This window comes from Capricornis sumatraensis, chromosome X, assembly GCF_032405125.1.
Source record: "Capricornis sumatraensis isolate serow.1 chromosome X, serow.2, whole genome shotgun sequence".
Classification (NCBI taxonomy): Eukaryota; Metazoa; Chordata; class Mammalia; order Artiodactyla; family Bovidae; genus Capricornis; species Capricornis sumatraensis.
In genome coordinates, this window is record NC_091092.1 from 56,386,898 (window position 1) to 56,447,845 (window position 60,948).

The window sequence follows — 60,948 nt, forward strand, 5'->3', positions numbered from 1 at the left end:
TCAAATTCTCTCATTCAGTTTTAGTTTATTACCTGAAATACTTTCATATGTAGAAACTTTTCCTTGACCACCATTTGCTTCTGTTGAGGAAATCATATATCATATTTGCTGTGATTTTTCATGATTTAAATATCTTTTGCTTTTATAGATTATACAGTTTTAACTTATATTGCTTATGTGTTATTTTTTTCTTTAGTACCTGGTCATATTTTCAAAAAAATATGTTTCATAAATATTTTCAAGTAACTGACATTTGCTTTTTGGCCTTACTGCTTTCCAATTCATTATTTCTACACTTACCTTCATTCTTTCCTGCCTTCTATTACTTAAGGTTTCATATGATGCTCATTACCTAGCTTCTTGAAATTCTTGGGTGATTTAAATAGCTCTTGTTTTCTAATACATATATTTCCCCTTTGAGTACCATTTTGGCTCTGTTGCACAAGCCGTGCTATTTAACGTCATATATATTGCTTGAATCTTTCTTTACAAGTTGACTAAATCACTCTATTACTTATGTTATTAGAATTTTTCAGTATGTGCCCCCAACTAGCTAGTGTAAAAATTATTTTTGAGAAGGCTGTGAAGATGATGATGAAAGATACTTTATTTTGGGAAAGTTTCAGAGCCCAGGGTATTTTGTTTTATAAATTATTTTTATTAATTACAGAAGAGACAAGCATATTTACCTGCTGGTGACAGAGCTGGGTTTATGCCAGGAATGCAAAGGAGTTTCACACTAGAAGATCAGTCATTACAATTGGCGGCATGTAACAGTGAAGGATTGTCCAGGAAAATAGAAACCACTGTAAATTTTTACCATGAGGGAACTTAATGCATGGAGTTGGTTACAAACATGGTAGGAAGCCAAGCAGGAGAGAAGTGGGAAACCCAATTATTAACAACACGAGTAAATCACTCACCCCTAGGATGGAAGGACAAAGAAAGGAGACAGTGTTACTGGAACCTGGGTGTTGGATTCAACAGGATCCAGAGCCATGATGGGTCTCCCTCACAGTTGAGTGGCTGGAGCCATGGAGAATAGGGAACCACTGAAGGACAAGCCATCTGATGCAGAGGAAGGAGAAAAATCTTTGACTGCTCTGTCTTCCAGGATTCTAATCTCTTGCTGGTGTTTCCGATTAGCTGAACCAAAATGGCAGCCAGCTGCTGGCTAGTTTGATTGCAGCCTGCTGGAGTCGGCCCCTGTATAATCTAGAACAGAGCAAGCAGGAATGAGGGATGGATCTGGGAATGCATAAGCCCAGGATTGCCTCATTACAATAACAGATTGAGTGAGAAAAATCAGAGCTACATCAATACAGAAAAGTATCTAATAAAAATCAACATCCAGTCATCATAAAAAGAAGGGTTAGTCCAAAGTATTAAACTGGGTAATGAGTTTTGGGGAGGAAGACCAGAAAGACAAAGTGCCATTCTTATCACATCATATCAAGGGCACATTCTATCAACATGATTTATCACCATTGATATTGACCTTGATCACCTAGCTGAAGTAGTGTTTGTCAGGTTTTCTTCTCTCTTGAGCCCAGATGCAGAAATAAGGAAGAGAGGAAGCTAGCGCTTGACAAATTTCCTAAATAACCAGCCAGAAATCACTGCTAACTGTGGCTAACTTGTCACACAGATTACAACCAAAAATATATATATATATATATATTCAGCCCTATTTCCTGCAGTGAAACAGAAGTCTTCCAGCATGGGAAACAATAAATGGGATCATGGTGTAAATAGAGAATATATGAGGGTTTGTGTCCAACTTAGAGGGACCCTGAATATCAGAAGAAGGGGTGTGGAGCTTATTTTACAGGCTAGGTCACTTCAGTCCTGTGTGGGTTCTCCCCTACGTTCCCTAGGGCGTCCCTAAAAAATGACCCCACTCATCTCTGTGGCACTTCGGGAAAGGACACATTGGGGAGGTCATACGCTGGCCCCACCCCATCCCATCCCCTGCCCAAGATTACACACTGACATTTTCCTGCACACAATGACCGGTTCCAGGGCTGTCACCATCCTCTGGTGGATGTTTAATGAAAAGTGAAAGTCATTCAGTTGTGTCCAGTTCTCTGCAAGTCTCCTCCATCCATGGAAATCTTGAGGCAAGAACACTGGAATGGGTTGCCATATCCTTCTTCAGGGGATTTTCCTGACCCCGGAATCGAACCCTGGTCTCCTGCAGTGTAGGCAGGTGCCTTGCCACGATCCTGAGACACCAGGGAATCTCTGATCTCTAAGAAAGGAGGAGCCAAAAGTAGCTGTGACAGGCCAGGGCTGCTTGAACAAATACCGAGCCTTCTCAAGGACCACCAGGGTGCACCCACCTGTGCCTGGGGTGAGCCAAGGCCCACTCTGGCTGCTTTGTCTCCATTGCAACCCACCCTCCCCCTCACCCCAACTCCTGCCCTCCTCTGCAGCCCACCAGTGGTTCTGGACCAGCAGCACCCTGTCACCTGGGTGCAGAGAAGAGACCCAAGATCACAGGCTCCACCCAGCTACACAGCGAGGATCTGCATATTAACGAGATCCCCAGAAGGGGGAGGGGCGTCCCTGGCTGCTAAGATGGTAGAGAATCTGCCTGCAATGTGAGAGACCCAGGTTCGATCGCTGGGTCTGGAAGATTCCCTGGAGAAGGGAATGGCAACCCCAGAATTTCATGGACAGAGGAGACTGTGGCTTCCTTGGGTTCGCAGAGTCTGACACGACTGAGAGACTCACACGTTCACTTTCAGGACGGGGAGGGGGCAAGTCACCACGTGTTCACTGCGCCTTGTGCTGTGGTGTCTGCCTTGGAGAGTCTGAATGCGGGGTCATTGTGTCTTCCATAGTCAGGAGTGGCTTTCCCAGTGGCTCCTGCGTGCCTGCCAAGTCGCTTCAGTTCTGTCCTGCATCGGCAAGCGGTTCTTTAAACCCTACCGCCACCTAGTGGTGAGTAATTCGCCTACAACGCAGGAGCTTCAGGAGACGCGGGTTTGATCCCTGGGTCGGGAAAATTCCTTGGGGAGGAAATGGCAACCCGCTTCAAAGTTCCTGCCTGGGAAATTCCATGGACAGAGGAGCCTGTTGGGCTACAGTCCGTGAACAACTTAGCACGTATGCATAGTCAGAAGAAATCGTGCCTGATTTCTTCAGTGGAGACTTTCTAGATGCTCCAGTTAGTTACTCACCTAGCGAGAGTTGTTCTTAGTTCTGTAGGAGCATGATTTCATTCACTGTGGAGAAGAAATTTTTCATGACTGAAGAGCAGGGACCATGGAGAAAAAATTGATCTTAATGGTTTCAAGAAAAACAGAAGTTAGGACTTCTCAGCCTCTCTCCTACTCTCCAGGTGGTTTCTCAGATGGAGACAGGCAATCAATAATGATTTCTGTGCTCTGCACGTCAACCCTGCTGTCTAGCCTGTTCTAGTGGGAGGGGGAAGTAGCGCTTTGCCCATGGGGTTGTCAGAAAACGCGATTGTCAGATTTGCAAGCACTGGCTGCACAGGCCAGATCACCTTTCACTCCCCCAGCTGCCCACATGCCATTTACGAGCCACCGTCAGGAGAGCATTGCTGTTGGAAGGAATGAGGCCACTTGCAGTTTGAGTGAGATCCTGCGTGCTCAGTCGCTCAGCTGTGTCCAACTCTTTGCAACCCATGGACCGCAGCCCGCCAGGCTCTTCTGTCCATGGGATTTCCCAGGCAAGAATACTAGAGTGGGTTGTCATTTCCTCCTCCAGGGGCTCTTCCCGACCCAGGGAACCTCATCTCCTGCATTGCAGGCAGATTCTTTACCGCTGAGCCACACTGAGAAATATCTCTGAATGGGAATATCTCTCAACAGGCTTAGCTCAGTTCAAGCAAGGAGTGTTTTCCCGTGGTCTTTGCTGCTGAGTTCCTTCACTTGTCACTGCTCCTCAGAGTTAGTGTACCATGATTTTCTGTGCTGAATCTTTTCCTATGGTGATAGCAACTTTCCTTCCTCAGCATCAGGCCAGGCCAGCGAGACCATCCAGTCTGTAAAATATTAGGCACCCACTGATGAGATGGTTAGATGACATCACCAACTCAATGGACATGAGTTTGAGTTAACTCCAGGAGTTGGTGATGAACAAGGAGGCCTGGTGTGCTACAGTCCATGAGGTCACAAAGAGTTGGTCACAACCGAGGAACAGAACTGAACTGACTGTGTACAGGCTATCTAGGGGGTACAGCAGTCAAGGCAGCAATCAGTAAGACAGAAACCAGCATAAGAGTCTAGTCAAGGCCATAGAACAGCATTCAGATACCTAGGGCTGAGGCAGGTGTGGGATTTGCCTACTCAGATCTGAGCAAGTTTCAGAGGAGAGACTTAAGAGTGAGGTCAGATATAAATGGCGGAATGGGAAGAGGTTTCATGGAAGAGCTAACAGTAGGAGAGAGAGGGGAAGGTCACTGCCTGCACCACTAACCCAGAAGTGTGAAGTGCAGTCCTATGTGAGAAGTCCCACTAGGGTCATTCTGTGGCCAGAACAGAAGGTGGTGGTGCAGGGAAAGACAAAAGGAACACACAAATGCAGATGCTGGTGGAGCTCGGTGGCTGATAAAAATGAACAAAGCCGCCCGGCTGCAGGAGAAACACCGGCCCGGCACAGGGGCCAAGTACTGTCAGTGCTCCCCCTGAGCCTTGTTTTAAATTGAGCTGTAAATCCAGAGTTTGATGTTGCCTCTCCCAGTTTTAAATGGCTGGCAACCATTGCGGAAATTCTAAAAGCATCCTTTCTCTCATCCTGACATGTCTCCCAGCCCCGTTCCCCCACATATGACTCCCTCTGCTTTTCTCTGCTCCCCTTTCCCAGGGTCACACAGCGCCCAGCCAAGATGGTACCTGTGGGTAACAGGCAGTGGGTGGGAAAGGGTGAAGGGAGGAGAAAGGGCCATGGTGATGGAAGCTACCCAGTTCAGTTACTGTCCAGAGAGGCACGCCGTAAGTTCCTGGTAGGTGCTCTTTCTCTCTACCAATCGGAAATAGCACCCAGGAGACCAACATGAACAACTGATTTACCAATTGTATTGACATATATTTTAGATACCAGAGAATTTACTCTTCACTCATTTTCAGTGTATCATTGAATGCATCTTAGTATTGAGCATGATGTTTACTGTAAACTTTTATTTATGGATACCCTTATTAAGTTGAGGAATTACTCTTCTATTCTTAACTCATTAAATAGTTTTTTATTATAAAAGAGTGTTGCATTTTGCCAAATGCTTTTCCTGTATATATTGAGGCAATCCTGTGGTTTTTGTTCTTTCTTCTATTAATGTAATACATGACATTAATTGACTTTCACATGTTAAAATAGGTGCATATCTGGGATAAACCCAACTTGGCTGTGGTGTATCGTCCCTCTTATGTGGTGCTGGATCCAGTTGATCAGCATATAGTCGAGCGTTTTGTACCTTTGTCATGGTCTATCATTGTCTTTCCCTGTGCTGACTTTATTCAGCTTGGTGGCTGCGTAGAATAAGTTGGGAAGTGTTTCCCCTCTCTTTAACATTTGGTAGAGTGTGTGAGGATTGGTTCCTTCTTTTAATATTTGGTAGAATTCACCAGTAAAGCCATCTGAACATGGGCTTTTCTTTGTGGAAAGAATTTTTATAAACTAATTCAAAATTCTTACTTTTTAAAGAACTTCATTTCTTTTATTTGTTGCTGCCCACAGGCTTTCTGTAGTAGCAGCTAGTGGAGACCACTCTCTTGTTGTGGAGCACAGGCTCTAGGGTGCACGGGCTTCAGCACTCGTGGCACACGGGCCCAGTTGCTCCATGGCACACAGAATCTGCCCAGACCAGACATTAAACCCTCAATCCGCGCTGTGGTAGGCAGATTCCTAAATGCTGGACCACCAGGGAAGTCCCCAAAATCCTAACTTTCAATAGTTTTATTTAGATATTCCATTTCTTCTTTTTAAATATTGTTTGAAATATGTCTATTGACACAAATTCATATAGCTCACAATTCACCCATTTAAAGTACAAAATGCAATCATTGTTACTGTATTTGGAGAGTCACATGAGCATAACCACAATCAATTTTAGAAAATTTCTAGCACACCAGTAAGAACCCAAGTGGATGAATAGTCACAGACACTGTATCCACCATGATGTCCCCTCAGCACCCCTCAGCCTTGTATGTGTGTGTGATCAGTCACTCAGTTATGTCTGATTCTTTGCAATCCCATGGGTTGCAGCCTGCGAGGCCCTTCTGTCCATAGAGTTTCCCAGGCAAGACTACTGGAGTGGATAGCCATTTCCTTCTCCAGGGGATCTTCCCAAGCCAGGGATTCAACCTGCGTCTCCTGCATTGGCAGGCAGATTCTATACCACGGTGCCACCTGGGAAGTCCCCAGCCTTCAGTTCAGTTCAGTTCAGTCATTCAGTCGTGTCCGACTCTTTGCGACCCCATGAACTGCAGCACGCCAGGCCTCCCTGTCCATCACCACCACCCGGAGTTCACTCAGACTCACTTCCATTGAGTCAGTGATGCCATCCAGCCATCTCATCCTCTGTCGTCCCCTTCTCCTCCTGCCCTCAATCCCTCCCAGCATCAGAGTCTTTTCCAATGAGTCAACTCTTCACATGAGGTGGCCAAAGTACTGGAGTTTCAGCTTCAGCATCATTCCTTCCAAAGAAATCCCAGGGCTGATCTCCTTCAGAATGGACTGGTTGGATCTCCTTGCAGTCCAAGGGACTCTCAAGAGTCTTCTCCAACACCACAGTTCAAAAGCATCAATTCTTTGGTGCTCAGCTTTCTTCACAGTCCAACTCTCACATCCATATATGACTACCGGAAAAACCATAGCTTTGACTAGATGGACCTTTTTTGGCAAAGTAATGTCTCTGCTTTTCAGTATGCTATCTAGGTTGGTCATAACTTTTCTTCCAAGGAGTAAGCATCTTTCAATTTCATGCCTGCAGTCACCATCTGCAGTGATTTTGGAGCCCAGAAAAAATAAAGTCTGACACTGTTTCTCTATTTCCCCCAGCCTTAGGTAACTATTAATCTTCTTTCCTTACCTCTAGATTTCCCTCTGTGGACATTTCATATAAATGGAATCATAATATGTGGTCTTTGGTGGCTGGCTTCCTTCACCTAGCATGATGTTTTCGAGGTTCACCCACATTGTCTTTTTTCATTTTGCTCCTCATGCATTTGGTGTCACATCTAAGAATCCATTTCTGAAATCCAATGTCATAAAACTGTACCTCTGCATTTTCTTCTGAGAGTTTTAATGGCTCAAGTCTGGGAATTGATCAAAGGGCTGCAACTCTCTGTTTTTGTGACTCAGAATAGACTTTTGATCATTTGACTGGTGACATCTCTGCTCATACAGATCAAGTAAGAACTTACAGGGCTTTCTAACTTTTACTTGTAGGAAGATCATGAGCAACTAGATAAAACCATAGAGCTGCCTAAGTCAGCCTGTTCAGCTTGGTGCTTTGACTCTTCTCTCCATTACTGTGACCAGGCCCACCTGGCCCTTGGTGGTTGTGTGCTCCCACTTGGCTCCGGCCATCTGGGGATCTAAATACCCCACTGCATTTAGGATTCCCAGTTCAGGGACTGCAGTTCCTACTGTGAGTTCTGGCCTGCAGAGAAGAGCAATCACAGAGTTCTTCAAGGGTGCTGGGGCTCCCCTCACAGTCTTAGTGAAAGATATGTCTTCAGGACTCTCCCAGTATGGATGAGTAGGTCCTCAATGCCAAATCCACACTAACAGTCAAATCTCTGTAAACCTCTGAATGCCTTCCTCTGTATTAAACCAAGGCAGGGCTGACATTTCCAGCTCACTCACTGTGGGCCAACTTTTGGTCCATAGTTCAACCAACCAGACAAACTAATAAGAGCACTTTCTAACTCCTAGAGTTGCGATATTAAATGCAGAATCTATGCTTATTGAATCATTTTGGCCTGATGTAGCTTTCTGCGGGGAGGCTGATCCCACTGGGGGTCAGGAGGCTGCTTCCAACTGAGGGTGGGGAGGATTCTTCTACTGGCAAGGATGACTCACCAGACTTGATGGGCTCAGTGTCTCCAGCTTTCTCAGGGTCTCCCCACACATTTCTATCACAATGTACAGAATCCCATGCTGTCCAAGTCAGCCCCTTCATTTTAACAGGAGTCACTCTAGTGGCAGGATTCAACTTCTAGTCTAATTCAACCAGTTGCAGGATGAGTGTTTGCATGTGATCATTAGCAATCTCAACCCTGTATATACAGGAGATAGGTGTCTGCTTATGATTACACATAGAATCTTTTAGGTCTTTTACTGTAAACTGAGCTAATCCTTTTCTTTCACCACTCTTTCCAACTACATTGGGAGCAATCAAGAAGCTCATCATATCTATTGGTGTTCCAAAAATGTTGAAAAGTATCATATACACAGTCACAGAACACCTTGCACCCAGCACTTCTTTTAAGTGTTTCACCAGGCATATTCAAAGGAGATATTTTCCATATATCTATTGCCATAGACTGGAGATCAACCCTGGGATTTCTTTGGAAGGAATGATGCTAAAGCTGAAACTCCAGTACTTTGGCCACCTCATGCGAAGAGTTGACTCACTGGAAAAGACTTTGATACTGGGAGAGGTTGGGGCAGGAGGAGAAGGGGATGACAGAGGATGAGATGGCTGGATGGCATCACTGACTCAATGGACATGAGTCTGAGTGAACTCCGGGAGTTGGTGATGGACAGGGAGGCCTGGCGTGCTGCGATTCATGGGGTCGCAAAGAGTCGGACATGACTGAGCGACTGAACTGACTGACTGACTGATCGATGATGTCTTTACTACAGAGTTGTTAGCAACTTTAAACCTAATCAGATTATAGAGCTAATTCTAGAAACCCCAGAACCATTTGAGAAAACTCATTTTTTAATTGAAGTATAGTGGCTACACAGAAGTACATGTTACAGATGTACAATACAATGATTTACAATTTTAAAGGTTATACTCCACTTATAGCTATTACAAAATATTAGATATATTCCTCATGTTTTGGAATATATCCTTGTAGCTTATTTTATACATAATAGTTTGTACCTCTTGCTCCCCTATTCCTATCTTGCCCCTTCCTCCCTCCCTCTCCTGACTGGTAACCACTACTTTGTTCTCTGTGTCTGTGAGTCAGCTTCTTCTATGTTAATATGCAGTTGTTGTTCAGTGGCTCAGTCGTGTCTGACTCTTTGTGACCCCATGGACTGCAGCACGCCAGGCTTCCCAATCCTTGACCATCTCCCAGAACTTGCTCAAACCCATGTCCAAGGAGTTGGTGATGCCATCCAACCATCTCACCCTCTGTCCTCCCCTTCTTCTCCTGCATTCAATATTTCCCAACATCAGGTTCTTTTCTAACAAGTCAGTTCTTTGTATCAGGTGGCCAAAGTATTGGAGTTTCAACTTCAGCATCAGTCCTTCCAATGAATATTCAGGACTGATTTCCTTTAGGATGGACTGGTTTGATCTCCTTGCCATCCAAGGGATTCTCAGGAGTCTTCACCAACACCACAGTTCAAAAGCATCAATTCTTTGGTGCTCAGCTTTCTATACGGTCCAACTCTCACATCCATGCATGACTACTGGAAAAACCATATCTTTGACTAGACAGACTTTTGTCAGCAAAGCAATGTCTCTGGTTTTTAATACGCTGTCTAGGAACAAGTGTCTTTTAATTTCATGGCTGCAGTCATGATCCACAGTGATTTTGGAACCCAAGAAAATAAATTCTGTCACTGTTTCCATTGTTTCCCCATCTATTTGCCATGAAGTGACAGCACTGGATGCCATGATCTTCATTTTTTGAATGTTGAATTTTAAGCCAGCTTTTCCACTCCCCTCTTTCACCTTCATCAAGGGGCTCTTTAGTTCCTCTTCACTTTCTGCCATGAGGGTGGTGTCATCTGAGGTTATTAGTCTGTTTTATTTTTTAAATTCAACATCTAAGTGAGATCATACAGTATTTGTCTTTCTCTGTCTGACTCCTTTCACTTAGCATAATGCCCTCCCAGTCCATCCATGTTGCTGCAAATGGCAAAATGCCATTCATTTTTATGTCTGTGTAGTATTCCATTATGTGTATATGTGTGTGTGTGCATGTGCGTGTGTGTTGTGTGTGAATGACATGCCTTACTTATCCATTCATCCATTGATGGACACTTAGATTGCTTCCATATCTGACAATTGTAAATAATTCAACTGTGAACATTGGAGAGCATGTATCTTTTCAAATTAGCGTTTTTGGTTTTTTTGGATATATACCCAGGAATGGAATTGCTGGGTAACATAGCTAAATTTTATTTTTCTGAGAAACGTCCCTACTATTTTCCACAGTGACTGCACCAATTTACTTTCCCACCAACAGTGCACAAATTTTCCCTTTTTTGCCACATCTTTGGTATCATTTGTTATTTGTGTTCTTTTTGATGATAGCCATTCTCACAGGTATGAGGTGACATCTCATTGTGATCTTGATTTGCATTTCCCTGATGGGCTAGTGATGTTGAGCATCTTTTCATGTGTCTGTTAGCCATCTGTATATCTACTTTGGAAAAGTTTCTATTCATTTTTTCTGTCCATTTTTAAATTTCTTTCTTTTTTTCCTGACACGATGTTTTTAGCTATTTATATATGTTGGATATTAACCCCAAATCAGTTATTTGCAATATTTTCTCTCATTCAGTATCTTTTTTTCATTTTTTCAATGGTTTCTTTTGCTGTGCAAGAACTTTTAGGTTTAATTGGGTCCCTATGCTATGCTAAGTTGCTTCAGTCGTGTCTGACTCTTTGCAACCCTATGGACTGTAGCCCACCAGGCTCCTCTGCCCATGGAATTCTCCAGGCAAGAATACTGGAGTGGATTGCCATGCCCTTCTCCAGGGGATCTTCCCGACCCAGGGACTGAACCCTCGTCTCTTATATCTTCTGTATTGGCAGGCAATTTCTTTACCAGTAGTGCCACGTGGGAAGCATATTTGTTTATTTTTGCTTTTATTTCCTTTACTTTTGGAGGTGGATCCAAAAACAATGCTGTTTTGATTTATGTCAAAGAGTGTTCTGCCCATGTTTTAATCCAAAAGTTTTGCATATTCAATCTTACACATAGGTCTCAAATCCATTTTGAGTTTGTCTTTGTATATAGTGTTAGATAATGTTCTAATTTCATTCTTTTACATGCAGCTGTCCAGTTTTCCCAGCACCACTTGCTGGAGAGACTGTCTTTTCTCCACTGTATACTGTATTCTTGCCTCCTTTGTTGTAGATTAATTGACCATAGGTGCATAGGCTTCTTTCTATGATTTCTGTCTTGTTTCATTGAGCTGTATGTCTGTTTTTGTGCCAGTACCATACAGTTTTGATTACTATAGCTTTGTAGTACAGTCTAAGGTCAAGAAGCTTGATTCCTCCAGCTCTGCTCTTTTTTTCTTTTTACTTTATTTGATAGTGTCTTGTATTTTTCGTGGCACATTTTTGTTGTTGCACTCTCTTCACTTTGTCTCATCAATATCTTACAGTTTTCCAAGTACAGGTCTTTTGCCTCCTTAGGTAGGTTTATTTCTAGGTTGTTTATTCTTTTTGATGCAGTTAAATGAGATTATTTAATGGTAAATGGGATAATATTCTGAAGTCCTTTTCTTGCTAGTTGCTGTCAGTGTACAGAACGGTGAGTAGATTTATATATTAAATTTGTATACTGCAACTTCACTGAATTCATCAATAAGCTCTAGTAATTTTCTGGACCAGGACACTGGGAGTTCTCTCAGCCAGCACAAAAGGGAACCTCGAGCTGCCACGGCCAGCCAAGGGGCGCAGGGGTGGGTGAGCATCTCTCAGGAGTATGCAGGGGCAGCCAGGACATACAGAGAGGAAAGGGCGGGCCCGGGGATTCAGCCATTGGCAGGGAGTGCCCTGCCACAATCCTGACAGCTAAGGATATAGCCGAGAGTGTTTGTGGGGTCCCAGACAGTCTAAAATGGAACTCAGCTTTTTAGGGGTCTGAAGCACCCCCGGGTCACATGGGAGGGCACTGAATAGGGCCTTTGTCTACAGGAAACACTGGGCAATGCTATCTAACTAACCTGAGCTGTGTCTAGAGAGATTTAATTCAGGTGGTGTGTCAGCGCCCAGTTTACAAGAATCGACAAGGAAGCCCACCCCTCGCTGGTGACAGGAGGCTTCCAGCACGGAGCCAAGGTCCACCGGGAGATCAGTGCTTACACGCTTTAGATGCAGACTTGCTGTGAGATATAGCATGTTTCCCCGTACCTATGTGGCAAGCATACATATCAGGAACCTAGCCACCTCTTGTACCTCCCCTGAGTCCTCAGGACCCCGTGAGGCAGGTGCTCCTAGGATTACCTGTGTGGGGAAGCAGAGGCTCAGAGTGGGTGAGCCAGGCAACTGGGGATCAGCAGGTCAGCGGTGCCCACCTTGGCATCTCCTCACCAGAGCCCTTTCTCTCACCCACTGTGCTGGGTGCCTGGGCCCCGGATGGCTGATGCATCAAGGTCAGAGGCATTTCTGATTCTGTAAGACTCGGGAAGATCCTCAACACAAGGAGCAGAGTGGTAGTGGGGACATTAGTAGGATGGGCTGCCAGTATGGTCTGCCCTGCGCGGTCACCCCTTTGATGCCAGAGCACCAGGCCCCAAGCAAGATGGCATCTCTCATGGCCTGGATGCAGAGCCAGATGGAGTTCCTGTGGACAGTGGTCACAGGAGAGGGAGCCACACTGTTGCATGAAGGCCCAGGGAGACCGCCCCTTTCTGCATGCCTGGGACTGTGGTGTGCAGAGCAAGGCCAGCCTGGGGTGGACACGGGCAGGCTGTGGAGCCCAGAGGACAGCAGCCTGTCCTCCTTCTGTGTCCCTGGGACCTCACCTGTCACCACTACAGCCCCCACCCTGGGGTTCCTGCAGACCAATGGCAGGGCCCAGAGAGGGTCTGTGTGGGGGATCGGATGCCCAGCCAATGAGGTGCACAGAGGACCAGCTGGTTGTACCCCTGACCGTGGATCCCCACCCTGGAAGAGGCTATGCTTGAGCACAAGGGTGCCATGCAGAACCCTCAAGGCACCTGTGAACACAGAGGAAGGGCTGACTTTGAGGATCACAGGTCTGTCGGTGCGCATCTGCCCAGACCTGGGATTCCAGGACCAGAAGACCATGCCTGGTTTGCATGAGTGCTCGGCCTGAGACTTCACCCCCATGCACAAGTGTCATGGTGCCCGCTTCCAAGACAAGTGTGGACCAGGAGGCTGACACTCTAACCTGCCTGGGTGCAGCCAGCCTTTTATTAGGTCACTTAATGACTGCTTTGTGATGTCAACCCTGAGCAAGCAGAGGCCTTTGGTGAGGGGCCGAGCACCCTTGTGAGGTTGGATTGCTCCTGTCCCATTTCCAGGAAGGAGGGATGCACCACCTTCCGTGTGGCTGTGGACAAGCAGGGCCCTGCAATAGACGGGGTGCCCGGCTTCCAGGGGGCTCCGTTTCTTCCAAACACAGGGCTTCTGGCCCTGGGCTCAGGAAGCTGCGCCCCTCCCTGCGGACCTTTTGATCGTCCTGGCCCTGCCTGTGCCCACTGCAGCTTCAGGCTGCTGCTGGAAGAGAGCACTTTCTAGGCTTTGAGGGAAGAGCTTTTGTTAAAGAGAATGCACCCCGAGTGTGCTGCCCTGCCTTGGGGAGAGGGCAGGCTTCTTTCCCTCTGCTTTCCCAGGAAGTGGTGGGCCATCGTCAATAGTCACTGCTTTGTGTCCATCTGGTGGGAGGAAGACTGCACTTGTGTAGGCATCAATGAGGAGCTCTTCGAGGAAATTTTGGAGAGGATGGGCTCAAAGAAGGTATTTGAGACAGACTGAAGGAAGAGCTTCATCTGCCAGCTTAGTCTGTACGAATTCAGCAAAGCGTGCCAAGATGTGCTCACCTCCCTCTGCCTGACCAGCCTGCTCACGGAGGAGCCACCTGTCTGCGTCCTGAGCAAGGTAAGGGTGGGGGAGTACCTGCTGGGCCCTGGGGACAGGGTGTGTGCCAACCTCAGGGCTGTAAGGACAGCTGTGTGTAAAGACAAGACTGGGGACCAGCGTGACTGCCGGAGCTGCCAGTGTGCATGCTGCGTTGGGGAGTTGTGAGGGGGAGAGCCTGAGCATTCTCAGCACAAAGAAGTCACTGCCCCTCCTCTCTTTCTCTGGTGGGGATGTCTGTGTGAGATGCTGGAGGTAAGCTGAATGCACAGTAGGGATCAGGTCAGGATACATGGGGGCCAGGTGTCACTCTGTACCGCTGACTCATGGGCCCTTAGATTGCAGTCACACCAAGGAAAGAGATGACACTGCTCAAATGCGGGGCCTCCTGTCCTCCAGCCAGGGCACAAATGGGCCCAGGGCGGAGGCAGGCAGGGAGAGGGGTTTGTGTGCCCCCATGACTCCCTCTTGGGTCAGACCAGAAAGAATCTGCCTGCAAGATGGGAGACCTGGGGAGGGAAGATCCCTGGGTTGGGAAGGTCTCCTGGAGGAGGGCATAGCAACTCATTCCAGTATTCTTGCCGGGAGAATACCCATGGACAGAGGAGCCTGGCGGGCTACTGTCCATGGGGTCGCAAAAAGTCAGACACGGCTGACTAAGCACATGCCTCCCATAGCTGTGGAGCAGAAGTTTAGTGCAGGGAAGCATAGGTCCTTTCCTGGGAAGTGTCCTGCTCAGCTGAGGAAGTGCAGGCCAAGGGTCAACACCTGCATAGAAAGCAGAGAAACTTCTGCAGTCTGCCCGCTGCAAATGCCAAGTCCCCTCTCAGGACCTTGTATGGATATCCTTGGGCCACTCTGAGTCATTTTCCAAGGGCAAGAGGTCATGGTGAGTTAGTGAGTCTTGAGGATGGGCAAGCTGGGGCACTGCCTCTTGTGGGACAGGGTCCCACTTTCTCCATGAGGCCTGGGGATGGCTGGGTGAGGGCACCCAGGAGCCTAGCCAGGAGGGTGCTGGTTTCAGTAAGCCTCCTTTTGACACTAGGGCTTTACTATTCTCTCTCTCTTTCTCTCTCTCTCTCTCTCTCTCTCTCTCTCTCTCTCTCTCTCTCTCTCTCTCTCTCTCAGTGAACCCCAGTTACAGTTCTGCTGCAGTCCCCAGTTTAAGAGAGACAGCCCACACCTACTGGGGAAGAGGAAGAGGAGAGTGGGCGTTAAGTCTCCGTCTCGGCAGGCAAAGGGCAGGCCGGCAGCCCTGGGTGTCCCTCCTGCACCCAGCACCGTGTAGCCACAGGATGGCCTGTCACCTTGCCCTGAGGTTGCCCAGGGGACTGCGAGCCACCTGGAACTTGTCCCCGACACTGGCCTGGCCGGGAGCTATGTCACCCCTGCTGCTGGTCTGGGGACAGCAGCCCTGCTCCCCTTGATGGGTCCTGAGACCTGGCAGCCCAAGAGCACGCAGGTTCCCTTCTCTCTAGTCCGTCCTGACAGGTGGGCCTGCCCATCGAGAGCCAGTGGCTCTGCTTCACCTGGCCTCCTGTCCAGATGGCGCCTCCCATGGTGGTGGTGGGCCCCACCACTGTGCCCACCCAAATCTTCAACCTGCCACCTGGCCAGCTTCCAGTGGCCATGCTGGTACCTCTGTGTGCCATCTGGATGCCTGTCGTGCCTGCCAGGCCAGACCCCAACCTGACCTTGGCCGCTCAGGCCCTGAACCCCTTCTACTACTGCTCAGGCAGCCCCTCTTTCCCATAATCTCCAGCCATTCTTTCCCGTAACCCCCACCCCCTTCAGGTGCACCCCCAGAGGACCCCAAACATGCACCCTATTCAGACAGATAGAGGCGGCCCTGTGGTCAGAACACTGCAGGGCAATAAAGAGGCTGAAAACGAGGAATTTCCCGCCCAGCACACGTCTTCAGTGCCTCCATGCTGGGCCTGGCTGAGTGTTTGAGTCACCTCAGGCAGCTGCTTGCTCGGGAAGGCAAGACAGATGGCCACTCACCCCCGGCACAATGCAGGCACCTCGTGCACACCTGGGGAAGTCCCGCAGACACTCTGCACCCACTCACTGAAGAGACCCATCAAGGGCTGGACAAGAGCCTGACTGAGTGTCTTCATGGGCACAGGGACACTGTCCAGCAGGCTCCTCACTTGCTAGATGAGGAGAAATTAAGCCTCCCCTTGTCGGGGGCCCCAACAGAGCCCTTACTGTCCTAAGATGCACAGGGCTGGAGCCTGCAGTCCCTGCTCGAGGTCTGTGAGTGTTTAGTCTGGGGCTCGCTGGTGTCTGGACACCAGGCCCGAGGTTTGGCTTCATTGCAGGGCCCACATCTGGTGTCATGTTCTTGTTTCTCTTTTCTTTTCCTTTTTCAGCTGAGCACTTCGAGGGTGTCACACCTCAGCACCCTCTGATCACTGGGGTGTCCAGTTCATAACATGTTTTCTCTTAAAAGAAAGTTTGTCCTGAGGAGCATAGCAAATAGCCCTCGAGGGTTGCACTGCAGAGACAAGAACTCCGAGGTCAGGTGAGGGGAGAGCTCACACACCAGTCCACCGGAACCAGAAAGCTGGGTCTCCCTTGTTGGCAGTCTGGCACAGGCAGAGGAGGCCCTGAGATAGGACTTGGGGCAGTGCAGGCCAGGGTTCTGTCAGCCCCAGCACTGAGCTGCCATGACACCCGAACAGGCTGCTCACTTCCAAGCAAAAATGCAGCCCCTTATGAAGGTGCACTGCCTCGGGAATACCTTACCTTTTCAGAAGGTTTCGTTCTTTTTTTGTCTTGACTCCTGTATGCCTCCTGACCTGGAATCACATGCAGATGCTGCTATTTAAATACCACGATCCCAGAAACCTCAGCGTGTGTGGCACCTGCTTACCTGTAAACCTACAGAGAAAACAGAGATGGGCAGATTGTAATCTCAAGTCATCTGCTTGTCATAAAAGGCACATTTTATTTACAAAATCAAGGCTGCCTGACATTAAGAGACCCATGTGGTATTTCACTCCCACTGCTCAGTCCTTGGTAGATTTTGACTGATGTCTGTGGAGTGAAGTGGCTAAGCACGCGTCCTCCTGAGCCAGGCAGAGGCGGCAGCCTAAGGTCATGCAGGAGTGTAGGGAGGGAGCATGAACTTGATGGGCTGGTCCTGGACAGTGAAACTGTCTCGAGCCCCAGGCATGCCCAGGTCACCAGAGGAGAGGCCAGGTGGCTCAAGAGGCACAGAATTAGTTCTGTCCCTGGGGCCACACAGGCGACAGTGTCTAGGAGAGTGGAAATGCAATTCAACCAGACAGGGTGTCTCAGAGAGGGGCCCTGCCTCACAAGTGCTCCGACTAGGTAAGAGTGACCCTGGAGGCCCAACTGGGCAGACCCTGGGGAGCCAGTGATCCATGGGCAACTCACTTCCCCCAGCCCTGCCCGAGCCTCCCTCAGCCAAGTGCTCATGTTGGGTCCTCAGTGGCCCCTGGGCTCCCTTGCTCTGTCCCTTCACAAAGGGAGGCGCCATGGCCAAACAGGGATGAGGTGGGGAGGATGAAAAAGGCTGATTTCTGGATGACAGAAATAAGGCTTAGCCTGCGGTGAGCAAAGCTGTCCGTGCTCTCGAGTGCTAGCTCTCTGCAGGAGGAACTGCCTGGGACTCTGTGGCAACTGTCATGAGGAAAGCCCTTGGGATGAATCGAGCTACAAACCAGCAGGGGAGGCTGATGAGACAGCATAGCCTGGGTCTTGTCCACGCCTGACCCCACAAGCAAGGCCTATGACTGGGCAGCAAGGTTCTCAACCATCCTCTGAGCCTCTGGAAAGAGAGAGAAGGTCCCCATCTCCAAGGTCTGAGGTCTAGGCAAGGGGGCTCCCCGAGGCCCCATGAAAACCCCACCAGATGATGAGCTCTGCACATCCCCGCCCTCAGGAAATCTGGGGACACCCAAGCCTTCCTCAGGCAGCACCTCTGGCCTCTGAGGGGGCTGGGGCAGCCAGGCCATCATGGGGGCTGGGCTGGACTGCACTGAGGCAGAGTCCTTGGCCCTCAGGGGCCCCAGGAGCAGGGCAGGCCAGCCACCCACCCTCCTCCCAAATGTCTCTCCTTTCTGGGGAAAAAGTCAGGCCAGTGGGGACTTAGAACCCACGAGTCACAAGTTCTTGGCCCCTGAGAGCCCCTCTGGCCACTCTGCACAAGAAGGGCCCATGGTGGGGGCATCAGTGCAGACCAGTGGGGAGAGAGCCACCAAGGAGACAACTCTGGTGATACAGCAGAGAGGAGAGTGAAGCCATTGTGAGTGGCCAAAGGCCATCTCCAGGCTGCTGAGTTCTTGCTAACTCACCTGCCACTCCTCACCGTCTTCAGCTAAAACAACATCATTTAAACAAAAATCTCCAAAGTCTGGTGATGCTGAGGGGCCCCCATGGGAAGGTGAATGGTTCCCTGTGCTCCCCCAAGGTCATGGGTGCAGCAGGCCCCCATCTAGCATCTGAGCTAGGACTGCAGCCTTCTCTCAAGGCTTAAGGAGGCCCCCTCCTGAGAGAGGACGAGGGGGTCCAGTCACCCTGGAACAGAGGGTCTCATAGAATACAACTCCACACCTACTGGGAATCCTGGGGGCCCTGGTCCGGGCTGTCAGGCTGAGATACCACCCCGCTCACTTCCTTAGTGAACTTGGGGATTCAGGGGTTTGTCTTTGGGACGCAGTCTCAGGTGGGCAGAGGGAGGTGCCCATGTTCTGCTAAGACTCGAGGTGAGGACCAGAGGAGGCTGAGGGTCCCCAGGGGATGCATGTGCGGCCCTCCTGACAGCCCTGGGGGACCCTGGGGCGTGGCGTCCAGATGTAATGTCACTGATCCCGATGGGAGTGAAGTGAGGGCCTGGGTCAGGTGCCCGGGTTCAGGTCAGCAGAGTGAAGGAACCCAGCTGTGCTAGAACCCTGAGGGGGGCTCTGGGGCTCCAGGACAATCCAGGTCATCACTGCTCTCAGACCTGGCAGGGTTGTGGGAATGAGCCCCCTACTTCCGCTTGCCTCTCGGGCTCCTGGCGAGAATCCAGGTCCTGCCCGGGGGCAAGGTGAGGTGCCTAAGGAGAGCTGAGGGGACCCGAGGGGGGATTGAGAGACCCCACAGTCCCCGCCCCTGAAGTCGGCCATGGGGGCCCTTGGGGTGAGAAGTGCACACTAGGGCTCTCTGCCCTCTTCACGTGCGGGTCTCTGAGAGACTGGGAGCGGCAGGGCCTCAAAATGGAGGACGGGATAAGCCCGGGTCCTGCCTGAGGTCCAGGCTCCATGAGAGGAAGGAATGAGGCAGTTAGACCCAACATGGGGAGGGATCCTTGCCTCTGATGGTCTTGGAGGCCGCAGAGTGGGGTGAAGAGGGTGAGCAGTTTCTTGACCTCTGGCTTAGGGACCTCAAAACCTGAGGCGATCAGGCGGTGGGCTGAGGCTTCAGGTCCAAAGAGGGTGGACTTGCCGGACACCGATGGAGGACGAGCAGACCCCTGCCAGGCAGGATGTGAGGAGGAGTTGAGGACCCTCAGGAGGCCCTGGGCAGTGCGGCCACATGTGGGGACTCTTAGTGCTTTCTGTTCAGACTCTGGTCTTGTTCTGAGTTTCCATGCAGGCCCCCAGAGAGGTGGGACCAGGTCGTGCCAGGAGAAAGGTGAGCACTACAAGTGAGCCCTGAGGGGACCACCCACCACACAACTGGGGGACCTCAAAGAGTCCACCCCTTGTACTGTCACGGAAGGCTCAGGGCTGTGCTATACGACACCACTGTGGTATACCCTCTATTTCTCTCACAGGGGATCCAGGAACCAGGAGGTGAAGGCAGAGGTCTGAGGACCATGTCCAGAGGTCAGAGAACAGAAGAGGTCCAGGCAGTGCCAGGAGTCAAGGTGAGGCGGGTACACTGAGTGTGCACCAGGGGCTCCCCATCCCAGAACATAGGGGAGCCCACAAGGGCCTAATCTCCACACCTTGTCAGCCCTGGAAATCTCAGTCTGTGCTGACTGCACTCTGAGGAGCCACCTCACTTCCTCCTTCAGGTAGCCAGGGGACTGACAGCACCCATGAAGAGGAGACCTGTACATGGTCTGTGTCAGACTGCCCAGGACGTGGTTCTCATCAGAGGCCGCTCTCATCCTCTCCCTCCCCCAGGCCCATGGTCCCCATCTGTCCCCCTGCCTTATTCCTGTCTGTGCTTCGATCCTAGGCATTGCACTTGGGATCGAGATGAGTGAGCTGAGCAAGCCCGAGGAAGACCTTCAGGACCCAGGCGAGGCCCAGGACCCAGAGGAGGAGCAACTCTTGGGGGCTGAGGCAGGGGAGGCTGCATCCGCCCTGGTCTCCTCCCCGCCAGTCTCCCTTGCAGTGGCCTTGTCCCAGGAAGCTCTGAATGAGATGCTGGTTAACCTAATGAAGTTTCTTGCTCTTCAAGTATCAGGCCAAGGAGCTGGTCTGTGGCATTGAGGTGAAGGAGGTGGACCCCATGGAGCACATCTACATCATGGTCTCCACGCTGGGATTCACCTGCGATGCAATGCTGAGCAGTGGGCAGGGCTTGCCCAAGGCTGGTCTCCTGGTGCTCGTCCTCAGCCTGATCATGCAGAATGGAGACCGTGCCCCTGTGGAGGAAGTCTGGGGAACACTCAGCAGATTGAGTGTGTGTTAGGAGTGAGCAATGCGTCTTTGGGGAGCACAGGCCACTGCTGACCCATGTGTGGGTACAGGAGGGGTACCTGGAGTACCAGCAGATGCCTGACAACGACTCTCATCGATACGAGTTCCTGTGGGGTCCCTGGGCCTATGCAGAGACCAACAAGTAGGAAGTCACGGAGTATCTGCTCAGAGTCAGCCAAAGGTTTTCCAGAGCCTTCCCACCCCTGTCTGCAGAGACTGTGAGGGAGGAGAAGAGGAGTCCTGACCCAGAGAAGCTGCCAAACTGATCCTTCCCTCTGTGACTGAAGAGGGAGCAGTCAGCTTTCTCAGTAGTGATGGCATGGGCCACTGGGGAACCCGGTGTATAACAGCTTTGTGTTCCTTTTCTCTGCGATGATGTGGAAATAAATCTCTTTTTTAAATGAATTTTTCCAATGTGTTTTCTCAGCTTAAGCCTTAATAGACTTCAGTATCTAACTTCGTGAATGACATTGATCACACATGTATTTGTACTTAGCCAGTTAAAGGACCAGAGTTTTGCTGTTTTGTAAAAGAGATTGGGAACTCTCCCATTTTATTTTGTGACCCTGAGCAAGATAACATGGAATTGGAATTACAACTATTTTGGATATGTGAACTTACTAGCAGTATATAGTTGGCGGAAGAAGTGGAAAATAAAAAATGATTGTAGTGAATTCTTGATCCTTATAGTTTTTGTCTGTCCTTCTCTAGAGCTAATCCATATCTGTTTACTCAGATTTTGCCAGGTTATTATTTAAGAAAGTAGAAGAAAATAGATGAGATTAATAGCCCCCTTCTCACTGGTTCATTTATTCCACAGAACTTCATGGATCCTCTGCTCTGTGGAAGGCCCTGTGTTAGCAGTGAGGACACTGGGAGAAGCAGGGCACCACCACATCCCATGTGTGCTGGTATCTGGGATGGGGTGGAAAGATGTTCCGGATGCAAGTGGTGCCACATCCATGGGGCTGAGCTCCCAAGAAGCAGGAAGGGCTCCTGCATGAGTGACTGATGGAAGCTCTGTCCAGGTGCCATCCATTCAGGGCCAAGGGTGAGGACCTGGGCTCCTCCCAGTGGCACAGTCAGAAGGTGGGTGTTCTTAGGAGAACTACTCTCTTCCTAGAGCCCTCCAGGAATAGTTATGATGTAGACAGGGTGGAAGAGGAAGGAGCATTTTGGATTCTGGGCACTGCAGATGGTATCCTGGGAGTGGTACAGCCAGAGGGACTGAGGAGGGTGGAGAGCCCTGGGAGCAAGGGGCAGGGATGCAGCCTAGGAGTCTGGAGCTGAGCTTCAAGGCAGAACCACATGAAGACCACACAGTCCTCACGCTCTGCCCTCCTTCTGGGGTCCATCCGTCTCTCCCTTTCCCTTCATCACATGGCAGGGCTGGGTCAGGAGAAGAGGAGACATGTGGATGGGGAACTGGTGCCTGAACCTCTACGGAGAGGAGCGCAAAGTGCCAGGTGGGAACCATGGCTCATAGGTCACTAGGACTGTTATGCTATCTCCTGGGGGAACCATCTTCCTTTGGGAAGAGCATGTCCTGTCACCACCATTAATAGAGTAACCAGTAGCCACATGAGGCTGGGTAGTGTGAACTCAAATGTGCTTAGTGTGTCCCAGAGCCTGACCATCTGCCTTAATATAATGTGAAGTCAAATGTAAATAGTTAGAAGTGGGTAACGGCTAGATAGCCCCACTGAGGAACTGCAGAACCTACACGGGGGACCAGAAGCACAACTTCCCTTGTGGGTCACTGGGAGTGGTGGTAGGTGGGGTCACTGTTTCCTCTGGTTCCAGGGCCATATATCTTACTCAGTGGGGGAGCTAATGACGACAGATGTGGAGTTTGTCCAGTCCCTGGAAGGTGAAACCCCAGCACCGCGGGCTCTCATATCCCAGTGTGCACCTCACACGTTCTTCGTAGAGGCCGTTCCACTGGCCCAGGAGACCAGCAGCTCTGGAAGCTGTGGTCTCAGGGCAATGAGGGCTTTGGTGTAAGGGTCCAGCCTTGGGTAAACTTAGGGACATCCTGTACCTTCCAGAGCTCAAGATGAGGACCCTGAGGAGGACACAAAGACCCCTTAGATCCCACCCCTGCTGTCAGCCCTAAGCATCCCTGGTGGCAGCATGAGCACTTGGCAGTGTGTCCTAGCTTTGGCATCCCTGTCTCTGGCAGGTTGGGGCCCCGCTTGAAAGGGGCGGGCCTTAGAAGGAGAAGGGGAGGATCTTAGGTTCTGAAGAAGTCCGGGTGAGGACCCTGAGGAAAGACTGAGGGGAACCTGGACCCCATCACAGAGTGGGCTCAGGGAGCACATAGGGTGGGATGAGCACATGCCGCATTTCCTGACATCCGGGTCTCGGAGAGACTGGGGACCCGGCATAGGCGGCAGGGCCTCAGGTGGGCAGAGAGAATTCCAGGTCCTGTGGGGTAAGCAGTTGAGGTCGCTGAGGGGGGACTAGGGGACCCTTGACCTCAAAGAAAGCTCTCTGTTGTCGGTCCTTGGAGACCGTGAGGCAGGATAAGAACAACAGGCATGGTCTGACTTCCTGACATCCGGGTCTCAGAGAGACGGCACGTGGTATAAGGGGCGGGGCCTCAGCGCGGGAGAGGAGAGAATCTGAACTTGTACTCGGAGACAAGGTAAGGCCTTGACGAACGATAAGGGGACCCCCAAAGAGTACTGATGGAGCCCCACAGATCCCTGCCACCCGCCCTGGGAGACCCTGGGGTGAGAAGAGCACACTACACCTGTCCTGACTTTCTGACATCCGGGTCTCAAGAGAGACCGGGGCGCTGGTGTGCGGAGCCAGGCCTCAGAGTGGGGGAGGACAGGGCTCCGGTCCTACCGGGAGTCAAGGTGAGGACGCTGAGGGAGGAGTGAGGGGAGCGGGACCCCAGAACAGAGGGGACCCTGGTAGTCCCCAGGCAGGACGACCTCATGCCGCATTTCCTGACATCGGGTCTCAGAGAGGCGGGGGACCGGGTGAGAGCGGCGGGGCCTCAAAATGGAGGACGGGCCAATTCCAGGGCCTGCCTGGAATCCAGGCTGCAGGCGGGGAAGGACTGAGGCAGTTAGACCCCAACACAGGGAGGGATCGTTGCCCTTGATGGGGGTCTTAGAGGTCCCGGAGCGGGTTGAGCAGGATGAGCAGTTTGTCGACCTCTGGCTTAGGGGCCTGGGGAGGTGAGGTGCTCAGGCGGAGGGTGGAGGCTTCAGATCCGCGGAGGGTGGACTTCCCGGAAAGAGCCATACCCACCCTTGTGGTCAGTGCTGGGAGTCCAGGCTGGACGTGAAGTGGGGACCGAGCATCTCCCCAGCCTACGACCCGCGGGAGGCCCTGGGCAGGTGCAACCACATGTGGGGCCCCTTAGCGCTTTCCTTTCGGACTCGGGTCTTGTTTTGAGTTACTCTGCAGGCCCCCAAAGGGCAGGGTCCAGGCTGTGGCAGGGGAAAGGTGGGCACTACAAGGGAGCTATAAGGGGACCATTTCCCCCACAACTGGGGGGCGGGGCTCAGAGTCCAGGGGTGTGCCACAATCTACCCCCGAGGGCCCCCCTCCATTTTTCTCACAGGGGCTCCAGGAACCAGGAGCAGAGGTCTGAGGCCTGTGTCCAGAGATCAGAGAAAAGAGGAGGTCCAGGCAGTACCAGGAGTCAAGGTGAGGAAGGTGGATGAATGAGCACCAGGGGCTCCCCATCCCAGAACAGAGGGGACCCCACAAATCCCTAATCCCCCCACCACGTCAGCCCCAAAACCTCTGGCTGTGTTGGCTGCACCCAGGAGAGCCACTGCCCTTCCTCCTTCCGGTAGCTGGGGGTCAGACCGCCCAGAAGGACGGCCGCTGTGAGGCCGAGAGCGCCCCTCAAGAGGAGGCCTATAAGTGGCCTGTGTCGACCACCCAGGGTGTATTTCTTAGCTGAGGCCCATGGTCCACAGTGTCCCCTGCCTCACTCTTGTCTGTGGTTTGATTCCAGGTATCGTGCTCGAGGTCAAGATGAGTGAGCTAAGGAAGCCCAAGAAAGACCTTCAGGACCCAGGCGAGGCCCAGGGCCCGGAGGAAGCACAGCTCTTGGGGGCTGAGGGAGGGGAGGCAGCAACCCCCTCAGCCTCTTCCCGCCCAGTCTCTTTGTGCGCCGCTGAGGAGGCCTTGCCCCAGGAAGCTCTGAATAAAATGGTGGCTAACATGGTGAAGTTACTGCTCTGCAAGTATCGAGCCAAGGAGCCAACCTCTGATGCCGAATTGCTGCATACGGTCCTCGGAGGTAACCAGGAGCACTTCCCGGAGGTCTTCCGCCAAGCGGTTGAATGCGTTCTGCTGGTCTTTGGTATAGATGTGAGGCAGGTAGAAACTGCGCCCATCTACATCATGGTTCCCTGCCTGGGCCTCACCTGTGATGTGATACAGAGCGGTGAGCAGGGCCTGCCCAAGGCCGGCCTCCTGGTGGTGGTCCTCAGCCTGATCCTCCAGAATGGGGATCGCGGCCCTGAGGAGGAGATCTGGAGAGCACTCAACAAGATGGGAGTGTATGTTTGGAAGGAGCACTCTATCTTTGGGGAGCCCAGGGAGCTGCTGACCCAAGTGTGGGTGCGAGAGGGGTACCTGGAGTACCGGCAGGTGCCTGACAGCGACCCTGCTCGCTTCGAGTTCCTGTGGGGTCCCCGGGCCTTTGCGGAGACCAGCAAGGAGAAATTCACAAAGTATCTGCTCAGGGTCCACCGAAGGGCTTTTAGGTCCTTCCCATTCCCTTCTGCAGAGGCTGTGAGGGAGGAGAAAGAGGGGTCCTGAGCCAGAGCAGCAGCCAGGCTGATCCTTCCCTCTGTGATTGAAAAGGGAGCAGTCAGCCTTCTCAGGAGTGATGGCCTGGGCCACTTGGGAAACCCGGTGTGTAGCATTTTTAGGTTCGTGTTCTCTGCGATCTCTGTTTTCTTTAGGAATTTTTCAAATGTGTATTTCAGCTTAAGGCTTAATAACCTTCAGTATCTAACTTTGTGAATGACATTGATCACACATGTATTTGTACTTACCCAGTTTAAGGACTACAGTTTTGCTGGTTTTTAAAAGAGTTTGGGAACTTTCCAATTTTATTTTGTGACCCTGAACATGGTAACATGAGATTGGAATTATAAGTATTTTGGAAATGTGAACTTACCTAGCAGTAAGGTACTTGGTGAAAGAATAAGAAAATAAAATGTGATTATAGTGAAATCTTGCTTCTTATACTTTTTGTCTGTCATTTTATACAGCTAAGCTATCTCAGGTTATTTGGGTTTTCCCAGGTTATTATTTAAGAAAGTAGGAGAAAACTAATCCAACTAAATAAGGCCCTGCTCCCGGCTCATTTATTCCACAGGACTTCAGGGAGCTCGTGCTCTGTGACAGGCCGTGTTAACAGTGGGGACACTAGGAAGAGCAGGCCACCCCCACACTGGGAGTGATCATCTAAGAGCTGCAGCCACATGAGGAAGGTGGAGCGACATCCCCTAGTCCCAGGACAAGGCAACACGGGGCGGGGCAGTGGGGCTCCAGGAGAAGCCCTCGAGTGTCAGTGCCTGAGCCAGGGCAGTTTGGGCTTTGGGAAGCTGGGTTCCTTCTGTGGGAGGTGATCGAGATGAGGCTGGGTGGTGGCAGTACCAGACCTCTCGACAATGTCTTATGGGTGAGAAGAAAATTTGAAATAGGACATACACAATAGAAGTTCTTCTTCACTTGGAGATGAATCTCCTGGGTCCAAAAGAGAAAGTGCACTTTGATCAGAATCAAGTAGACTCCTGGTTTTTCTGCCTGAGTGTAAATACACTTGAAAGGTTCCAAATGAGACATGAGTGGATTTGGGTTGGCACACAATCTTCTCAGTCTCAGGGTTTATAGCTGAAGACATTTCAGTTACCATGTTGCAGAAACTGGTACTCGAGAATCCAAGCACGACACTAGGAGATTTGGATAACTCAGGTTTATTATGCCGGCAGGCACAGAGGAGTCAACACTCCAAGCTCTGAGCCCCGATCAAAGGGATTGCAGAGTTTTCATAGACAGACTGTAGTGGGCAACACTAGCTGTTAATAGGGTGGTTTAAACTAAGGGTTTCTCACGCTTGGGAACAGTGGTCAAGATGAGGAGGGGGACGCCTGACCTGCACAGGCATGATTAAGCAGGTTTGCAGGGCAAAGAGCAGGACAGGGGTGAGTGAGATGAACTCCAGTTTCTAGCATTGCAAGTTCCCGCTTCCTGAGACTACAGGACCCAGGTGATCTAGACTTTGCAAGGGGGAAGCTGAGTTACAGAGGCAGAAGGAGAAGGAGGTCGTGTAAAATGTTAACTTTTCCTCTTCATTCCCCACTCGATGCTTCTATCACTCATTGTAGAAAGCATCGTTCCGTGTTTTTGGTAGGACATTCCAAGCTCCCCATCATTTAGGGAGAGTGTACTGAATTATTCCCATTTGTAACTTTGTGGATTCAATCCGAGAGCTTATGAACTGGGTAATAGCATAGAGAATACAAGGGCCAAACAAGAGCACTGCAAAGAGCATGAAGAGAGGACCTGTTAAAGGGAGAAGCCATGATGCCCAGCTCCAGATATTGCTCCAATTACCCCAAGAATTAGCTAGCTTTTCTCTCTTTTTATGATTTGTTCTCGTTGATGTTGGGCCATGTTCCTGACTATTTCTGACTGGTGTATATAAAAGCAGGATTCTTCATTCAAGAAGAGGCAGCTGAAAAGGCAGACACTTTTCAACTGTCAGTAGGTCTGATGCTGCTGCTGCTAAGTCGCTTCAGCCATGTCTGACTCTGTGCGACCCCATGGACTGCAGCCTACCAGTTTCCTCCGTCCATGGGATTTTTCCAGGCAAGAGTACTGGAGTGGGTTGCCATTGCCTTCTCCAGTCAGTTGGTCTAGACCTCTCTTATTTGGCAAAACCACCTCAGCCAGGGAGTCTAGTTGGTCCTGTAAGGCCACTAAAGATTTGGCCACTCTCCCAATGTCGTCTGTGAAGTCTTCGGATAGTGTATGATAAGAGGTGGTTGATGAAGCAATTCCTCCCATTCCCATACCTATCCCAGCCATGATTCCCAGACTAGCTAGTAGGGGTATAAATTGGATGACTCTTTTTGACGGCACATGTGCTGCCAGAGGTACGGTGGGAGTCTGGTTGTTAGGGACAATATTCATCTGGGGAGTGAGGAAAGCTAGGGTGCAGATACCCACCTAATTGACAGGTAGACGTAAGTAAGCATCTGTCCCACAAACAAAGAAAAGGCCTTGATGGGGGCGGCACCATCTATAACAGCAAGGGACACCCAGTGGCTGCAAAGCAGCCTGCACATAACAGATAACTGAAGACTTGCAAAAGGTTTTCTCCCCATCTTTGGGTTGTCATGGCTGTAGCAACTGAGCCTATCGTGAAGGGGCATCAGTTATACTGTGGAGCAATTTAGTTAGTAGGGAGAATCGATCGTAAGAGACTTCCAGTAAGAATGAAGCTTCCCATTACAGTGAGATAACAGACAGTTAACTAAATTCTGACCCAAATCCTAGTCCTGGGGTGCGACAGAAGCTAGTCCTGTGGCGAAGAGCACAGAAATAACAGCAATCAGGGATAGAGTCCAGGGTTGACAATGAAAATCCATTGATATTTTGATAGCCAGATCCTGAAGCTTCTGCCATGTGTTGACCAGCTAGCTGCCGGAGTGTGGCTGGAGCAAGGATGAAGAATCCTCAAGCTTCTGCTGTGCATGTACTTAGTCAGCTTCCGGAGTGACTAGAGCAGAGCTCAGCATCCTTCGCGGGTGAGGGTCGTTGTTTCTGAAATAGATCTTGAGGAGCTTTTTGGGGTCCTGAACTGCTTTCCAGGTGTCCTCATTACAGGAAGCCACTGCCTTCGTGACTCTGGTGTGGTGGATCCAGGGGATGATGCCTGTAACTTTAACAGTAGTAGGGGTTGCCAGGATGGCCGTGTGAGGGCCTGTCCAAACTGGCTGAAGTGGCTCCTTTTTCCAGTCTTTAACCCATACCTCATCTCCCGGCTGACAGGGGTGAACCCAATTGCCCAGTGGAATGGGTGTCCTTTCTCAGGTTTCTTAGGCGATATGGCGGAAGACTTTCCAGGGCCTGGGGGTGTTGGGACATCTCCAGGTCAGCTAGTTGTTGATGGTCTCCTTTGAGCTTTCTTATCACTGGGGGTGGTCTCCCGTATAAGATCTCAAAAGGAGAATAGCCTGAGGTCCTCAGGGTGCACTTAGGGAGGGCAATGAGAGTCCACAGGCTAAGGCAGCTTGTTCTAGTGTTGTCTGAGCATTGGCCAGGGGATATTTTTGTCGTACTACTACTTGGAGAAACAAACTTAACAAGAATGTTAAAGATATATTGCCCAAAGATTAATAGAAGTAGGAAAGCTGCTGAGGTGCAACCAGGAGAACCAGGTCCAGACATTGGTTCGTGACATTAGTGTTTCTCTAGGTGGGAGAAGATGCAAGAAGTTGGACTCATAAAAATCTTTACCTGAAAATATCTGACTATCTGAAGGCCTGTTTTCCTGGGTTTTTCCCAGAGCACAGAATGCCTTATTTTTTGTCTCCACCCTGAACTCCTTTCAAGGAGGTGTTGAAGGTCAGCATCTTGTAGTGGTCATGATTCAGTCTTTGTAGAGGCAGCTGGCAAGGGCCAACTTCCAGTCAGCAGGGCCCCTTCATAGTCATAGTTGACCATGTTTGGGAGACATTTCATGGTCATTGTGTCCTGCAGTGCTGGGAAGGCTCATTCCCAGGTCTAACAAAGATTCCATTGACAGACTGCTCAGTGTGTTGTCACTAGACCAGGCCTTGTAAGTAGCAAAAGTCTCTGGACCATACCTGTCTTACTAGCTTCTTGGTCCAGGAAAATGTTTCCTCTTGTTCCTTATTCCCATATCTAAAGTTACATTATTACAGTTAATGGTCTCATATGGAACTGCATATCGGCATTTTATCACAGGCTCTGTCACACATTTGGTAACATAAGAAATTATCTTCTGAAACAAGCTACATAGAAAATAATATAGCTAGCAGTTATTAGTAAGGTCACAAGCAAGAATTTAAGTCAAGAACTTTCATTGGGGATAGCCCGGTATACCCCAGGTCACCTGTCTCAGTTAAATGATTACAGCCAAGTGCTAATCTCCTGGTTGTACATCATGGAGCATCTGACCTTTATCCAAAGACTGGCTGCTGAGGTAAGCTTTAAAAATAATCTTGAGTGTCCTTCTTAATAATTTAATTGAACCTTTTAGCAATATAACATAACAAGGAACTATCTCAGAAGTGAGTCTTAGTAGCAGAGACCTTAATTAACAAAACTAGAACTTAATATTTAATGAAACATGATTTTTTTGGAGAATTCATGTGAGGGCATTAACACTGTAGCCAGGTAAGTCTTTAACCCATCAAATAAAAATGAGGTCTGTCAGGGAGCCGGGAAAAGCTAAGCAACTTTCTTGGATTTCCCATAGCCCTGGATCTTTGATTTTTAGCTATTGTCTATTTATTTTTAATTTCCTGATTTAAAAGGAGACTGTCACCATGTTTTAAGGACATCAGGATAGCAAAAGTCTAACCTTGAAGGGTTATTTTTTGTTGAAGCAGAATGAGCTTTGTCTACATGTACCATAATCTTAAATAATGTTTATTTACACTACTAAAGTAACAAAAAGATTTTTAAAACAAATAAAAATCACTTAAAGGCAAATAAATTTATAATCTGTTATCAAAAGCTGAATTTTAAGAAGACTTTCTTCTCTAAACAGAGAGAAGACTAAATTCTAGTCTGGTACCAGCTTACTGTTAATAACAAAATTTGTTTATCTGTTTAATCTTAGAAAGTCTTTTCCATACATCTTGAAGAACTAGCAGTATTCTTCTAAATGCATGGGAGTAAATTCATAGAAGACATGATTAAAATCTGATTCTATTGCGATTGACAAGGAAACCTGGTCATAACATTTTAATATGGACATGGAGCAACAGATTGGTTCCAAATAGGAAAAGGACTACATCAAGGCTGTATAATGTCACCCTGCTTATTTAACTTATATGCAGAGAACATCATGAGAAACACAGGGCTGGAAGAAGCACAAGCTGAAATCAAGATTTCTGGGAGAAATATCAATAACCTCAGATACGCAGATGACACCACCCTTATGGCAGAAAGTGAAGAACTAAAGAGCCTCTTGATGAAAGTGAAAAAGTTGGCTTAAAGCTCAACATTCAGAAAACTAAGATTATGGCATCCAGTCCCATCACTTCATGGCAAACAGATGGGGAAACAGTGACAGACTTTATTTTTTTGGGCTCCAAAATCACTGCAGATGGTGATTGCAGCCATGAAATTAAAAGACGCTTACTCCTTGGAAGGAAAGTTATGACCAACCTAGACAGTATATTCAAAAGCAGAGACATTACATTGCCAACAAATGTCCATCTAGTCAAGGCTATGGTTTTTCCAGTGGTCATGTATGGATGTGAGAATTGTACTGTGAAGAAAGCTGAGTGCTGAAGAATTGATGCTTTTGAACTGTGGTGTTGGAGAAGACTCTTGAGAGTCCCTTGGACTGCAAGGAGATCCAACCAGTCCATCCTAAAGGAGATAAGTCTTGGTGTTGATTGGAAGGACTGATGCTAAAGCTGAAAGTCCAATATTGTGGCTACCTCATGCGAAGAGTTGACTCATTGAAAAGACTCTGATGCTGGGAGGGATTGGGGGCAGGAGGACAAGGGGACAACAGAGGATGAGATGGCTGGATGGCGTCACTGACTCGATGGACATGAGTTTGAGTGAACTCCAGGAGTTGGTGATGGACAGGGGGGCCTGGTGTGCTGCAATTCATGGGGTCGCAAAGAGTTGGACACAACTGAGCGACTGAACTGAACTGACCTGATTTGTTGCTTCTTGACATGCATACAGGTCTCACGAGACAGGTAGGATGGTCAGAGATTCCTATCTCCTTAAGAATTCTCCAAACTTTGTTCTGATCCATACAGTTGGGATTCCCTGGTAACTCAGCTGGTAAAGAATGTGCCTGCAATGCAGGAGACCCCGGTTTGATTCCTGGGTTAGGTAGATCCCCTAGAGAAGGGATAGGCTACCCACCCCAGTGTTCTTGGGCTTCCCTGGTGGCTCAGCTGGTAAAGAATCCGCCTGCAGTTCTGGAGACCTGGGTTCGATCCCTGGGTTGGGAAGATCCTCTGGAGAAGGGAAAGGCTACCCACTTCAGTATTCTGGCCTGGAGAATTCCATGGACTGTGTAGTCCCTGGGTTCGCAAAGAGTCGGACATGACTGAGCGACTTTCATTTCACACAGTCAAAGGCTTTAGTGTAGTCAATGAAACAGAGGTAGATGTCCCTCTGAAATTCCCTTGCTGTCTCTATGATCAGAAGAATGTTAGCAATTTGATCTCTGGTTCCTCTTGACACTGGATATGAGCCTTTGTTACTTCTCACAAGGACTTCAGGAACCTAGAGGTGAAGACCTAGGTCTGAGAATGTGTCCTGAGGTCACAGAATACAAGGTCCAGGCAGTGTGAGGAGTCAAGGTGAGGTGGGGGCTCCCCATCCCAGATTAGATGGAACCCAACATGCCGCAAATCACTTCCCTCCTCATCCCATGAAACACTGGCTATGCTGGCTGCAACCTCAGGAGCCATCTCACTTCCTCACTTGATAGTGGAAAGTCGACCAAGGAGGAACACCTGTGTGAGGCCCAAGAGCAGCCCTCAGGAGGAGATCTGTAAGTGGCCTGAGTCAGAGCAGTCCAGGGCATGTCTCTCAACGGACCACTTACTGCTCCTCTGGGTCCCGCTCCGCCCCCACCCCCGCCCCGCCCCTCCGCCAGGCCCGAGGTCCCCGTCTGTCCCCTGCACTTTGCCTGGGGTGGGGTAGAAATGTATTTTGGAGGCAGGTGGTGCCACATCCATGGGCCTGAGCTCCCAAGAAGCAGGAAAGGCTCCTGACTGACCGACTGATGGAAGAGCTGTCCAGACGCCATCTGTTCAGGGCCAAGAGGGAGGACCTGGGTTCCTCCCAGTGGCACAGTCAGAAGGTGGGTGTTTTTCCAAGGACTGCTGTTCTCCTAAAACCCTCCAGGACAGTTGTGATGTAGACAGGGTGGAAGAGGAAGGAGCATTTTGGATTCTGGGCACTGCAGATGGTGTCCTGGGGGTGATACAGCCAGAGGGACTGAGGATGGTGGAGAGCCCTGAGCCAAGGGGTAGGGATTGAGAGAGTCAATTCCCAGGCAGGTTGATGACAAGTCCAGGTTCCCTGAGGAGGAGAAAGGGGTCTGGGGCTCTCAAGGAGGAGATAGGGGTCTGAATTCTCAAGGAGGAAGAAGGGACAAGTGTTTTTCGCCTTTACATTTCTTGGTCTTAGTCACATAAAATGTTTTTTCCTTTAAGCCTCAAACTGATGAGTACACAACAAACAACTCAGCTTAAACTCTGTCCTAGGGATTATACAGCAACAATGCTTGAGGACAATTTCTCCTACCGGAAAACCTTCTGACTGACTAATCCTGCTATTTTAGAATGTGTATTACGGGAGTGGGTCTGGTAGGATCTTTTTATTTTTAAGTTCTAGTCCTGTTATCCTAAAATGTAAATTGTGAGAGTGGGTCTGGTAAGATTTTTACAACCTTGAGACAGTCCTTTGATTAACTGTAATAACCAATTATAACAAAGTATATAACTCCCTTGGTAACACCAGCAAAGGGGGCACTCTCCGTCCCCCTTCTGATGTCTATGTCAGAAGCTTTCTCTGTCCCTTTTCTTACTTTAATGAAACTCCGCTACACAAAAGCTCTTGAGTGATCAAACCTGGCCCCTGGTCCCAAAGCTAAATCTTCTTCTTCGGAGATCATGAATCCAACATAATTCACCATAAGCTATCAGGATGCAGCCTAGGAGTTTGGAGCTGAGCTTCAAGCCAGAACCACGTGAGGACCACACAGTCCTCGCCCTCTGCCCTCCTTCTGGGGTCAATTCTTCTTTCCCCTTCCGTTCCCTACGTGGCAGGGCCAGGCCAGGAGAAAAGGAGACACAGAGATGGGGAACTGGCCTAAGAGCCTCTGGGGATGGTGAGAAAGCAGCTGGGGTCCACAAGACTGTGAAGGTCATTTATACCAAAGCAGCCTCTGGAATCTCGGGTTCCTTCTCTAACCAGCACAGTCGTGAAACAAACCACTCTGTTTGCACACCAGGAGGAGCTGGAGTCCTGTGTATTTCTCCCTTTTTCATGAAATGTCACACTCTGCACGGCTCCTGATGTGAGTGGGGGTGGTGGACTTCAAACAAGGGGCCACCCTTCAGGAAACAAAGTCCAGGAATCCCTTCCTGCCACCTGCTCACTTTAGCTCTCAGAGCAGCACCCTTCCATTGTCTCAGAGCCCTTCGGTCCTCCTGATGGTGTGTTGGAGGCAGCGACCCAAGTGGACCTCCAAGGATGGGGGCACCCTGTCCCTGGTGTCCAGCCCAGAGCTCATGTCACCCCTACTATGGACCCCTTGCCCCCACTGTCTCCAACCTGGCCTCACTCTCTGCATCTCGGAGCTCTACGCTTCCTGTCCCTGTCCAGACAACCTCCCAGCCAAAAGTGGCTGCAGGGTTGGCATTCCCTCACAAGTCGTATATGAAGGTCCCCAGATAATAGTCCCCTGTCACGATTCTTGTGAATCAGATAAATGGACAGTTGAGGTCGCTTTTGGTGAGTGTCATGACGGCTAGCAAATAACAACCCTGTGCGATGTGAATAATCACAAAAGGCTATGATTATGAATAACTATTGAAATAATTCCTTAATTCCCAATCTTTGATGAAAGTGATCAGTGAGCCTGGGTGGTAGAAGACTATCCTTTCTGAGGTTTAGCCAGAAGTGTGTTGCCAGGATGGTGTGTCAGCCACCACAGAGCCAGAGAGGACCTCAGTGTCCACAAACAGGCAGTTGGAGCAGATGAAAGGCTGGAGCAGATGACAGGTGCAGTCACCAGCCTGCTCCCCAGACCCCATCATCCCCAGGCTCAAATGAAGGTGGGAAGTAGCTGGCTTCATCACACAGTCTTATTGTCCATGTGTGGGTCAGGGGCATTTCCTCACTGGAGCAGTAAAGGAACCCTGGCATTTGAAATCCAGAATGTAGTGGTTGTTCATTCTCCTCTGCATTACTGTGCAATGCACAAATATTCTAATCACAATAGCAGTGGTAAATGCTTACTAGTTCTGTTCCGTTTATTCACTGGGACAAGAAGATGATCTGACTTGTCAAAATAACCATCAGGGCACAGAAGCCTTGAAATATAGCTTTGTGATTGAGTCCAACAAAAATACGTGGGAATCATACACCTGGAACTTCTGACAGGGGCAGGGATCGCCCCTGCCCATGTCTTCAACCTCCAAAGGCTAACCCTCTGTGACTAACTTGCCTTTCATTCTGTTGTTCACTTCTACCTTAACATAATGTGAAGTCAAATGTAAATAGCTAGATGTGGCTGCTGTGGACATCCGTGCTATGGAACTACAGAAGTTACTCTTAAGAACTGGAAGCACAACTTCCCTTGTGGGTCACTGGGAGTGGCGGCAGGTGGGGTCATGAGTCACTGGGAGTGGTCGTACAGGGAGTCATAGATCTCTGGGAGTGGTGGCAGGTGGGGTCATGGGTCAGTGGAAGTGGTGATCAGCGGGGTCACTCTACCCTCTGGTTCAAGGACCATGCATCTGACTGACTGGCCAATCCATTTTCCATCATCTTTAAGCTTATATCTATTCTTGGCTCGAGCCATTTCCTTTGTCCATATATAGTGGGTCCCTAGAGGCACCATCAGAAGTTGCATCCACTGGGAGCGGATTTCTGCTTGCCCCCCGTCTCTATGGCCACATGTGGTGGAGGTGTATTGCAGAGGAGTCCATTTACACCTGCAGTTTCAGTTCAGCCAACCCACTCCTCATCTCCGCTCAGCATTTCTACACCCCCAGCACGTGGTCAGGAAAGAACTTCCTGGCCCTTTAGTCTCCAGGAATAAACTGAGGCAGAGCTGCTTGTGACACATTGGCAGGTCATATTGGGGTTTAGCTCACCTTCTTGTAATCGATGGCCCTGCTTGGGTCTGGTCTCCTCAGAGACACCACTTCTGTTTTGTGGTGGATTACTGTTGCAGTCGCCTCCCTTTGTGGGTCTGACAGAACCTAGCTCATGAGGACCAATGGCTGCATGCTGTATGCCGAGGAGGTGGCCATGTGTTCCAGTGAAAAAAAACAAACCTGGCAAAGCAGTTGCTATCGAGTGGGTGGTGGTCCACAGTCCTCCTTAGGAGCCTATAGGTTTGAGTAGGGTCCAGACCGCTGAGGAGGTATGGTGGGGCCCACCTGCCTGCATCCTTTTGGTGTTAAGGGTGTCATTAATGTTGCATATCTCCCAAACCAGAGGGAATCTTGGTTTGTATTTACTCTCACAGTCAAGGTGCAGGGAGTGCACTTGGTCTTCTCCGCTCTGATAGCTTCTATACTAATGGCCTTGTGTGCATTCAGGGCTTGTGCCCATCATCAAGCACGTCTGTTCTAATCACACATCTGCAGATGGCAGGCAGGAGCTCTCTGGGTCAGATCTAGGCCAGAACTCCATATGTTCCTGTGCACACATGCTCCCCGTCCACTGTGGACACTGACGGAGTGAAGGCCTGACTATCACTTCCCACAGCATCCCATTTCTTGATGTCTTTACAATGTTTGCATCTGTCTTGTCTTGCCCGTGTTCAGTCATGAAGGTGAATGATGTGGGTCTCTTTGTGGGACAGACTTGGGGAATGATGGCTGCACACATCTGCCAGGGTGTTTCAGAGTCTTTACTCATGAGGATCCCTCCTTCCTTTTGGTGAATGGATTCTGTGACTGACAACTGACTCAGGTCTGGGAACTGGGGAAGACCTCATGACGCTTTTGGAGCCCTCTCCTGCATCCTCCTGCTCACTCATCCTTGTTGTCTATCAGACAGCAAGGAGTCTGCCTGCAATGCGGGAGACCTGGGTTTGATCCCTGGGTGGGGAAGATCCTCTGTAGAAGGGAATGGCAACCCACTCCACTATTCTTGCCTGGAGAATTCCATGGACAGAGGAGCCTGGCAGGCTACAGTTAATGGGGTCCCAAAGAGTCAGACATGACTGAGTGATGAACATTTTCACTAGTACTATTTAAGTCACAGAATTGTGGACGGGCCATCTCTCTTGACCTTAAGAACATCATGTCCTATAAGCAAGCTCTATACCTCTCTGCAGATCAGAGCCTCTCACTGCCACATTAGTGTTGTTGATTTTACAATAATAGAGATCACATTCCTTTTCAAATTTAAGTGCCACCTGCTGAATTGAAGGGGATGTGATCAAAAACTTCCAGGTTTGTGTGTGTGTGTCTGTGTGTGTGTGTGTGTGTGTGTAGAATTACAAGAAACTGTCTCTGGAGTCGACCCCTGCACAGGAATAATGCCAGAATTTTCTGCCCACAGGAGCTGCTGTGGGCACTGTCCTCCTATGGCTTTCCAGGGTCTGACAAAGCAAATGTCACTTCTGGCACTAGTTGTGAACACACATGAGGCAGCTTGGGGATTTTGACCAATCAACCCTGTCATGACTTTAAGAGGATGGTGATTCCATATCAGGGAGGACTGAGAGCAATTGATGAAATTTAACTTTTACTCTTTATATTATTCTGAAGGAAACAGGAACGCTGGTATTACTGAGAGACAATATGAACTTGCATAGCAAAAATTCTAGCAAACCCACCAAAAATAAATAAATAAATAAAACATATAAGAACCAGTTAATGAGTTCAGCCAGTATGCAGGATATGAGATCAATGTTGTAAAAAACCAATTACATTTGTGTATAGCAGCAGTGAATCATCCCGAAGAGAACCTGAGAGAACAACTCTGTTCAGCATAGCATCCACAGGAAGGAAATTCTTCAGAAGAAGACTAATAGACAAACAAAAGATGTGTGTGACATGCACACTGAAAAGTACAAAACTTTGCTGAGTGGAGTTTACAAACATCTATAAGAGAGAGGGTCTCTCTGTTCATGAGTCAGGAGGTGCGATGCTGTCAGACGGTGGTTCCTTCCAGCGTGATGTGAGTCTCTTCAGTCCCTCCCCAAATGCCCAGAGACTTTTCTGTAAAAATGGAGAAGCTGATTCAAAAATGACGATGCAAAAGACCCAGAATAGACACAAAATGTGGTGGGGGGTGGGGGGACGATGGAAGACTTATTTGCTTCGTGATTTCAAACCCCAGAGTTATGATAGAGGCATCATGACAATACAGTTTTCTTGTAATTGTAAATGTAGAGCTCAAAGGGACAGAATTGAGAGTTCATAAATAAGCTCACTTACTTATGGTTCACGGATTTTTTTTTTTTTTCAAGGTGCTAAATCCACATGGAAAGGATAAATCCACTTTTCAACAAGTCGGGGATCCACCTGCAAAAAATGTGAGTTTGCACCACTTTCTCAGAACATTCACAAAAACTAATTCTTCTGAGAAAATGCTCATGACTTTGCCCTTAGACAATATTTTCCCAAATAGAACACTAAAGCCCAATCCCTGAAAGGAAAACAAAAATCAATACAGCGTAATTAATCGAAAATTAAAACTCTTTTCACATATCCTTGCAATGGAATTCAGATTAGGAATAAAAAGAAAAGAATGACAAATGTGTGGTATAGCATGGATCAAGGAAATAAGTCATGTGACTCCTTTTCTATGCAATTTCGAGGAAAGGCAAATCAATAGAGATGGGAAGAAGAGCAATGACCGCATGGGAGTGGGCTGGGCAATCAGGGATTAACTGTAGGTGGGCAGAGGTCATCTTCCTGAGGGATGGAAATGTCCCAAAACTGGACTGTGATGAAGGCTGCATGACTTAGGAAACTGACTAGCAATCACTGAATTGTACCTTTACCATGGGTGAATTCTAGGGTATGCAAATTACACTTCAATGAAGTTGAACAGTGCTTCTATCCGACCCCGGGCTCTCTGAGACAAGGAAGAAGACCTTCTTCCAGCAGGTTCTGGGCCTCACATCAGGGCAGAGTCACTCTTCCTCTGAGGAAACACTTGGAGATGTGGGTATAGAACACCTAGCTCCCTACCCCATTCAAATGTAATTCGACAGGCACCCAGGATGACTTCCTTTGTTTCCCCAGGAAGAGAACTCTCTGGCTTTACCCAGGATCCAAAAGGACACTGCTCAGCAATGTCCCCTTTCAGACTTTCCCTCATCCTTGAGACACACCGTCTGCAGGTCTGAGGGCTGCCACTGTAGCTGGCCAAAATCTTGGCTTTCTCTGTCCACTGAAGACAAATAAAAAACATGGAGACAAAGTGTGGAGGCAATAGACAGGTGGCTTTCATTCTCAGCCAGCAGAGAGGGGAACAAAGTAGGGTCATGCCTCAAAAACTGAGCCCCCTGTCCATGAGGAATCTAAGGGCTGATATAAGATGAGGGCTCCCAGTCAGGACTCAGTGATGAGGAACAAAGGTGTTAGGATCTTGATTTCTTCGTCTTGCATTGCTTCAAAGTCAGCCATAGACTGGCACCAGTAACCCAGTAATTGACCTGGCAGTTTGGTGACTCTGTGGCCTATTTTCTGATATGTAACTACAAGGGGAAGGGTGTTGTAAGGGTAAACACCAGATGCACGATGTATTTAGCATAGAGTCAAAGAAAAATAGATGTGAAGTATAGCTCCTGTGGGCTTCCCTGGTAGCTCTGCTGGTAAAGACTCCATGTGAAATGCAGGAGACCCCACTTCAATTCCTGGGTTGGGAAGGTCCCCTGGAGAAGGGATAGGCTACCCACTCCAGTATTCTTGGGCTTCCCCTGTGGCTCAGCTGGTTAAGAATCCACCTGCAATGTGGGAGACCCTGAAGCTCCCCTGGAGAAGGGAATGGCTACCCTCTCCAGTACTCTGGCCTGGAGAATTCCATGGACTATACCATCTATGGGATCACAAAGGGTGGGATACATCTGAGTGACTTTCACACTTTTATAGCTCCTGTACAGTTAGGGTGCAGAAAGCAAACCTTAGTTACAGATATGCAGAGTTAGGAGCAGTTAAATTTTAAAAAAAAACACAAAAACACTAGGAATGTTCAGGCCTGCTCACTGTTCTCCTTATATTCTTCTCAGGAAAGGGTAAAAAAAAAACAACTCGTTCTTCTTGTTTTCAATTTCACTGCAACACTACCACCCAGCCTCATCGCAATCATCTCCCACAGAAGGAATCCAGCTTCCCAAAGCCCCAAACCACCCTGCCTCAGGCACCGAGTGCTCCCTCTGGAGCCCCACCACTGTGTTGCCTTGTTGTGAGGGACTAGGGGACGTCTCTCCACCGTCCTCATGTGACTGCAGCTCCTAGACCATCGCTCTCGGTGTGGGCGTGTTCTGCTTCTTCTACTGTCCCCTCTGCTAACACGGCCTTCCACAGAGCAGAGGCTCCCTGAGACTCTGGGGAGGAATAAGCCAGTGAGCAAGGTACTTACTTATTAACTGCAACCAATTCTACCCTAATTTCTTTAATAACTAATGCAAATCCAAATAAACATAGATCTTTTAGTTTTATAGATTAACAGATGACAAAAGGTTTTAGAATTAGCTTTTATTTTTTATTCTCTATTTCCTTTTATTTTTTCCCCCATGCCCAGCAGTTTTGGGGATCTTAGTTCCCCAACCAGAGATTGAACCTGGGACCCAGCAGTGAAGTGCTGAGTCCTAACCACTGCACTGTCAGAGAATTCCCAATTCCTCTATTTTTTGACTCCATCAATTTTATTGTTCTTTCCCATTTCCAAGAAAATTCCTATTCCAGTGAAATGTTAGCTTCCTCAGGGTCACAAAATAAAATAGGAGAGTTCCCAGGCTCTTTCACGAAAGAACAAAACTCCTATCCTTAAACTGGGTAAGTATCAATACATGTGTGATCATTGTTATTCAAAAAGTTAGATATTGAAGGTTATTAAGTCTTCAGCTGAAAAAAACAACATTTGAAAAATTTCTAAAGAAAACAGAGATGAATCTCCATGTCACTGTGGAAAGAAGGAACCCAAAGATGCTACACACCGTGTCCCTGCAACTGGCCCAGGCCCTCAAGACTGAAAAGGCTGACCGCTCCCTCTTCAATCACGGAGGGAAGGGTCAGCCCCCCTTCCTGCTGCCAGAACATGCTGTTGCACGTGGACCTGGAAGGAGTCTGGCTGCTGCTCTGGCTCAGGGCCCCTCTTCCTCCTCCCTCTCAGCCTCTGCAGATGGGAGTGGGAAGGACCTGGAAGCCCCTTGATTGATTTTGAGCAGATGCTCTAGGACGTGCTTCCTTGTCTCAGAGAGCCCGGGGTCGGATAGAAGCACTGTTCAACTTCATTGAAGTGTAATTTGCATACCCTAGAATTCACCCATGGTAAAGGTACAATTCAGTGATTGCTAGTCAGTTTCCTAAGTCATGCAGCCTTCATCACAGTCCAGTTTTGGGACATTTCCATCCCTCAGGAAGATGACCTCTGCCCACCTACAGTTAATCCCTGATTGCCCAGCCCACTCCCATGCGGTCATTGCTCTTCTTCCCATCTCTATTGATTTGCCTTTCCTCGAAATTGCATAGAAAAGGAGTCACATGACTTATTTCCTTGATCCATGCTATACCACACATTTGTCATTCTTTTCTTTTTATTCCTAATCTGAATTCCATTGCAAGGATATGTGAAAAGAGTTTTAATTTTCGATTAATTACGCTGTATTGATTTTTGTTTTCCTTTCAGGGATTGGGCTTTAGTGTTCTATTTGGGAAAATATTGTCTAAGGGCAAAGTCATGAGCATTTTCTCAGAAGAATTAGTTTTTGTGAATGTTCTGAGAAAGTGGTGCAAACTCACATTTTTTGCAGGTGGATCCCCGACTTGTTGAAAAGTGGATTTATCCTTTCCATGTGGATTTAGCACCTTGAAAAAAAAAAAAAATCCGTGAACCATAAGTAAGTGAGCTTATTTATGAACTCTCAATTCTGTCCCTTTGAGCTCTACATTTACAATTACAAGAAAACTGTATTGTCATGATGCCTCTATCATAACTCTGGGGTTTGAAATCACGAAGCAAATAAGTCTTCCATCGTCCCCCCACCCCCCACCACATTTTGTGTCTATTCTGGGTCTTTTGCATCGTCATTTTTGAATCAGCTTCTCCATTTTTACAGAAAAGTCTCTGGGCATTTGGGGAGGGACTGAAGAGACTCACATCACGCTGGAAGGAACCACCGTCTGACAGCATCGCACCTCCTGACTCATGAACAGAGAGACCCTCTCTCTTATAGATGTTTGTAAACTCCACTCAGCAAAGTTTTGTACTTTTCAGTGTGCATGTCACACACATCTTTTGTTTGTCTATTAGTCTTCTTCTGAAGAATTTCCTTCCTGTGGATGCTATGCTGAACAGAGTTGTTCTCTCAGGTTCTCTTCGGGATGATTCACTGCTGCTATACACAAATGTAATTGGTTTTTTACAACATTGATCTCATATCCTGCATACTGGCTGAACTCATTAACTGGTTCTTATATGTTTTATTTATTTATTTATTTTTGGTGGGTTTGCTAGAATTTTTGCTATGCAAGTTCATATTGTCTCTCAGTAATACCAGCGTTCCTGTTTCCTTCAGAATAATATAAAGAGTAAAAGTTAAATTTCATCAATTGCTCTCAGTCCTCCCTGATATGGAATCACCATCCTCTTAAAGTCATGACAGGGTTGATTGGTCAAAATCCCCAAGCTGCCTCATGTGTGTTCACAACTAGTGCCAGAAGTGACATTTGCTTTGTCAGACCCTGGAAAGCCATAGGAGGACAGTGCCCACAGCAGCTCCTGTGGGCAGAAAATTCTGGCATTATTCCTGTGCAGGGGTCGACTCCAGAGACAGTTTCTTGTAATTCTACACACACACACACACACACACAGACACACACACACAAACCTGGAAGTTTTTGATCACATCCCCTTCAATTCAGCAGGTGGCACTTAAATTTGAAAAGGAATGTGATCTCTATTATTGTAAAATCAACAACACTAATGTGGCAGTGAGAGGCTCTGATCTGCAGAGAGGTATAGAGCTTGCTTATAGGACATGATGTTCTTAAGGTCAAGAGAGATGGCCCGTCCACAATTCTGTGACTTAAATAGTACTAGTGAAAATGTTCATCACTCAGTCATGTCTGACTCTTTGGGACCCCATTAACTGTAGCCTGCCAGGCTCCTCTGTCCATGGAATTCTCCAGGCAAGAATAGTGGAGTGGGTTGCCATTCCCTTCTACAGAGGATCTTCCCCACCCAGGGATCAAACCCAGGTCTCCCGCATTGCAGGCAGACTCCTTGCTGTCTGATAGACAACAAGGATGAGTGAGCAGGAGGATGCAGGAGAGGGCTCCAAAAGCGTCATGAGGTCTTCCCCAGTTCCCAGACCTGAGTCAGTTGTCAGTCACAGAATCCATTCACCAAAAGGAAGGAGGGATCCTCATGAGTAAAGACTCTGAAACACCCTGGCAGATGTGTGCAGCCATCATTCCCCAAGTCTGTCCCACAAAGAGACCCACATCATTCACCTTCATGACTGAACACGGGCAAGACAAGACAGATGCAAACATTGTAAAGACATCAAGAAATGGGATGCTGTGGGAAGTGATAGTCAGGCCTTCACTCCGTCAGTGTCCACAGTGGACGGGGAGCATGTGTGCACAGGAACATATGGAGTTCTGGCCTAGATCTGACCCAGAGAGCTCCTGCCTGCCATCTGCAGATGTGTGATTAGAACAGACGTGCTTGATGATGGGCACAAGCCCTGAATGCACACAAGGCCATTAGTATAGAAGCTATCAGAGCGGAGAAGACCAAGTGCACTCCCTGCACCTTGACTGTGAGAGTAAATACAAACCAAGATTCCCTCTGGTTTGGGAGATATGCAACATTAATGACACCCTTAACACCAAAAGGATGCAGGCAGGTGGGCCCCACCATACCTCCTCAGCGGTCTGGACCCTACTCAAACCTATAGGCTCCTAAGGAGGACTGTGGACCACCACCCACTCGATAGCAACTGCTTTGCCAGGTTTGTTTTTTTTCACTGGAACACATGGCCACCTCCTCGGCATACAGCATGCAGCCATTGGTCCTCATGAGCTAGGTTCTGTCAGACCCACAAAGGGAGGCGACTGCAACAGTAATCCACCACAAAACAGAAGTGGTGTCTCTGAGGAGACCAGACCCAAGCAGGGCCATCGATTACAAGAAGGTGAGCTAAACCCCAATATGACCTGCCAATGTGTCACAAGCAGCTCTGCCTCAGTTTATTCCTGGAGACTAAAGGGCCAGGAAGTTCTTTCCTGACCACGTGCTGGGGGTGTAGAAATGCTGAGCGGAGATGAGGAGTGGGTTGGCTGAACTGAAACTGCAGGTGTAAATGGACTCCTCTGCAATACACCTCCACCACATGTGGCCATAGAGACGGGGGGCAAGCAGAAATCCGCTCCCAGTGGATGCAACTTCTGATGGTGCCTCTAGGGACCCACTATATATGGACAAAGGAAATGGCTCGAGCCAAGAATAGATATAAGCTTAAAGATGATGGAAAATGGATTGGCCAGTCAGTCAGATGCATGGTCCTTGAACCAGAGGGTAGAGTGACCCCGCTGATCACCACTTCCACTGACCCATGACCCCACCTGCCACCACTCCCAGAGATCTATGACTCCCTGTACGACCACTCCCAGTGACTCATGACCCCACCTGCCGCCACTCCCAGTGACCCACAAGGGAAGTTGTGCTTCCAGTTCTTAAGAGTAACTTCTGTAGTTCCATAGCACGGATGTCCACAGCAGCCACATCTAGCTATTTACATTTGACTTCACATTATGTTAAGGTAGAAGTGAACAACAGAATGAAAGGCAAGTTAGTCACAGAGGGTTAGCCTTTGGAGGTTGAAGACATGGGCAGGGGCGATCCCTGCCCCTGTCAGAAGTTCCAGGTGTATGATTCCCACGTATTTTTGTTGGACTCAATCACAAAGCTATATTTCAAGGCTTCTGTGCCCTGATGGTTATTTTGACAAGTCAGATCATCTTCTTGTCCCAGTGAATAAACGGAACAGAACTAGTAAGCATTTACCACTGCTATTGTGATTAGAATATTTGTGCATTGCACAGTAATGCAGAGGAGAATGAACAACCACTACATTCTGGATTTCAAATGCCAGGGTTCCTTTACTGCTCCAGTGAGGAAATGCCCCTGACCCACACATGGACAATAAGACTGTGTGATGAAGCCAGCTACTTCCCACCTTCATTTGAGCCTGGGGATGATGGGGTCTGGGGAGCAGGCTGGTGACTGCACCTGTCATCTGCTCCAGCCTTTCATCTGCTCCAACTGCCTGTTTGTGGACACTGAGGTCCTCTCTGGCTCTGTGGTGGCTGACACACCATCCTGGCAACACACTTCTGGCTAAACCTCAGAAAGGATAGTCTTCTACCACCCAGGCTCACTGATCACTTTCATCAAAGATTGGGAATTAAGGAATTATTTCAATAGTTATTCATAATCATAGCCTTTTGTGATTATTCACATCGCACAGGGTTGTTATTTGCTAGCCGTCATGACACTCACCAAAAGCGACCTCAACTGTCCATTTATCTGATTCACAAGAATCGTGACAGGGGACTATTATCTGGGGACCTTCATATACGACTTGTGAGGGAATGCCAACCCTGCAGCCACTTTTGGCTGGGAGGTTGTCTGGACAGGGACAGGAAGCGTAGAGCTCCGAGATGCAGAGAGTGAGGCCAGGTTGGAGACAGTGGGGGCAAGGGGTCCATAGTAGGGGTGACATGAGCTCTGGGCTGGACACCAGGGACAGGGTGCCCCCATCCTTGGAGGTCCACTTGGGTCGCTGCCTCCAACACACCATCAGGAGGACCGAAGGGCTCTGAGACAATGGAAGGGTGCTGCTCTGAGAGCTAAAGTGAGCAGGTGGCAGGAAGGGATTCCTGGACTTTGTTTCCTGAAGGGTGGCCCCTTGTTTGAAGTCCACCACCCCCACTCACATCAGGAGCCGTGCAGAGTGTGACATTTCATGAAAAAGGGAGAAATACACAGGACTCCAGCTCCTCCTGGTGTGCAAACAGAGTGGTTTGTTTCACGACTGTGCTGGTTAGAGAAGGAACCCGAGATTCCAGAGGCTGCTTTGGTATAAATGACCTTCACAGTCTTGTGGACCCCAGCTGCTTTCTCACCATCCCCAGAGGCTCTTAGGCCAGTTCCCCATCTCTGTGTCTCCTTTTCTCCTGGCCTGGCCCTGCCACGTAGGGAACGGAAGGGGAAAGAAGAATTGACCCCAGAAGGAGGGCAGAGGGCGAGGACTGTGTGGTCCTCACGTGGTTCTGGCTTGAAGCTCAGCTCCAAACTCCTAGGCTGCATCCTGATAGCTTATGGTGAATTATGTTGGATTCATGATCTCCGAAGAAGAAGATTTAGCTTTGGGACCAGGGGCCAGGTTTGATCACTCAAGAGCTTTTGTGTAGCGGAGTTTCATTAAAGTAAGAAAAGGGACAGAGAAAGCTTCTGACATAGACATCAGAAGGGGGACGGAGAGTGCCCCCTTTGCTGGTGTTACCAAGGGAGTTATATACTTTGTTATAATTGGTTATTACAGTTAATCAAAGGACTGTCTCAAGGTTGTAAAAATCTTACCAGACCCACTCTCACAATTTACATTTTAGGATAACAGGACTAGAACTTAAAAATAAAAAGATCCTACCAGACCCACTCCCGTAATACACATTCTAAAATAGCAGGATTAGTCAGTCAGAAGGTTTTCCGGTAGGAGAAATTGTCCTCAAGCATTGTTGCTGTATAATCCCTAGGACAGAGTTTAAGCTGAGTTGTTTGTTGTGTACTCATCAGTTTGAGGCTTAAAGGAAAAAACATTTTATGTGACTAAGACCAAGAAATGTAAAGGCGAAAAACACTTGTCCCTTCTTCCTCCTTGAGAATTCAGACCCCTATCTCCTCCTTGAGAGCCCCAGACCCCTTTCTCCTCCTCAGGGAACCTGGACTTGTCATCAACCTGCCTGGGAATTGACTCTCTCAATCCCTACCCCTTGGCTCAGGGCTCTCCACCATCCTCAGTCCCTCTGGCTGTATCACCCCCAGGACACCATCTGCAGTGCCCAGAATCCAAAATGCTCCTTCCTCTTCCACCCTGTCTACATCACAACTGTCCTGGAGGGTTTTAGGAGAACAGCAGTCCTTGGAAAAACACCCACCTTCTGACTGTGCCACTGGGAGGAACCCAGGTCCTCCCTCTTGGCCCTGAACAGATGGCGTCTGGACAGCTCTTCCATCAGTCGGTCAGTCAGGAGCCTTTCCTGCTTCTTGGGAGCTCAGGCCCATGGATGTGGCACCACCTGCCTCCAAAATACATTTCTACCCCACCCCAGGCAAAGTGCAGGGGACAGACGGGGACCTCGGGCCTGGCGGAGGGGCGGGGCGGGGGTGGGGGCGGAGCGGGACCCAGAGGAGCAGTAAGTGGTCCGTTGAGAGACATGCCCTGGACTGCTCTGACTCAGGCCACTTACAGATCTCCTCCTGAGGGCTGCTCTTGGGCCTCACACAGGTGTTCCTCCTTGGTCGACTTTCCACTATCAAGTGAGGAAGTGAGATGGCTCCTGAGGTTGCAGCCAGCATAGCCAGTGTTTCATGGGATGAGGAGGGAAGTGATTTGCGGCATGTTGGGTTCCATCTAATCTGGGATGGGGAGCCCCCACCTCACCTTGACTCCTCACACTGCCTGGACCTTGTATTCTGTGACCTCAGGACACATTCTCAGACCTAGGTCTTCACCTCTAGGTTCCTGAAGTCCTTGTGAGAAGTAACAAAGGCTCATATCCAGTGTCAAGAGGAACCAGAGATCAAATTGCTAACATTCTTCTGATCATAGAGACAGCAAGGGAATTTCAGAGGGACATCTACCTCTGTTTCATTGACTACACTAAAGCCTTTGACTGTGTGAAATGAAAGTCGCTCAGTCATGTCCGACTCTTTGCGAACCCAGGGACTACACAGTCCATGGAATTCTCCAGGCCAGAATACTGAAGTGGGTAGCCTTTCCCTTCTCCAGAGGATCTTCCCAACCCAGGGATCGAACCCAGGTCTCCAGAACTGCAGGCGGATTCTTTACCAGCTGAGCCACCAGGGAAGCCCAAGAACACTGGGGTGGGTAGCCTATCCCTTCTCTAGGGGATCTACCTAACCCAGGAATCAAACCGGGGTCTCCTGCATTGCAGGCACATTCTTTACCAGCTGAGTTACCAGGGAATCCCAACTGTATGGATCAGAACAAAGTTTGGAGAATTCTTAAGGAGATAGGAATCTCTGACCATCCTACCTGTCTCGTGAGACCTGTATGCATGTCAAGAAGCAACAAATCAGGTCAGTTCAGTTCAGTCGCTCAGTTGTGTCCAACTCTTTGCGACCCCATGAATTGCAGCACACCAGGCCCCCCTGTCCATCACCAACTCCTGGAGTTCACTCAAACTCATGTCCATCGAGTCAGTGACGCCATCCAGCCATCTCATCCTCTGTTGTCCCCTTGTCCTCCTGCCCCCAATCCCTCCCAGCATCAGAGTCTTTTCAATGAGTCAACTCTTCGCATGAGGTAGCCACAATATTGGACTTTCAGCTTTAGCATCAGTCCTTCCAATCAACACCAAGACTTATCTCCTTTAGGATGGACTGGTTGGATCTCCTTGCAGTCCAAGGGACTCTCAAGAGTCTTCTCCAACACCACAGTTCAAAAGCATCAATTCTTCAGCACTCAGCTTTCTTCACAGTACAATTCTCACATCCATACATGACCACTGGAAAAACCATAGCCTTGACTAGATGGACATTTGTTGGCAATGTAATGTCTCTGCTTTTGAATATACTGTCTAGGTTGGTCATAACTTTCCTTCCAAGGAGTAAGCGTCTTTTAATTTCATGGCTGCAATCACCATCTGCAGTGATTTTGGAGCCCAAAAAAATAAAGTCTGTCACTGTTTCCCCATCTGTTTGCCATGAAGTGATGGGACTGGATGCCATAATCTTAGTTTTCTGAATGTTGAGCTTTAAGCCAACTTTTTCACTTTCATCAAGAGGCTCTTTAGTTCTTCACTTTCTGCCATAAGGGTGGTGTCATCTGCGTATCTGAGGTTATTGATATTTCTCCCAGAAATCTTGATTTCAGCTTGTGCTTCTTCCAGCCCTGTGTTTCTCATGATGTTCTCTGCATATAAGTTAAATAAGCAGGGTGACATTATACAGCCTTGATGTAGTCCTTTTCCTATTTGGAACCAATCTGTTGCTCCATGTCCATATTAAAATGTTATGACCAGGTTTCCTTGTCAATCGCAATAGAATCAGATTTTAATCATGTCTTCTATGAATTTACTCCCATGCATTTAGAAGAATACTGCTAGTTCTTCAAGATGTATGGAAAAGACTTTCTAAGATTAAACAGATAAACAAATTTTGTTATTAACAGTAAGCTGGTACCAGACTAGAATTTAGTCTTCTCTCTGTTTAGAGAAGAAAGTCTTCTTAAAATTCAGCTTTTGATAACAGATTATAAATTTATTTGCCTTTAAGTGATTTTTATTTGTTTTAAAAATCTTTTTGTTACTTTAGTAGTGTAAATAAACATTATTTAAGATTATGGTACATGTAGACAAAGCTCATTCTGCTTCAACAAAAAATAACCCTTCAAGGTTAGACTTTTGCTATCCTGATGTCCTTAAAACATGGTGACAGTCTCCTTTTAAATCAGGAAATTAAAAATAAATAGACAATAGCTAAAAATCAAAGATCCAGGGCTATGGGAAATCCAAGAAAGTTGCTTAGCTTTTCCCGGCTCCCTGACAGACCTCATTTTTATTTGATGGGTTAAAGACTTACCTGGCTACAGTGTTAATGCCCTCACATGAATTCTCCAAAAAAATCATGTTTCATTAAATATTAAGTTCTAGTTTTGTTAATTAAGGTCTCTGCTACTAAGACTCACTTCTGAGATAGTTCCTTGTTATGTTATATTGCTAAAAGGTTCAATTAAATTATTAAGAAGGACACTCAAGATTATTTTTAAAGCTTACCTCAGCAGCCAGTCTTTGGATAAAGGTCAGATGCTCCATGATGTACAACCAGGAGATTAGCACTTGGCTGTAATCATTTAACTGAGACAGGTGACCTGGGGTATACCGGGCTATCCCCAATGAAAGTTCTTGACTTAAATTCTTGCTTGTGACCTTACTAATAACTGCTAGCTATATTATTTTCTATGTAGCTTGTTTCAGAAGATAATTTCTTATGTTACCAAATGTGTGACAGAGCCTGTGATAAAATGCCGATATGCAGTTCCATATGAGACCATTAACTGTAATAATGTAACTTTAGATATGGGAATAAGGAACAAGAGGAAACATTTTCCTGGACCAAGAAGCTAGTAAGACAGGTATGGTCCAGAGACTTTTGCTACTTACAAGGCCTGGTCTAGTGACAACACACTGAGCAGTCTGTCAATGGAATCTTTGTTAGACCTGGGAATGAGCCTTCCCAGCACTGCAGGACACAATGACCATGAAATGTCTCCCAAACATGGTCAACTATGACTATGAAGGGGCCCTGCTGACTGGAAGTTGGCCCTTGCCAGCTGCCTCTACAAAGACTGAATCATGACCACTACAAGATGCTGACCTTCAACACCTCCTTGAAAGGAGTTCAGGGTGGAGACAAAAAATAAGGCATTCTGTGCTCTGGGAAAAACCCAGGAAAACAGGCCTTCAGATAGTCAGATATTTTCAGGTAAAGATTTTTATGAGTCCAACTTCTTGCATCTTCTCCCACCTAGAGAAACACTAATGTCACGAACCAATGTCTGGACCTGGTTCTCCTGGTTGCACCTCAGCAGCTTTCCTACTTCTATTAATCTTTGGGCAATATATCTTTAACATTCTTGTTAAGTTTGTTTCTCCAAGTAGTAGTACGACAAAAATATCCCCTGGCCAATGCTCAGACAACACTAGAACAAGCTGCCTTAGCCTGTGGACTCTCATTGCCCTCCCTAAGTGCACCCTGAGGACCTCAGGCTATTCTCCTTTTGAGATCTTATACGGGAGACCACCCCCAGTGATAAGAAAGCTCAAAGGAGACCATCAACAACTAGCTGACCTGGAGATGTCCCAACACCCCCAGGCCCTGGAAAGTCTTCCGCCATATCGCCTAAGAAACCTGAGAAAGGACACCCATTCCACTGGGCAATTGGGTTCACCCCTGTCAGCCGGGAGATGAGGTATGGGTTAAAGACTGGAAAAAGGAGCCACTTCAGCCAGTTTGGACAGGCCCTCACACGGCCATCCTGGCAACCCCTACTACTGTTAAAGTTACAGGCATCATCCCCTGGATCCACCACACCAGAGTCACGAAGGCAGTGGCTTCCTGTAATGAGGACACCTGGAAAGCAGTTCAGGACCCCAAAAAGCTCCTCAAGATCTATTTCAGAAACAACGACCCTCACCCGCGAAGGATGCTGAGCTCTGCTCTAGTCACTCCGGAAGCTGACTAAGTACATGCACAGCAGAAGCTTGAGGATTCTTCATCCTTGCTCCAGCCACACTCCGGCAGCTAGCTGGTCAACACATGGCAGAAGCTTCAGGATCTGGCTATCAAAATATCAATGGATTTTCATTGTCAACCCTGGACTCTATCCCTGATTGCTGTTATTTCTGTGCTCTTCGCCACAGGACTAGCTTCTGTCGCACCCCAGGACTAGGATTTGGGTCAGAATTTAGTTAACTGTCTGTTATCTCACTGTAATGGGAAGCTTCATTCTTACTGGAAGTCTCTTACGATCGATTCTCCCTACTAACTAAATTGCTCCACAGTATAACTGATGCCCCTTCACGATAGGCTCAGTTGCTACAGCCATGACAACCCAAAGATGGGGAGAAAACCTTTTGCAAGTCTTCAGTTATCTGTTATGTGCAGGCTGCTTTGCAGCCACTGGGTGTCCCTTGCTGTTATAGATGGTGCCGCCCCCATCAAGGCCTTTTCTTTGTTTGTGGGACAGATGCTTACTTACGTCTACCTGTCAATTAGGTGGGTATCTGCACCCTAGCTTTCCTCACTCCCCAGATGAATATTGTCCCTAACAACCAGACTCCCACCGTACCTCTGGCAGCACATGTGCCGTCAAAAAGAGTCATCCAATTTATACCCCTACTAGCTAGTCTGGGAATCATGGCTGGGATAGGTATGGGAATGGGAGGAATTGCTTCATCAACCACCTCTTATCATACACTATCCGAAGACTTCACAGACGACATTGGGAGAGTGGCCAAATCTTTAGTGGCCTTACAGGACCAACTAGACTCCCTGGCTGAGGTGGTTTTGCCAAATAAGAGAGGTCTAGACCAACTGACTGGAGAAGGCAATGGCAACCCACTCCAGTACTCTTGCCTGGAAAAATCCCATGGACGGAGGAAACTGGTAGGCTGCAGTCCATGGGGTCGCACAGAGTCAGACATGGCTGAAGCGACTTAGCAGCAGCAGCATCAGACCTACTGACAGTTGAAAAGTGTCTGCCTTTTCAGCTGCCTCTTCTTGAATGAAGAATCCTGCTTTTATATACACCAGTCAGAAATAGTCAGGAACATGGCCCAACATCAACGAGAACAAATCATAAAAAGAGAGAAAAGCTAGCTAATTCTTGGGGTAATTGGAGCAATATCTGGAGCTGGGCATCATGGCTTCTCCCTTTAACAGGTCCTCTCTTCATGCTCTTTGCAGTGCTCTTGTTTGGCCCTTGTATTCTCTATGCTATTACCCAGTTCATAAGCTCTCGGATTGAATCCACAAAGTTACAAATGGGAATAATTCAGTACACTCTCCCTAAATGATGGGGAGCTTGGAATGTCCTACCAAAAACACGGAACGATGCTTTCTACAATGAGTGATAGAAGCATCGAGTGGGGAATGAAGAGGAAAAGTTAACATTTTACACGACCTCCTTCTCCTTCTGCCTCTGTAACTCAGCTTCCCCCTTGCAAAGTCTAGATCACCTGGGTCCTGTAGTCTCAGGAAGCGGGAACTTGCAATGCTAGAAACTGGAGTTCATCTCACTCACCCCTGTCCTGCTCTTTGCCCTGCAAACCTGCTTAATCATGCCTGTGCAGGTCAGGCGTCCCCCTCCTCATCTTGACCACTGTTCCCAAGCGTGAGAAACCCTTAGTTTAAACCACCCTATTAACAGCTAGTGTTGCCCACTACAGTCTGTCTATGAAAACTCTGCAATCCCTTTGATCGGGGCTCAGAGCTTGGAGTGTTGACTCCTCTGTGCCTGCCGGCATAATAAACCTGAGTTATCCAAATCTCCTAGTGTCGTGCTTGGATTCTCGAGTACCAGTTTCTGCAACATGGTAACTGAAATGTCTTCAGCTATAAACCCTGAGACTGAGAAGATTGTGTGCCAACCCAAATCCACTCATGTCTCATTTGGAACCTTTCAAGTGTATTTACACTCAGGCAGAAAAACCAGGAGTCTACTTGATTCTGATCAAAGTGCACTTTCTCTTTTGGACCCAGGAGATTCATCTCCAAGTGAAGAAGAACTTCTATTGTGTATGTCCTATTTCAAATTTTCTTCTCACCCATAAGACATTGTCGAGAGGTCTGGTACTGCCACCACCCAGCCTCATCTCGATCACCTCCCACAGAAGGAACCCAGCTTCCCAAAGCCCAAACTGCCCTGGCTCAGGCACTGACACTCGAGGGCTTCTCCTGGAGCCCCACTGCCCCGCCCCGTGTTGCCTTGTCCTGGGACTAGGGGATGTCGCTCCACCTTCCTCATGTGGCTGCAGCTCTTAGATGATCACTCCCAGTGTGGGGGTGGCCTGCTCTTCCTAGTGTCCCCACTGTTAACACGGCCTGTCACAGAGCACGAGCTCCCTGAAGTCCTGTGGAATAAATGAGCCGGGAGCAGGGCCTTATTTAGTTGGATTAGTTTTCTCCTACTTTCTTAAATAATAACCTGGGAAAACCCAAATAACCTGAGATAGCTTAGCTGTATAAAATGACAGACAAAAAGTATAAGAAGCAAGATTTCACTATAATCACATTTTATTTTCTTATTCTTTCACCAAGTACCTTACTGCTAGGTAAGTTCACATTTCCAAAATACTTATAATTCCAATCTCATGTTACCATGTTCAGGGTCACAAAATAAAATTGGAAAGTTCCCAAACTCTTTTAAAAACCAGCAAAACTGTAGTCCTTAAACTGGGTAAGTACAAATACATGTGTGATCAATGTCATTCACAAAGTTAGATACTGAAGGTTATTAAGCCTTAAGCTGAAATACACATTTGAAAAATTCCTAAAGAAAACAGAGATCGCAGAGAACACGAACCTAAAAATGCTACACACCGGGTTTCCCAAGTGGCCCAGGCCATCACTCCTGAGAAGGCTGACTGCTCCCTTTTCAATCACAGAGGGAAGGATCAGCCTGGCTGCTGCTCTGGCTCAGGACCCCTCTTTCTCCTCCCTCACAGCCTCTGCAGAAGGGAATGGGAAGGACCTAAAAGCCCTTCGGTGGACCCTGAGCAGATACTTTGTGAATTTCTCCTTGCTGGTCTCCGCAAAGGCCCGGGGACCCCACAGGAACTCGAAGCGAGCAGGGTCGCTGTCAGGCACCTGCCGGTACTCCAGGTACCCCTCTCGCACCCACACTTGGGTCAGCAGCTCCCTGGGCTCCCCAAAGATAGAGTGCTCCTTCCAAACATACACTCCCATCTTGTTGAGTGCTCTCCAGATCTCCTCCTCAGGGCCGCGATCCCCATTCTGGAGGATCAGGCTGAGGACCACCACCAGGAGGCCGGCCTTGGGCAGGCCCTGCTCACCGCTCTGTATCACATCACAGGTGAGGCCCAGGCAGGGAACCATGATGTAGATGGGCGCAGTTTCTACCTGCCTCACATCTATACCAAAGACCAGCAGAACGCATTCAACCGCTTGGCGGAAGACCTCCGGGAAGTGCTCCTGGTTACCTCCGAGGACCGTATGCAGCAATTCGGCATCAGAGGTTGGCTCCTTGGCTCGATACTTGCAGAGCAGTAACTTCACCATGTTAGCCACCATTTTATTCAGAGCTTCCTGGGGCAAGGCCTCCTCAGCGGCGCATAAAGAGACTGGGCGGGAAGAGGCTGAGGGGGTTGCTGCCTCCCCTCCCTCAGCCCCCAAGAGCTGTGCTTCCTCCGGGCCCTGGGCCTCGCCTGGGTCCTGAAGGTCTTTCTTGGGCTTCCTTAGCTCACTCATCTTGACCTCGAGCACGATACCTGGAATCAAACCACAGACAAGAGTGAGGCAGGGGACACTGTGGACCATGGGCCTCAGCTAAGAAATACACCCTGGGTGGTCGACACAGGCCACTTATAGGCCTCCTCTTGAGGGGCGCTCTCGGCCTCACAGCGGCCGTCCTTCTGGGCGGTCTGACCCCCAGCTACCGGAAGGAGGAAGGGCAGTGGCTCTCCTGGGTGCAGCCAACACAGCCAGAGGTTTTGGGGCTGACGTGGTGGGGGGATTAGGGATTTGTGGGGTCCCCTCTGTTCTGGGATGGGGAGCCCCTGGTGCTCATTCATCCACCTTCCTCACCTTGACTCCTGGTACTGCCTGGACCTCCTCTTTTCTCTGATCTCTGGACACAGGCCTCAGACCTCTGCTCCTGGTTCCTGGAGCCCCTGTGAGAAAAATGGAGGGGGGCCCTCGGGGGTAGATTGTGGCACACCCCTGGACTCTGAGCCCCGCCCCCCAGTTGTGGGGGAAATGGTCCCCTTATAGCTCCCTTGTAGTGCCCACCTTTCCCCTGCCACAGCCTGGACCCTGCCCTTTGGGGGCCTGCAGAGTAACTCAAAACAAGACCCGAGTCCGAAAGGAAAGCGCTAAGGGGCCCCACATGTGGTTGCACCTGCCCAGGGCCTCCCGCGGGTCGTAGGCTGGGGAGATGCTCGGTCCCCACTTCACGTCCAGCCTGGACTCCCAGCACTGACCACAAGGGTGGGTATGGCTCTTTCCGGGAAGTCCACCCTCCGCGGATCTGAAGCCTCCACCCTCCGCCTGAGCACCTCACCTCCCCAGGCCCCTAAGCCAGAGGTCGACAAACTGCTCATCCTGCTCAACCCGCTCCGGGACCTCTAAGACCCCCATCAAGGGCAACGATCCCTCCCTGTGTTGGGGTCTAACTGCCTCAGTCCTTCCCCGCCTGCAGCCTGGATTCCAGGCAGGCCCTGGAATTGGCCCGTCCTCCATTTTGAGGCCCCGCCGCTCTCACCCGGTCCCCCGCCTCTCTGAGACCCGATGTCAGGAAATGCGGCATGAGGTCGTCCTGCCTGGGGACTACCAGGGTCCCCTCTGTTCTGGGGTCCCGCTCCCCTCACTCCTCCCTCAGCGTCCTCACCTTGACTCCCGGTAGGACCGGAGCCCTGTCCTCCCCCACTCTGAGGCCTGGCTCCGCACACCAGCGCCCCGGTCTCTCTTGAGACCCGGATGTCAGAAAGTCAGGACAGGTGTAGTGTGCTCTTCTCACCCCAGGGTCTCCCAGGGCGGGTGGCAGGGATCTGTGGGGCTCCATCAGTACTCTTTGGGGGTCCCCTTATCGTTCGTCAAGGCCTTACCTTGTCTCCGAGTACAAGTTCAGATTCTCTCCTCTCCCGCGCTGAGGCCCCGCCCCTTATACCACGTGCCGTCTCTCTGAGACCCGGATGTCAGGAAGTCAGACCATGCCTGTTGTTCTTATCCTGCCTCACGGTCTCCAAGGACCGACAACAGAGAGCTTTCTTTGAGGTCAAGGGTCCCCTAGTCCCCCCTCAGCGACCTCAACTGCTTACCCCACAGGACCTGGAATTCTCTCTGCCCACCTGAGGCCCTGCCGCCTATGCCGGGTCCCCAGTCTCTCCGAGACCCGGATGTCAGGAAATGCGGCATGTGCTCATCCCACCCTATGTGCTCCCTGAGCCCACTCTGTGATGGGGTCCAGGTTCCCCTCAGTCTTTCCTCAGGGTCCTCACCCGGACTTCTTCAGAACCTAAGATCCTCCCCTTCTCCTTCTAAGGCCCGCCCCTTTCAAGCGGGGCCCCAACCTGCCAGAGACAGGGATGCCAAAGCTAGGACACACTGCCAAGTGCTCATGCTGCCACCAGGGATGCTTAGGGCTGACAGCAGGGGTGGGATCTAAGGGGTCTTTGTGTCCTCCTCAGGGTCCTCATCTTGAGCTCTGGAAGGTACAGGATGTCCCTAAGTTTACCCAAGGCTGGACCCTTACACCAAAGCCCTCATTGCCCTGAGACCACAGCTTCCAGAGCTGCTGGTCTCCTGGGCCAGTGGAACGGCCTCTACGAAGAACGTGTGAGGTGCACACTGGGATATGAGAGCCCGCGGTGCTGGGGTTTCACCTTCCAGGGACTGGACAAACTCCACATCTGTCGTCATTAGCTCCCCCACTGAGTAAGATATATGGCCCTGGAACCAGAGGAAACAGTGACCCCACCTACCACCACTCCCAGTGACCCACAAGGGAAGTTGTGCTTCTGGTCCCCCGTGTAGGTTCTGCAGTTCCTCAGTGGGGCTATCTAGCCGTTACCCACTTCTAACTATTTACATTTGACTTCACATTATATTAAGGCAGATGGTCAGGCTCTGGGACACACTAAGCACATTTGAGTTCACACTACCCAGCCTCATGTGGCTACTGGTTACTCTATTAATGGTGGTGACAGGACATGCTCTTCCCAAAGGAAGATGGTTCCCCCAGGAGATAGCATAACAGTCCTAGTGACCTATGAGCCATGGTTCCCACCTGGCACTTTGCGCTCCTCTCCGTAGAGGTTCAGGCACCAGTTCCCCATCCACATGTCTCCTCTTCTCCTGACCCAGCCCTGCCATGTGATGAAGGGAAAGGGAGAGACGGATGGACCCCAGAAGGAGGGCAGAGCGTGAGGACTGTGTGGTCTTCATGTGGTTCTGCCTTGAAGCTCAGCTCCAGACTCCTAGGCTGCATCCCTGCCCCTTGCTCCCAGGGCTCTCCACCCTCCTCAGTCCCTCTGGCTGTACCACTCCCAGGATACCATCTGCAGTGCCCAGAATCCAAAATGCTCCTTCCTCTTCCACCCTGTCTACATCATAACTATTCCTGGAGGGCTCTAGGAAGAGAGTAGTTCTCCTAAGAACACCCACCTTCTGACTGTGCCACTGGGAGGAGCCCAGGTCCTCACCCTTGGCCCTGAATGGATGGCACCTGGACAGAGCTTCCATCAGTCACTCATGCAGGAGCCCTTCCTGCTTCTTGGGAGCTCAGCCCCATGGATGTGGCACCACTTGCATCCGGAACATCTTTCCACCCCATCCCAGATACCAGCACACATGGGATGTGGTGGTGCCCTGCTTCTCCCAGTGTCCTCACTGCTAACACAGGGCCTTCCACAGAGCAGAGGATCCATGAAGTTCTGTGGAATAAATGAACCAGTGAGAAGGGGGCTATTAATCTCATCTATTTTCTTCTACTTTCTTAAATAATAACCTGGCAAAATCTGAGTAAACAGATATGGATTAGCTCTAGAGAAGGACAGACAAAAACTATAAGGATCAAGAATTCACTACAATCATTTTTTATTTTCCACTTCTTCCGCCAACTATATACTGCTAGTAAGTTCACATATCCAAAATAGTTGTAATTCCAATTCCATGTTATCTTGCTCAGGGTCACAAAATAAAATGGGAGAGTTCCCAATCTCTTTTACAAAACAGCAAAACTCTGGTCCTTTAACTGGCTAAGTACAAATACATGTGTGATCAATGTCATTCACGAAGTTAGATACTGAAGTCTATTAAGGCTTAAGCTGAGAAAACACATTGGAAAAATTCATTTAAAAAAGAGATTTATTTCCACATCATCGCAGAGAAAAGGAACACAAAGCTGTTATACACCGGGTTCCCCAGTGGCCCATGCCATCACTACTGAGAAAGCTGACTGCTCCCTCTTCAGTCACAGAGGGAAGGATCAGTTTGGCAGCTTCTCTGGGTCAGGACTCCTCTTCTCCTCCCTCACAGTCTCTGCAGACAGGGGTGGGAAGGCTCTGGAAAACCTTTGGCTGACTCTGAGCAGATACTCCGTGACTTCCTACTTGTTGGTCTCTGCATAGGCCCAGGGACCCCACAGGAACTCGTATCGATGAGAGTCGTTGTCAGGCATCTGCTGGTACTCCAGGTACCCCTCCTGTACCCACACATGGGTCAGCAGTGGCCTGTGCTCCCCAAAGACGCATTGCTCACTCCTAACACACACTCAATCTGCTGAGTGTTCCCCAGACTTCCTCCACAGGGGCACGGTCTCCATTCTGCATGATCAGGCTGAGGACGAGCACCAGGAGACCAGCCTTGGGCAAGCCCTGCCCACTGCTCAGCATTGCATCGCAGGTGAATCCCAGCGTGGAGACCATGATGTAGATGTGCTCCATGGGGTCCACCTCCTTCACCTCAATGCCACAGACCAGCTCCTTGGCCTGATACTTGAAGAGCAAGAAACTTCATTAGGTTAACCAGCATCTCATTCAGAGCTTCCTGGGACAAGGCCACTGCAAGGGAGACTGGCGGGGAGGAGACCAGGGCGGATGCAGCCTCCCCTGCCTCAGCCCCCAAGAGTTGCTCCTCCTCTGGGTCCTGGGCCTCGCCTGGGTCCTGAAGGTCTTCCTCGGGCTTGCTCAGCTCACTCATCTCGATCCCAAGTGCAATGCCTAGGATCGAAGCACAGACAGGAATAAGGCAGGGGGACAGATGGGGACCATGGGCCTGGGGGAGGGAGAGGATGAGAGCGGCCTCTGATGAGAACCACGTCCTGGGCAGTCTGACACAGACCATGTACAGGTCTCCTCTTCATGGGTGCTGTCAGTCCCCTGGCTACCTGAAGGAGGAAGTGAGGTGGCTCCTCAGAGTGCAGTCAGCACAGACTGAGATTTCCAGGGCTGACAAGGTGTGGAGATTAGGCCCTTGTGGGCTCCCCTATGTTCTGGGATGGGGAGCCCCTGGTGCACACTCAGTGTACCCGCCTCACCTTGACTCCTGGCACTGCCTGGACCTCTTCTGTTCTCTGACCTCTGGACATGGTCCTCAGACCTCTGCCTTCACCTCCTGGTTCCTGGATCCCCTGTGAGAGAAATAGAGGGTATACCACAGTGGTGTCGTATAGCACAGCCCTGAGCCTTCCGTGACAGTACAAGGGGTGGACTCTTTGAGGTCCCCCAGTTGTGTGGTGGGTGGTCCCCTCAGGGCTCACTTGTAGTGCTCACCTTTCTCCTGGCACGACCTGGTCCCACCTCTCTGGGGGCCTGCATGGAAACTCAGAACAAGACCAGAGTCTGAACAGAAAGCACTAAGAGTCCCCACATGTGGCCGCACTGCCCAGGGCCTCCTGAGGGTCCTCAACTCCTCCTCACATCCTGCCTGGCAGGGGTCTGCTCGTCCTCCATCGGTGTCCGGCAAGTCCACCCTCTTTGGACCTGAAGCCTCAGCCCACCGCCTGATCGCCTCAGGTTTTGAGGTCCCTAAGCCAGAGGTCAAGAAACTGCTCACCCTCTTCACCCCACTCTGCGGCCTCCAAGACCATCAGAGGCAAGGATCCCTCCCCATGTTGGGTCTAACTGCCTCATTCCTTCCTCTCATGGAGCCTGGACCTCAGGCAGGACCCGGGCTTATCCCGTCCTCCATTTTGAGGCCCTGCCGCTCCCAGTCTCTCAGAGACCCGCACGTGAAGAGGGCAGAGAGCCCTAGTGTGCACTTCTCACCCCAAGGGCCCCCATGGCCGACTTCAGGGGCGGGGACTGTGGGGTCTCTCAATCCCCCCTCGGGTCCCCTCAGCTCTCCTTAGGCACCTCACCTTGCCCCCGGGCAGGACCTGGATTCTCGCCAGGAGCCCGAGAGGCAAGCGGAAGTAGGGGGCTCATTCCCACAACCCTGCCAGGTCTGAGAGCAGTGATGACCTGGATTGTCCTGGAGCCCCAGAGCCCCCCTCAGGGTTCTAGCACAGCTGGGTTCCTTCACTCTGCTGACCTGAACCCGGGCACCTGACCCAGGCCCTCACTTCACTCCCATCGGGATCAGTGACATTACATCTGG

General features: G+C 49.3%; 2 protein-coding genes and 2 pseudogenes across 2 annotated transcripts; 2 read left to right on the top strand and 2 right to left on the bottom strand.

Moving 5' to 3' along the window:
* The first annotated feature begins 19,756 nt into the window (after nt 1–19,756).
* LOC138070696 (melanoma-associated antigen 8-like) lies at nt 19,757–20,972 on the top strand (annotated as a pseudogene).
* A 3,691-nt stretch (nt 20,973–24,663) lies between these two features.
* Nucleotides 24,664–25,455, top strand: LOC138070749 (melanoma-associated antigen 8-like). Its single transcript, XM_068961961.1, has one exon. It carries the CDS (start codon nt 24,664–24,666, stop codon nt 25,453–25,455), a length of 792 nt encoding a protein of 263 aa, XP_068818062.1.
* A 28,854-nt stretch (nt 25,456–54,309) lies between these two features.
* On the bottom strand, nt 54,310–55,101 carry LOC138070748 (melanoma-associated antigen 8-like). The gene has a single exon (XM_068961960.1). The coding sequence runs from the start codon at nt 55,099–55,101 to the stop codon at nt 54,310–54,312; it is 792 nt and encodes a 263-aa protein (XP_068818061.1).
* Nucleotides 55,102–58,792: 3,691 nt separating this feature from the next.
* On the bottom strand, nt 58,793–60,008 carry LOC138070681 (melanoma-associated antigen 8-like; annotated as a pseudogene).
* Nucleotides 60,009–60,948: the final 940 nt, after the last annotated feature.

Excerpts from the sequence above, each read along its gene's own strand:
- LOC138070749 (XM_068961961.1), top strand. The coding sequence starts at position 24,664 with ATGAGTGAGCTAAGGAAGCCCAAGAAAGACCTTCAGGACCCAGGCGAG.
- LOC138070748 (XM_068961960.1), bottom strand. The coding sequence starts at position 55,101 with ATGAGTGAGCTAAGGAAGCCCAAGAAAGACCTTCAGGACCCAGGCGAG.